Source organism: Pinus tabuliformis, chromosome 1_2 (assembly GCF_031772625.1).
Source record: "Pinus tabuliformis cultivar Carrire ecotype Pingquan chromosome 1_2, CPIR1, whole genome shotgun sequence".
In the NCBI taxonomy this organism is placed as follows: Eukaryota; Viridiplantae; Streptophyta; class Pinopsida; order Pinales; family Pinaceae; genus Pinus; species Pinus tabuliformis.
The window spans coordinates 82,751,830-82,818,687 of NC_142298.1; the positions used below are offsets into that span (position 1 = coordinate 82,751,830).

Sequence of the window (66,858 nt, forward strand, 5' to 3'; positions counted from 1 at the left end):
CTTGCTGATGGTAACCTGTGAGAAATGAGAGATCAATGCAAAGTCCTCACTCTCCAATCTTCTAGAGAGATCACCTATCTCAGTAGAAGAGACAACACTTGCAACCTACTTCCCCTTCTTCTTCTCGTCATCTCCTTGCTTCTTCCTCGGACACTTCATCAAATAATGACCAAACTCTCCGTAGATGAAACACTTGATCTTACTCAAGTCCTTCTTTTGCTTTCCCTTCATTCTTGTTTGCAAGTGCCACGTTATCATCTGAAGCCTTCTTGCACAGATGAAGATCTTGGTCTTGAAACTCTTTATGAATGAATTCATCCCACAACCTGTTCTTGTTTGGCAACTTGTCCCTGGCAACGATCCCCTTGATGAACGGGTTTCACTCTGGGGTAAACCCCTTCAAGGCAATCCTCACCATCTCAGAATCTGAAACAGTCTCACCAATGGCAGCAAGCTCATCTTGAACATGAGACAACCTTGTCATACATGAAGTCACCCCTTCACCCTACATCATCTTGGTGGCCTTCAACTTATCCTACAATACCAATACCAAATTCTCGTTCTTATTCTGGAATATATTTTGAAGACCCTCCCACATCTCATGGGCAGTGTTCTTCTCAAACAGATGAGGTATTAAGGAATCCTTGGCACCATCTAGAATGATTAACTTTGCCTTCATATCCAAATCTTTGTACACTTCCATCTCCCTAGGGTCTATTGGCTTATTGATTGCTTTCTCGGCAAAGTCCTAGATCTTGTTCACCATTAGAACCAACTTGATTCATTCCTTCCATGGACTATAGTTGGACAAGCCTTCCAACCTGCTCTCGTACTAGAGACCAACCTACAACTTCGACATTGTTGCGAGCCCTTCACCAACAATGTGACCAACTCCCTCTTAAGTTGTACTTAGTTGTGCACACTCTGATTCATTAGCCCTTCAAAGTAGCTTTAATACCATGTTGTTTTTCCACGATACAAGAGTCTACGTTAAAGTCTTACAATCATTGATGTTGCCAATCCAAGTATCACAACAAACTACTATGCACAGCGGAACTATATACAACAGTAAAGCTACTAGTGCTCAAATATAGGCAACTTTTTACAATTTTTACAACAACCCAACTTCATTATATTAATCAAATTGTTAATACAACTATCTAAGGCTCTCATACCAAGGATAATGGCCCTCATACATCCACTAGTACAAGAATACAAGAACAAGATACATTGACAGTCTAGATAATGTAGTGCACAATAACAACTGCGTTGTCTTATCCTGCGTTGTCTTATCCTGAACACACTGCAGGTCCTTCACTTCCTTTCTGCAGCACTACCTATATCAATGGTCTTGGTCCTTTAGGTCACTAAACTCAACTGTCCAATCTACCCTCTAGTTGATCATAAGTCCATCTACAACGAACACATAGTGTCTTCACATTCACTAGCTACTCCTTAGTCCTTCAAGGACACAACACTTTGAGACTTCTTGCCCACTGTTTCTCCTTAGCTACTTAGGGACTTCTTCCCACTATTGTCTTATTGCGTTGCTCCAATGAAGACAAACTTAGGGTAGGAAGGTTGCCACCTATCACTATCAAATGTTCTTCTGGAAAGAACAAAACATTCATTGGATACAATGAGATATCAAAGGCTTATAGGATTTATGTTCTAGGGTAGCGGCAAGTTGAAATTAGCCAAGACGTTACTTTTGATAAGGATGCTACCTTTTGGAAGTCTAAAGGATCTCATTTAGATACTGATGATGAGGAGAAAGGGTCTCTTGCTCAAGACCTGTATAACATCCCCTAGATCATTAAGAAGAGACAGAAGGGCCAAATGAACTTGTGAACCCAAATAGTGTCATTGTTCCTGAATATAAGAAGAGGTCGGCATGGCTTCGAAGTACTTTGCAGGATTCAGAGGGACATGAAACTCGCCGTGGCACTTTTATGGAAAGCAAATGTCCTAAGAATTACTCATGATATGCAGCACTTATGAGTTGTGTCATTTGATTATGAGCCATGATGGAGGAATTTCAGTCCATCATGAAGAATGATGTGTGGGATATTGTGCCGAGACCTGAGGGGAAGTTGGTGGTGCTTCCAAATGGATCTACAAGATCAAACATGCAATGGATGGCAGCATAGAGAAGCACAAAATGAGATTCATGACAAAAGGGTTCTTCCAGAAAGAGGGAGAGAACTATGAAGACACTCTAGTTGCAAAATACACTTCTATTAGAATGATTATTTCTATTTCTTCTATTGCAAGTTGGAAATGACATCAAATGGATGTGAAAACCACTTTCCTCAATGGAGCTATTTGTTGGGTCTTGAAAATGTCATTCATTTCCATTACACTTTCACTATTATGTCCATTATATCACCTCCATTTCACTACTATGTCATCATATTCTTCCCACTTTCATTATCATTGGGCCACATTTATGTTTTTTCCAATCTTTATTAATTCTAAGTCTTTTAAGTGAATTTGTGGTTAAAAATTAGAAAATAATGTGCATATGCTTATACCTAACAAATGGTTTGAGATTGTTGACATGTGTAGGTTGAAAGGAGGCTTCTAGAAGACCCTTATGTGGCACTTTAAGGCCAAATTCGAATTTGAGTGGAAAGAATCATGGGATCATGAGGATATGTGTCACATCTCCTAATTGTATTGTAACTCTAAGAAGACATGTGTCTTATCAATTCCTATTTTGATTAGGACTCTAGAGGTATAGGGAGAGATTCATGGACTCTCATTAATGAAATGGCTCTCATCTTTTTGTATAAATAGGAGATCTCTCTCTTTCATTTGTTAGCTTAGCTTGGCTTGGCTTTTAGTCTTTAGCTTATGAATTCTTAAGTCTTAGCTTGTTAGTTCTTAAGCTTGTTAGCTTGTGAGATGGCCTTGGAAAGCTTTGGAGAGCTTTGTTGTACTTTGTAATTTTGAAGAATTTGAGTAAAGCTTTGATGTTCTCAACATGGAAGGAGATGTGAAGTAGATGTCATGGAGCATATTAGAATGTAAGGTAGAGTAGATTTCATTTTGTAATTTTGTTTTGATTTCATTATGTCATTTGATTGCTTTCAAGTTTGATAGATTAGATTTTTCATTCATGCAATTTTAATTCATGCAAGTGTGTTCAACCGGTTAATTGTAGATTAGTTTTTCTTTACATATTTTTGCATCAAATAGTGACATGAGATTTACCTATCTGCTGACTTTGTTTTTTTTTTAGTTTTTCAATTTTAGTTATGCTTTGATTTCAGTCTTATTCATTTGCTTTGTTAGTTAGTTTAGATATCAGATTGCTCAAGTTATTGATGATTACCTCCAAAATCCATAGCAAGACTAACGGGTGAGGGGTTAGACTATGAATTGATGTGATTTGATTTTAAGTTTACTTTTCTGCAATTAGATATCGGATTGCTCAAGTTGTTGATGATTACCTCCGAAAGCCATAGTGAGACTAACTAGCGAGGGGTCAGACTATGAATTGATGTGATTATATTTTAAGTTTTCTTTTCTGCAATTAGATATCAGATTGCTCAAGTTGTTTATGATTACCTCCGCAAGCCATAGCGAGACTAACTGGCGAGGGGTCAGACTATGAATTGATGTGATTTGATTTTAAGTTTACTTTTCTGCAATTAGATATCAGATTGCTCAAGTTGTTGATGATTACCTCTGAAATCCATAGCGAGGCTAACTGGCGAGGGGTTAGACTATGAATTGATGTGATTTGATTTTAAGTTTACTTTTCTGCAATTAGATATCAGATTGCTCAAGTTGTTGATGATTACCCCCGAAAGCCATAGCGGGACTAACTGGCGAGGGGTCAGACTATGAATTGATGTGATTTGATTTTACTTTTTATTGGTTTGCAGTTTTTGATTTGTTTGAGTGTAATAGCTTAACTTTTATTTCCGTATTTAGACAAGCAGCAGAGACAGTAATTTCATGATCAATATTTCATCTTTTGCTTTATTAAAGTAGCTACATACTTACACTTTTGTTTAAATACTAATTCCATCAATAACATGTTTTAAGATCTTTTGAAGTGCTAAGTTTTGGAAGTTACCATTAGGGACATAGACCTTGTCTTGAAATCTACATCCATACTTGACCTTTAAAAGTATTCTTAAGACCTTAGAATAGGATTTCCATTTGCATTAGATACTTTAGGAGATCAACAAGAACAAAACCCCAAAACAAAATAAAATCTATAAAACAACGAAGTAAGAAAAAGGTTAACTAAGCACATATGGTGCACCACACTTCATCAATTTACGATACCCGGATTGATAATTTATGTAGAGCAATTTAAGACGTTAAATTGACTAGACTTTTGGCGCTGTTGCCGGGGAAGTGTAATTAGGAAACCTTATTTCTTACATCTAAAAAAAATAATAATAATTATTGAGTATGCTCTCCTCCTGCACTTTGTGTGATCTGGAGGATCAGAAAAAGGATTGTTATATAAAAAAGAAAAATTAATAATTCTTGAGTATGCTCTCCTCCTCCACTTTGTGTGATCTAGAGGATCAGAAAAAGAATTGTTATGCAAAAAAAAAAAAAGAGGAGACAAAATAAACTTCATCATTTCAATTGATTCAAAAAAAATAAAAATAAAAAATAATAATGAAACCCAACTGCTTTGGTAGGTTCAGCTGTCCAAGATTGACTGGTTATGGTTTGTAGTGGTCCTCAAAAAAATGTATCATGTTTTAATAAGGTTTTTCAACTTAACTACGGAATGTAGCCTGATTCCGCAGCTAGTTGAGAATTCCACCGTTGATTTCAAGGTTTAGCAGGTTACAGGCGTCCAATGAAGAAACCGACCACGTGGGCATCTCCAGAATTGTCCCGACATGGATCCTATCCTACTCACCTAGCTCAAATAAATAAAAAACTAGCCTAAGACCTCAGTCAAAATCCTGTTTTTAGCATGTTTTCCTTGAAGTCTTTGCTGCCTGAAATTGAAAATCATTAATCCTTCTTATAAAATCTTCAAAAAAAAAAAAAACAAAACAAAACAATTTATGGCTATCTTGAATCCTAGCTTTCACTGTGGCCTCAACAAGAAATCCGCATCCATGTTCAAGCCTTGGCCCTAAAACAAACCTGCAACATAAAAAATAAAAATAAAAATAAAAAAAGAAGAAGAAGCATTGTATATGTGAAAAAAAACCAAGGGTTCGAATATTAAATGATTAGGTAACAATAAGAAGGTGAATGCAAATTTGTAGATCCATGTTAAAGGGCCTCAGCATTGTCCCAACCTAAAAATAAATCAATGAGCTCAATACAAACATTGCTGCCACTTAGATTTCCACCACCTCCAAAACCTGCGATATAAACAATCTAAGTTGCAAGCTTCAACAAAATTATTAAATCGTTGTTTTAAAAAAAATCCAAGGTACCATTATAAACTAAAAACAACCACTATAGCAATTGTTTAGCAACCCGTGGGTTGGGCGTCATCATTTGACATTTCCTCTCTGGTTTCTTTGTTAATAAATTAGTAGAGAAAAGAGTTGTTTCCATATTAGGTAAATAACTAGCCTCAACAGCCACTACACATCAAATGAAACCCAGAAGGCCGAATGCAACAAATTCATAAAATACAGAACAGTAAAAACATTAACTAACATAAACAGAGAAAAACGTCAAATTTTGAGAGCACGATTTGGCCAAACGGAGATGAATCTGATAAAAAAAATTAAAAAAAAAAATAAAAAAAGGAGGTTTTTTCGCCAGTAGGGTCAATTAGATGACCTAAAAACGGTTTTTAGAAATTCATGGCGATTTGGGAGATATCCTCGGTTCTTTGGAACGCATTTTTACCTGCCGCGTGAAAAAAACTAGATTTAATTAATGAATAGGTTGTGGTTTAATTCGACGTGCCTGAGAAATGGGAATTATAATTTGATTATGTACTGGCACTTACTCCACCACGTCTTCTGCCCTTAATGCCACCTATTTGTAACTCATTAACACCTATTAACAAGCATTCCCAATTGAATACGGCTCTGTTTATTGAAAACTCCATTACGTGAACTAGTTCAGTACACCTCTTCCAAACTGATCTGTCAAATCAAACTTGTCCACCTGTTTTAAAGGCTCTTCCCTTGTTCTTTTTGATGGATTTTATTATTTTCATAGTCACTGTCAGGCCAGGAGTAACTCCAGTTTGGCAGAAAACTGATTCGATTTATTTCATTAGGTAGCTATTGTTATATACAAAGGATGTGACTGCTCAGTTCATCTTCTGATGACTGTTCACATTCCTAATTTAACTATTTTCACAAATTCACCCAATCGCAGAGGATTAGGTGTCAACATTCCCCCCCTTAATCTGAAGGGATGTTGGTGAGTCCAAGCATCGTTCTGAATCTTTCAAGCTTTTCTCTTCCAAGCGCTTTGGTGAAGATGTCTGCAATTTGCTCATTTGTGGAATAATGACGGAGATGGATTGTTTTGGCCTCAACATGATGTCGGATCAGATGATATTTAGTATTGATGTGCTTTGTACGATCATGGAACTTTGGGTTCTTGGCCAACTTTATTGAAGAGGTGTTGTCAATCATGAGTGGAGTTGATTGTACTTGTTTTACCTGCAAATCTTCAAGAATTTTCCTGAGCCACACAATTTCTTTCGTTGCTTCAGCTGCTGCCACGTATTCTGCTTCTGTTGTGGAATCTGCTGGAACTGATTGTTTGCATGATCTCTAGGAAACAGCTCCTGATCCAAGACTCATAGCATATCCTGAAGTAGATACCCCAGTTTCTTTGTCTCCATCGAAGTCTGAATCAGAGTATCCGATCAAGCTGAAGTCGTCCACCTGTGTATACTTGATTCCAAGGTCTTGAGTTCCTTTCAAGTACCTTAGAACTCTTTTTGCAGCAGACCAATGTCCCTCACAAGGCTTTTGCATAAACCTGGAGAGGATTCCAACAGCAAATGAAATGTCTGGTCTGGTAGTAGTGAGGTAGATGAGACTTCCTACAAGCTGTCTATACTTTGTTGCATCCTCAAATTCCTTTCCTTCCATAGATGTGAGCTTTAAGTTTTGTTCCATTGGAGTAGAAAGAGGATTGCACTCTGTCATGCCAAATCTGTTTAACAAATCTCCAATGTATTTCTTTTGAGAAAGAAATATGGATTTTGGATGTTGGGTTACTTCAATGCCAAGATATTAATGAACATAGCCCAAATCAGTCATTTCAAAACTTTTCCCCAATTCCTTCTTTATGGATGCAATGTAGCTTTCATTGTTCCCTGTCATTAAAAGATCATCTACATATACCACAAGATATACCACTGTTTTTCCAACTTTCTTGACAAATAAAGTTGCATCATCAAGATCAAAATGATTGAAATTGAGTTTCAGAAGATGCTCAGTTAGTTTTTCATACCAAGCTCGCGGTGCTTGTTTGAGGCCATACAAGGACTTCACAAGTTTGCATACTTTATGTTCATGTCCTTTCACAGCAAATCCTTCAGGTTGGGACATAAAAACATTCTCTTTTAAATCTCCATTCAAGAAGGCAGTTTTTACATCCATTTGATGGACTTTCCAACCGTTCTGAGCTGCTAGTGCAAAGAGTGTCCGGATGGTGGCCCATTTTGCTGTGGGGGCAAAAGTTTCCTCATAATCGACCCCTTCCTTCTGTGCAAAACCTTTTGCCACAAGCCTAGCTTTGTGCTTGTCAAGTGAGCCGTCAGCTTTGTACTTGTTCTTGTAGACCCACTTGCAGCCAATTGGTTTGGTCCCAAATGGAGGATCAACCAGCTTCCAAGTGTTGTTCTTTATGAGGGCATCATATTCCTTTTGCATCGCTTCTTTCCATTCATCATGAGAAGCAGCTTCTTTGAAGGAAGTTGGTTCAAAATCTGTAGACAAGTTCAATTCACAATCATGAGAAACATCCATATCAACGGGTGAATTAGAGTCATCTACATCACCTCCATTTTGTCAGTTTGAATTTCTGGTTCCTGTTTTTCCAATTTCATCAGGATGAACACTTTCAAGTGTCTTTGTCGTCCACTTTGGGGGACCTTTCTGAGATGGTCCAAGTTGCTATGTTGATTGAGTTGGGACTGAATCAAGATTGAGTCTCCCAATTCTATCAATTACATCACTTAAAGCATCATCTGTTGTTGGAGTTTCATTCGGGGGAGAGTGTTCTTCAGAAGAAGATTCCACATGTTGATCTAGAATAGGAATCCCCCCTTCAAGCTGTGGAATCTGATTATCAAATTCTTGAAATGATTTTGTTTTTGTGAATCTATCCAAGCGATCAAGTTGCCGCTCAACAACATTGTCAGATTTGGATGATTCAAGAAAAATTACATCTCTCGATACAACAAACTTTTTATTTACTTCATCATAGAGGCGGTATGCTTTGGAGGTGTTTGAATACCCCAGGAAGATACACTTACGACTTCTAGCACCAAGTTTGTTTCTATGTACTTTTGGTATTAAAGCATAACAGGTGGAATCAAAGACCCTGAGATGTTTTACCGAAGGAACATGTCCATACCACAATTCATAAGGAGTCTTGTTTCTCATAGCATTAGATGGACATCTATTCTTTATATATGCAACACATAGAACAGCATCAGCCCAAAACATTATCTTTACATTTTTGAAGAAAAGCATGGATCGTACCATATTCAAGATTGTTCTATTCATTCTTTCAGCTACACCATTCTGTTGGGGATTATAAGGCACAGTTGTTTGATGTTTGATCCCATGTTGGCGAAGATAGTTTTCAAATTCATTTGATGTATATTCTTTTCCATTATCAGTGCGAATAGACCCAATATGAGATTGTGCATCATTTTCAATCCATTTATGAAAATTCTTGAGTGTTTGAAAAGCATCAGATTTGTTCTTCAATAAATAAACCCAACACATTCTGGTGTAGTCATCAATAAATGTCATGATATATTTATTTCCATTTGCAGAAGGAACAGGCATTGGACCACATAAATCTAAATGAATGAGTCCAAGCTTCCTATGTGCTCTTGAATGTGCATCATGAAAAAACTGTTTGCTATTCTTTCCTAGAATGCAAGCATCACATTGCTTAAGTTTCCTAGGAATTGTAGGCAAACCAGCAACACCATTTTTCTTCAATAAGCGGAGACTGTCATAGTTCAAATGTCCAAATCTAGCATGCCATAATAAACTTGATGGAAGTGTACCTTCTTCATGATGAGAAATATATGAGAAATGTTGTGCACGAGCAGATGTTCCTTGCAGTTTGAGAAGCCTTTCTTCTTCTATTCCCCTCATGACAAGTGAGTGATCAGATGCTTTTCTTACCTCAATCTTTCCATCAAACATATGAATGGAGTTACCTTGCTGGCGGATGTGGACCAAGAACAGCAAGTTTCTCTTGAGCTGTGGGAGATATAGAACATGATCCAGAAGAAAGTCTGGAAGACCAGGCAGTTTAAGCCTGATTGTGCCAAGCCCTAATGGCTTGATTTTTGACTGATCTACAAAGTATACTGCTCCATCAACATTGTCAGTGAAATCTTCAAAAAAATCTTTTCTATGAGTCATGTGACAGGTTGCTCCTGAATCAAGCAACCAATCATTTTTCCAGGAAGTAAGTGAAGCATTAAACAAATCTTCATTTACTCCAATGTTACATTGTGCCTCAATATAGTGAGCGGATTCAGGTGCTTTACCTTTGTCTGTATCATCAGTTTTACCTTTCTTTTGGTTTCTTTTCTGCTCAATTTTGTCCCATGGTAGCTTGCATGTAGAAGCATCATGTGATCCATTTCTTTTGCAGCGAAGGAAATGCAGATCTGCCTTTTCTCCTTGAGAATGTCTGCCCCCCCTGCCTCTGAAATATCTTCCTCTTCCTCTTCATCCACCTCTTCCTCTTGTAGAGTCTTGAGCAGGATGCTTTTCTTTATGAGCAAGGCACACAGTCTCTTCAGAAGATTCAGGGGTTGTCTTCTTTCCGAAAGCTTTCTCTCTTTCAGCAAACTTTTTCACAAGAGAGTCAAAGGCTATATCTTTAAGATTTCCATTTGCTTGCAATGACTCAAGATAGTTGGAGTAAGTAGGATAAAGTGCCTTGAGAAAAGAAATAAGAGGAATATCCAATTCAACCTTAGTGGATTTGATATCATGCATTATAGACTTTACTTCAGATGCAAGAGCAAGAGGATCACTATTTTGCAGTTCAAGAGTGAAGAGTTTAATCATGAGTTGGACTACTTCAAGTGCAGAATATGAGTCATAGAGTTCTTTCAGCTTTTGTAGGGCTTCAAAGGCAGTTGAATATGACGAAATATGGCGATTCACCTCTTCATTTACAGATGTTGCGATTAATGCATAAGCTTTGTTGTTCTTGTTTTCCCAAATGACGAGTTCTAAATTCTCTGAGGTAGGCTGTAATTGGTCATTGTCTCCTTCTCCGACACACACTCCTTTCCACAACTCATTGAAGATGAGGGTGTGTTTTATCATCCGGGACCATTCAGGATAGTTCTCCTTGCTAGTGAGAACTATTCCTACCATGGATATGATTGAATGCATTCTGTAAAAAAAAAAATCTGATAGAAAAGAATACTTTTGTTGCAAAACTTTTATTCTCAAGGGGAAAAAAGAATACTTCTGATGTGACTAGCCAGCAAACTCAAATATTAATTCATATTCATCTGCACAGCATTAAGTCCAAAAAATATCCCCAATAGCATAAAGCACAGCATTGAACAATCATATTTGTACTCTCAATTCCATTCACAATACTGTTTTGTTTCATATAAAACCAACGATGCCAATTCGCAAAACGTCAATTATCATATATTGTGCCCAACTCAATTATTCAAAATGTATCAGTGCATTCCAACCAAACGAGCTGCAGAAATAAGAAATTGAAAACATTGTTTTCTTTCTTGGATCCCCACGCTTCAGCTGCTTAAAAAACAGAGGTTCCCTTTCTAATTGACTCCAGAGAATGCAAACTCCTACACATACTTTTCTCAGTTTCTTACAACAACACAATTTACAGCACTCTTACAAGACCAAAGCAACCCCATTTACTAAATTTCAATATGAAACAGCGGCCCATTTTCTGGAGCTACATAACAGATCAAAGAAAATGGAACATTACAAAACCACAGCTCTGAAATTAGCTGAAAATCAGAGGAAAAGTAAGATCCGTTGTGAAGACTTGTCCTTCTCTTCGTCTGACAGTGAGGCCAAGGTCGTCGATATGACTTGGCTCAAGTCAACACAACAATCAGATCAGATTTTAGAGGCTTCTGATCAAAACCCCTCGGTGTCGATAGAGAACCCTCCAATTGTAGCGGAGGTTAAAGGATCTGTGGAGGCGGGGGATTTGGGGACTTCCACCACGCGAATACGTGAAACGGAAACTTTTTTTTTGCAAATTTGATAAGCCACCCAAAATTTATTAGTGATACAAAGCTGGCAATAGCTGATGCTTACAAACAAACAGACAAGGAATTTCTCAATACAGAAAATAGTCAACACAGAGATGCGGGTCAACTGCATCAACTGCAGTTCTTGTAGGGGATCGATTGTTGGTTGCAAACGTTGGGGATTCGAGAGCTGTTATATGCAGGGCTGGAAAAGTTGTTGCTCTTTCTCGGGATCATAAACCAAATCAAACTGACGAGCGTCAACGAATTGAGGATGCTGGAGGATTTGTTATGTGGGCTGGTACAGGCTCATTTTAATTCCCCATGGCGCCGTCTGTGGGAAACACAAAATCAAAAATGCAACACAAATGGGATCGATCCGCAGACAAAAATGACTGAGCTATATCAATGTGGCTCGCTGTTGATCGATGGGGTAGGATTGAGGTGACTGAGCCTGAGGAATTCTCCGTGAAGGAGGAGAATAATCTCTATCAAACGCTCCAGAAACAGTTACCCACTACAGCGACCATTCCGCCAGCAATTTGGAATATGGACAGATACTATGTCAGATCAGCGTTATGGACAGATACTATGTCAGAGAGCGTTATGGACAGATACTATGTCAGAGAGCATTATGTAAGGACAGAGGCAGCGCTGGTGCGCCAGAGAGTGTTATGGATAGATGGGTTATGGCAGAGGCAGATGCGTGGACAGAGGAGTTACCGGAGCATAAGGGCTAAAACAAGGAGCTGGCTCTGATACCATGTCAGGCCAGTAGTAACTCCAGTTTGGCAGAAAACTGATTCGATTTATTTCATTAGGTAGCTATTGTTATATACAAAGGATGTGACTGCTCAGTTCATCTTCTGATGACTGTTCACATTCCTAATTTAACTATTTTCACAAATTCACCCAATCGCAGAGGATTAGGTGTCAACAGTCACACGCCTTGCATGATTCGATATGCAATGATAAGTCCTCGGTGTTTGAAGCTTCTGGAAAGACTCAAGTTGAAGGCAAAATGCTAGCTGATATTATCAAGAACCTGCAACAAGATGGGATTATATACGCTGTTTTGTACACATCAGAGCCATATGAAATGGTTCCACTTAGTGGATTTCATAAATTGGAAAGGTTTCTTATTTCAAATGATTCTGGGAATGGTTCTGCGAATTTGACTTACTGTGATGCTGTTTGTAAATCAAAAGCATCGATATTAGAAGGCTTTCTTGTTGCATCTTTTACAGATTCTAGCTTTTCAATGGCATTTCCATATGTGACTTTGTCTGGGGACAGTGAGCCTCTCGCAGATTCATTGCTCTCAGGATTTATAGAAAATTGTGACCATGGCTTTAGAAATAATGAAATTGCTTTTGTGGAGCCATGCTTTGTGGAGGGTGCCAACATTACGAAGGTAGGAAAACCTCGAGGCTATCAGTGATTATGTAAATGCAAGGAAAGAAATAAGAATGAGAGGAACAACAGATTTGATCTTTTAAAGATTTGAATTGCAGCAACATTCTCGTGAATGGAAATATTGGATTCTTGTGAATCATAAGCTGGTTGCATACGACTCTTAAACCCTTATTAGTTGTTCATTACACCGAGTTTTTTTTTCCTTTTCATATCTTTGCAGCCTCTTTGCATACTCAGTCACCTTGTTTTCACACAGCCTACGCATATATTCACTCTGTCTTCACATACTCTGTACATACAATTGCTTTAGTCACAGTCATCTGCTTCCATATACATTTTCATTCCATTTCCATATCCATAAATGTCTGATTTCTATCCCTGCAGTCACTCCATTTCTCAGACAATAAAGGGAATTCTGAAGAGTAGCCGAAAAAAATAATAATAATAATAATAATAAAATTAAAAAAAAATTAAAATTTAAAATAAAATAAAAAAAAAAAAATTAAAAAAAAAAATTGATGGGGCTCATTGGGAGAGCTAAATCAGTTGAACACACTTAGACTTGGACTTTCTTTAGCTAGATAAAAGGGGCAGTCAGGGATATGCGTCTGATGGTTGACTGTTTCAGCCACTTTCCGCAGCTGATTCAACTTTCCGCAGTTGTTTTTGTTAAACTCTAGGTTGCAGGTGTCATCAAGCAAAACAAGCCACATGGGTAGCTGGGAAAATGTCAGTATATGGATGGTGTCCTATTCATTTGATCCAATTCGATGAAAAAGACCCCGGTCAAAGGGAAGTCAAGTTATGTGTTATCACTAAGTCACCACACTGAGTCGCCACACTAAGTCGCTGCATGTCAAGAAAAAAATAATAATTTTGAATCAATGAAATGAATAAGTTATTTGCTCACTTTTCTGAAGGTATTGATTAATTTTGGACTGATGATGAAAGATGAATGGTAAACTTTTTATTCAAGATTTTTAGCTACAGAAACCGTCAACATTTTGCAGCTAAAGTCCAAAGCAGGTATAAATTCTTTTGATTTTTCCTTTGAGAACTTGTTTCATTAATACAAATTCTTAGTTTTGTATGTAAATATCATAACTAGAGAGATTGATCACCTCTCTCCTTTGATAACTTTACATTCCATTGTAAAAGAAGTATTAGTTTTTTTTGCAGGTTTCAGGAGGAAGGACAAATGACTGCAAGAGAATGGTGTCTCTCTAAGAGACCAATTTGTTTCATAAGAAGATGATCAGCAACAAAGAGAAAATATGTTGGTGCAAAATCATATCCAAACACTTGAAAAACTTTCAGATACTATTGTCTCCATCACATCCATACTTCATAATAAACCTTTCACTTCATTTCACTCCATATTTTCCATTTACATTCACATACTTTCCATCTCTTTTTGTCCATTCATAACCCACAAATAAAAGCAAGAGGCTCATTCACATGCTTATTGCTCATTACCATTTCTACTCTCCATTGCGATCTTCCATTTTCATATTTATTTCCTGTCATTTTCATTTCGCAAATAAGTCTTGCTTCAATGCAAATTATTGAGTCCATAGTCCTTTGAGTCTAAGTTCTTTGTAAAGACACCTTGAGGCTTGCATGCCTTAATGGCAAGTTCTTATGCTGACAAACAATGGGAATACATTAATGTCCCTTGTTTGTTAGATCTTCTAGGTGACTCGACATTGGCAAATTCATTCGTACCTAGCAAGATGTGTTTGGGCATCTTGACTCTCATTGTCATCAATGGTGAGAGTTCTCGTGTTGACTAGTGGCATCCATTAATGGTCACTAAGTCAACAATTTCCTACTATGTTCGACATCAGGACATCTTTTCACATAGTAGGAATTGTGCCAATGAGTTTTGAAGACATGAAGACTATTATTTTCAACATTTTGGAGCAGATTCAACAAGTTTTAGTAGAAGCAATAAAAAGTCATCTTATCTCTCTATCCATGGCTCCTCTTGTTCAGCCACTTGAAGAAGAATATGATCAAAATTTTTCAGCCACCACACATACAACTCATCCATTCCAAAGGGTAAGTGAAGGTACATCATTTTCTAACTTTTGACCATAGAATTCCATAAAAAGCTAGAATGATAATTGTTGGAAAAACATTTATCTTCCTCATTTCATAAAATTGTCAATACCATCAGTTGGGGGGCCGGGGGGCCGGGGGGGGGGGAATACATTCATCTTCATATTTTTCCATATCCATATAATATTTAGGAGCCCACATACTTCCAACATATATTAATTATTACATTGCTATTATGCGTAAACAATGGCTTTTGAAAAAGTGCTTAAAGGATAAATTGGATACAAACAAAATCATGGTTGTCACACAAAAACCAACCATCATGCAATCCAATAAAGATATGCTTTGCAACAATAATCAAAATATCATTATACAAAGTTCAAATATCAAAATAGAATGCAACAACAACAACAACAAAAAATTGGTTGTAACACAAGAACCAACCATGTTGCTATTCAAGTAAAACACGTTGCAAAAATATGAAGTTATCAAATGATATCATGCAAAGTTAAGCCAAAGCTCAAGGATCAAAAGAGTTATGTAATATATATTGCATGAGGACATGCAATAACTTCAGTTGAGGGGTATGTTGGGTCTTGAAAATGTCATTCATTTCCATTACACTTTCACTATTATGTCCATTATATCACCTCCATTTCACTACTATGTCACCACATTCATCCCACTTTTATTATCATTGGGCCACATTTATGTTTTTTTCAATCTTTATTAATTATAAATCTTTTAAGTGAATTTGTGGTTAAAAATTAGAAAATAATGTGCATATGCTTATACCTAACAAATGGGTTGAGATTGTTGGCATGTGTAGGTTGAAAGGAGGCTTCTAGAAGACCCTTATGTGGCACTCTAAGGCCAAATTCGAATTTGAGTGGAAAGAATCATGGGATCATGAGGATATGTGTCACATCTCCTAATTGTATTGTAACTCTAAGAAGACATGTGTCTTATCAATTCTTATTTTGATTAGGACTCTAGAAGTAGAGGGAGAGATTCATGGACTCTCATTAATGAGATGGCTCTCATCTTTTTGTATAAATAGGAGATCTCTCTCCTTCATTTGTTAACTTAGCTTGGCTTGGCTTTTAGTCTTTAGCTTGTGAGTTCTTAAGTCTTAGCTTGTTAGTTCTTAAGCTTGTTAGCTTGTGAGATGGCCTTGGAAAGCTTTGGAGAGCTTTGTTGTACTTTGTAATTTTGAAGAATTTGAATAAAGCTTTGATGTTCTCAACATGGAAGGAGATTTGAAGTAGATGTCATGGAGCATATTAGAATGTAAGGTAGAGTAGATTTCATTTTGTAATTTTGCTTTGATTTCATTATGTCATTTGATTGCTTTCAAGTTTGATAGATTAGATTTTTCATTCATGCAATTTTAATTCATGCAAGTGTGTTCAACCGGTTGATTGTACATTAGTTTTTATTTACATGTTTTTGCATCAAATAGTGACATGAAATTTACCTCTCTGTTGACTGTTTTTTTTTTAGTTTTTCAATTTCAGTTATGCTTTGATTTCAGTCTTATTCATTTGCTTTGTTAGTTAGTTTAGATATCAGATTGCTCAAGTTATTGATGATTACCTCCGAAATTCATAGCGAGACTAACTGGCGAGGGGTCAGACTATGAATTGATGTGATTTGATTTTAAGTTTACTTTTCTACAATTAGATATCAGATTGCTGAAGTTGTTGATGATTACCTCCGAAAGCCATAGCGAGACTAACTAGCGAGGGGTCAGACTATGAATTGATGTGATTTGATTTTAAGTTTACTTTTCTGCAATTAGATATCGGATTGCTCAAGTTGTTGATGATTACCTCCGAAAGCCATAGCGAGACTAACTGGCGAGGGTTCAGACTATGAATTGATGTGATTTGATTTTAAGTTTACTTTTGTACAATTAGATATCGGATTGCTCAATTTGTTGATGATTACCTCTGAAATCCATAGCGAGACTAACTGGAGAGGGGTCAGACTATGAGTTGATGTGATTTGATTTTAAGTTTACTTTTCTGCAATTAGATATTAGATTGCTCAAGTTGTTGATGATTACCTCCGAAAGCCATAGCAAGACTAGCTGGCGAGGGGTCAGACTATAAATTGATGTGATTTGATTTTACTTTTTATTGGTTTGCAGTTTTTGATTTGTTTGAATGTAATAGCTTAACTTTTATTTCTGTATTTAGACAAACAGCAGAGACAGTGATTTCATGATCAGTGTTTCATATTTTGCTTAATTAAAGTAGCTGCATACTTACACTTTTGTTTAAGTACTAATTCCATCAATAACATGTTTTGAGATCTTTTGAAGTGCTAAGTTTTGGAAGTTACCATTAGGGACATAGACCTTGTCTTGAAATCTACATCCATACTTGACCTTTAAAAGTATTCTTAAGACCTTAGAATAGGATTTCCATTTGCATTAAATACTTTAGGAGATCAACAAGAACAAAACCGCAAAACAAAATAAAATCTATAAAACAACGAAGTAAGAAAAAGGTTAACTAAGCACATATGGTGCACCACACTTCATCAATTTATGATAGCCGGATTGATAATTTATGTAGAACAATTTAAGACATTAAATTGACTAGACACTATTAAAGAAGAAGTGTACATAGAACAACCTCAAGGTTTTGAGGTACATGAGAAGGAGACTCATGTTTGCGGACTGAAGAAAGATTTGTATGGACTCAAGCAGGGACCTTGAGCTTAGTATTTTCAAATTGATGGATACCTCATGAGTCTTGGTTTATCCAAGAATGATGATGATTTGAATTGTTACTTCAAAGTTGTGAAAGGTGATCCTATGATCCTATTGCTATATGTTGATTACTTGCTTCTGACAGGAGTAGAGTCTCATTGATTAGTGTAAGAGGGAGTTGACCATTGAGTTCAAGATGAAGGATTTAGGCCTGACGCACAGCTTCTTGGGATTAGAAGTATGGCAAAAGCCAAGTGAGATCTTCCTTGGTTAAGGGAAGTATGTTATTATGATCCTTCAGAGATTTGGGATATTGGACTATAAGTCCATGGCCACTCCCATGGTGAAGAACCTAAAGAAGTTGAGAAACTCTGAGCCAGAGTTGGTGGATCCCACTATATATTGACGATTGATTAGATCCTTGATGTATCTGGTTAATACCAAGTCAAATATTTGCTTTGCAGTAAACACTCTGAATCAGTTTCAAGTGGAACCAAGGCATGAACATTAGATTGCTACAAAGAAAATATTAAAATATTTGTGGTACAATTAGTGATCGATTGAGATATGTCTCAAATGGTGAAGTTCAACTATAGGTATTGATAGATCTTGATTATGCGGGAAGTAATCATGAGAGGAAAATCACATCGGGATGTTGTTTCAGCCTGGGTTCTACTATGTTCTCTTGGATGAGCCAGAAGCAAACATTTGTCGTGCTCAACATTGCTGAAGCTAAATATATTGCAACTAGCTTGACAAGTTGTGAATCAATGTGGCTTCGAAAGCTACTTGAAAGATTGTTTGATCAGGGGTTGGAACCAACTGTGATATATTGTGATAATCAAAGTTGTGTGAAGCTTTCAGAGAATCTAGTTTTTATGACAAGTCGAAGTACATTGAGATCAAGCACCACTACATCCGTGACATGGTATCAAAGGGAGCAGTGAAGCTCCAATATTGTCTACAAATGAGTAGGTCACTAACATTCTCACAAAGCCTCTGCCAAGGCTAAAGTTTGTATACTTAAGGGACAGGCTTCAAGTGGTTGAGAATTCCTCCCTTGGTGAGAGGAAGTGTTGATGTTGTAGCATCAAGGGGCGAAGATTCTCCCTAGGTCAATGGTATTGACCAGGTCATGGGTAATGACTGGGAGTTGTGTAATGTGACTAGAGAGATTGGTCCAATGAGCATCAAGGTTCGAAGTGCTCCCCTAGTCAAGGGTTACCTGACAATATTTCCAAAGGTTACTTGGTTAGTGGGTTGAGTGAGTTCCTCATAACATCAAGCAAGTATTTTTACCATTCAGTAGCATGTGACAACACGTGGGAATGGTAAATTGTTAATTTTAGGTATGTTCTATGCTTGAAGCAATTTATTTCAATTTTCACAGTTAGCTCAATATCTTTTCCAAGTTAGCAATCACATCAACATTAAAGTAAACAGCAGATAGAATATAAACATAAATCGCAGAAGACAAGCCAAGACAAGAGGACACAAGATGTGGTGCTAGCTAAGGACAAACCCCAATGTGGGGAAACCCTTGATCAATTCTTCTTATATGTTCTTCAGCAAAGAGAGAGAGAGAGATAGTACATTTACAACAGAAGTCAACACTTCGACTTGACAAGATAAGAACATAGATCTTCTCTAAGAAGATGTCTCATGAGGTAACTAATATGGACTCATGTGATTCCATCACCCTATCATAGTGCTGCACCATGTTGCACCATCATACCATGTCCATCGTCACAAATTTGCACCATGGTGCATTACTGTGGAGTTGTACTTCATCATGTTGTACCCATCTTGCTGCTCTTCATCATCATGCTGCACACATCATGTTGCTACACCATATCATCATGTTGCACCTCCTTGTGCTACATCTTCAAACTGTACCTTACTATGCCCATCATGTTGCATCCCCTTGTGTTGCATCTTGATACACTTATGTTGCACCTTGGTACACTTATGTTGTACCTTGATACACTTGTGTTGCACACCCTGATACACTACCCATAACAACTCTTGCTATGGTGCTATGGCCTGCAGCCTAGCGCATAGCAACAAACGTATCCCAAATAGTGTCCAATCATTATTAACGCAACAACATTTAGTCTATAGAAATGTCAACTCTTGAACATGTAGTAATGCTACAATTTAAGGACTGGTTAGGGTACTGACCAAAGTCCCTAACAGGGCATCTAAGCTGGCCCATAATTGCTCTTAATGACTGTGGTTTGATGGTAATTCTACTTGGGCGAAGCCCAAGAGACCGAAGTTCAAATCTCATTGAGTACACTGACCTGCTGTGGTGGTAGCTAAAGGGGCAGATTCCCCAATCCCGTCTTGGCGGCACGTGAGTCTAGCTCTTGCTAAAATCATAGGATCTTAGTATATCGACTTGCAGGTAGTTGGATGTACTCCTGGTGTTATAGAGGCAGCTACAAGGATTGATCCTGGATCTCCCATAGATTAGGACTGGCAGTTACCGATTCGCCATGTGGTTAAAAAAAATGACTGCGGTTTTCCTCCAATGAGATGTTGCCCTCCACGCTTCATCATTACAGTCCTCCTTGATATAGTAGACCTACCAAATAGTCCCACTAATGAACTGTTGTAACCTTCTCTTTTCCTATGGCTAGGGAAGTCATGAGACTGCATGTAAGGAACCATTCAGATCCCTTCTCACAGCAGTCTACGGGCACATGAAACCCTCCACAAATGCGGCCTAGAATAGTGTTAAGGTGACTGTGTTTAGGCCTACGTTCAGCCATGTATAGACTGCGTCTAGGGCACGTTTAACCCTTCCTTAGATATGTAGCTAAGGATCCTTTAAGGCTTCCTCATGTCTGCGGATTAGGGTTGCCTTGCTGCGTGTAGAAGTTCTCCTAAACAATGGGTAGACCTCCCTTCTTTGTTGTGGCTAAGAAGCCTCTTTTGACTGCGGTTTAGGGCATCCTTTAGCTACGGATTAGGGCTCTCTTTAGTTGCAGATTGATCTGAAAATAACCCTTGAGTGATCTCAGTTAAAGATTTATTGAATGAAGGTATTACAGACTCATGTGTTGGTGTGTGTCTATATTATTTTCGGCAACAGATCGATCAGATTGTGAAATACACAGACATTGGAAAATGGAAAACAATAAGAGAAATACAGTAAGCAAATGCAAGAACACAACAATTAATAAGGAGTTCACCCTATCCTCTAAGGCTACATCTCTGGTCCAGCTTTCATTGGTGGCCTTATTTTATTGTTTTTTTTTTTTTAAAGCAGAGATTTACAATGAGGAGCTCAATCTGAGTCTCCTGAAACAGAATTGCTTGGCAGGGTGGTCCTTGGATTCTCCAAGCCACTAGAGTGGACAGACTCTTTCCCTTACCAGCTCTTGACTTCTCTGGTCTTCAATGGGAGGAGCCCAATATGGTGCTCAATTCCTGACAGAACCTCTCAGGGATTACTCGATGTTGCCTTGTGTTGCAGGTAAGCTCGGCTCTCTGTCTTTCTGCTTCTTGCTTCACTGTCTTTTCTTCTCTTTTTCTCTCTCTGTCTTTGTTCTCTTCTTTTTTTTCTCTCTGTGTTCTCTGTCTGTTTATGGCTTTAAAGCCACTCGGTCTCATGACTGCTCACTTCCTCTTCCGCCCCCGTCGGATCGCCTGTTGTTGCTCACTTGGAGTTCCCTGTCTCTACGTCTTCATCAACAGTTCACAGGGAGTGGCCACTTGTCCTCTCACGAACTACGCCAACTCTTCCTCAACGGTTCGGTTTTTCGGTTACACTGTGGAACGAGTCATCCGCCACCTCAGCCGTCAAATAGGACGTCAAACTTCTCTCTGTCACAGCTTAATCCCCTGTCAAATCCAGTTTCTCCATCAGGAAAGATCTCAGCCGTTAGATCTGGAGCCCCCAGATCCTACGACATTTTCTCATTTCGCACAGTTGACTTGCTCGACCATTAGTGCGCGATGAGCGACGGTTTTCTCACTTATCCGCTTGCCACGCGTCGGGCGTTGAATGGAATCACTCACTTTTGGCCGAATCCGCTTACCGCCCGAGGGTGCCTCCGATATATCGCCGGTTTTGGAGTGCGGGTCCCGCCTTTAGCCTTCAGCGCTTTCCCCACAGTTTTCAGGGCTTCCATGCGACCGAGCGCTCGGGGCCTTTCCTTCTCGAGGGGTAATCGCTCATTAGAAATGCCCTTTGTTTCCCGATCCAGGCTTCCCAATGGCCAGTTTTGCCTCCTGCGTGGTCTCCATGGGCCTCAATCAGTGCGCTTTGACTGAGGTCCTCGTCGTTCCTTGCTGGCTACAAACTGCCACTGTCAGAGGTCTTCCTGATCGCTCTGTGTTCATAAATTTTGAAGTCTGTCCTATTTTGATACAGTCATGGCTCTCTGATTATTTTCATGGATCCAATTCGGATCACGGCCTTCCCACTGAAAAAACTTTTGGACCACCAAAAGTTGGTTTTCAAGCATCGACTAAGTGAGGATACAACTGTCTCACTTGTCCAATCTCTATCCACTTTGCACTGCTCGGCTTTGAACCTTTGAGCTCAATTTTGAGGTACTCAACATCTCCCCTTCGCGTCATCCTCACCTTCCTGTCCAGAACTGTGTCTTCCTGCAATTCATTAAGATATTCAAGTAGCAGGTCATCAATAGAAAGCAATTGACTCTTCTATTTGGGATCCTCAATCAGTGAAGGTTCAAACAATCTCAAGCAATCTACATTTACGACTGAGTAGATGTGCATGTAAGCTGGCAAATCAAGGCGAAAAGCATTCTCACCAATCTTCTTAAGTATCCTGAAAGGTCCATACCTGATGGGCTTTAGCTTTTTACCTTCACCTTGCATCCTATCCTTGCCGATGTATAGCAAGACTTGGTCACCAACTTGGAAACTATGCTCCATCCGATGCTTGTCATTCCTTGCATTGTATTTGGCTTGGCTCTTTTCCAGTTGTTCCTGTACTTCCTGGTGGATCTCTTTGATTTGTTCAATGAACCTAGTTGCCCTATCCACATCACTATGTCCCTCAACTGTGTTGTCTTTACCAGAGACAAAATCCAAAGGAGACCTTGGTGTGTAACCAAAACAGGTCTCAAAAGGAGATCTCTGTGTAGAAGAATTTTTTTCTCTATTGTAAGCATGCTGCACATAACACAAGTGTTCATCCCAAAGCTTAGGATGTTTGCGGCAATATCCTTTGAGTAACTAGATCACTGTCATGTTAACTACTTCTGTCTGGCCATCAGTTTGTGGATGAAAAGTTGTGCTTTTCTTCAGTTTGGTGTCCATCGGTTCCAACAGGCTTGACCAAAACTTTCCCACAAATTGGGTGTCTCGATCAGATACAATAGAAGTGGGTAATCCAAAATGAACCCATACATTTTCAAAGAACAGTTTTGCAGTTTGTTTAGCTGTAATCTGTTTATTACAAGGTATCAAAATACACATTTTGTTGAACCTATCCACAACAACATATAGATAATCATGACCTTTCCTAGTTTTAGGCAGTCCTCCAACAAAATCCATGGAAACACTTTCCCAAGGGTGAGAAGGAACTGGTAATGGAGTGCACAAGCCTAGTTTTCTATTGTTGGGCTTGCTTTTAGCACACATAGTACACCCTCTTACATATCTAGAAACTATCTCATTCATTTTTTGCCAATAACAAAATCTTTGCAGCTGTGCAACTGTTTTACTTACCCCAAAGTGACCTGATATTAGAGAAGTGTGTGCTTCTTGAATGATCTTTACTCTTTCAGTTTGTGGAATGCATAACTTCCCACAATGGTATAAGAGTTGGTCCTTTACATGATAGTCCAATTATTCTATTCTTCTGCCTTGACTTAAAGTTGCATATACATCTTTAAAGTCTATGTCTTGAGCATATTATTCAATGTAACCTTCATGTAACACAGAATTATGTGTAAGTATAGTAGATGCACTTATAATGGGTCAAGATAACATGTTTGCAACTTTATTATGTATGCCCTTTTTATATATGATGACTAAATGAAATTGTTGTAGAAAACCCATCCATCTGTAGTGTCTTGATTGCTGCAACTTAGTTTGGGAGTGTAGATATTGAAGTGGTTGATGATCAGTGTGTATTACTGTCTCTTTGCCCATTAAGTAATGTTTCCACTTTTTCACACTTTGAACTAATGCATACAATTCTTTATCATATGTAGGATAGTTAAGCACTGTAGGATTAAAAGTCTCAGAATGATAACATATGGGTTTATCGTGTTGTGTCAACACTGCTCCCATGGCATAGTCACTGGCATCTGTTTGGATCTCAAATGGTCTCTGAAGATCAAGCAGTGCTAGTACAGGTGTTGTACTAATCTTTTCTTTGCCTCCCCACTGAAACACCTTGTTCAATCTTTTTAAAGCATGTAAGGGAGTTTCAATTGAGGAAAAGTTAGAAATACACTTCCTCCAATATTGTGTTGCTCCTAAGAAGCTTCTAACTTCTGTAGCAGATTTGGGTCTAGGCTAGTTCACAATGACTGCCACTTTAGAGGGATCTATCTTCAATTCACCACCCCCTACTATATGACCCAAATAATCCAGAGATGTTTTGCCAAATTCACATTTTGAGAGTTTAACATGAAGTTTTTATCTTTTCAAAACTTCTAGTGTCTGCTTAACATGCTTTAAGTGTTCTTTCCATGTTTTGCCAAAAATCAGAGTGTCATCCAGATACACAATAACAAAATCATCAAGAAAAGGTCTGAGTACATCATTCATTAATCTCATGAAAGTAGCAGGAGAATTAGTTAAGCCAAAAGGCATAACCAGCGATTCATACTATCCCTGCTTTGTTTTGAAAGCAGTCTTCCATACATCTTGTTCAGCAACTTTGACCTGATGGTATCCACTGTGCAAATCTAACTTGGAAAAATAAACAGCTTCCTTCAATTGATCCAAAAGATCATCTATGTGAAGAAGGGGATAATGACTTTTGATTGTTATCTTATTCAGTGCTCGATATTCAATGCACATTCTCCATGAGTCATCTTTCTTTCTCACCAAAACGATTGGTGACCGACATGGTGATGTGCTAGGTCTGATGAACCCTTTCTCGAGCAACCCCTGCACCTACTTCTTGATTTCAACATTCTCTAAAGCAGAAAACCTATACATTCCAATGTTAGGCAATGGAGCATCTTGCTGCAAAATAATATCATGTACTATTTCCTTTTTGGGTGGAAGACCTTTAGGTTCTTGAAACAAGATATCATACTCTGAAACAACCTTTTCTAAATCAGCTTGATGTTCAGCATTACAACCCTCAAATACATTGGTTTTATCAAGTTTCTTTTCCTTTAGAACCATCAGTAAGAATTGCTTACATGAATTTATCATTCATTTCATCTGCCCTGAGTTTATAAGAGTATAATTATTCTTGAGCTTATGAGCTCTGACAAAGTATTCGATTCCATCTTTGACAAGTAGATACTTGTTCTCAACTCTATAGAAAATAGCTTTTCTGTCATACAAGTAAGGACTTCCTAAAACAATTCCACATATATCCAAAGGAATTATGTCTAACTCAACCTCATCTACAAATGTTGACCCAAAAGAAAACTTGAATTTGCACTGTCGAGTCACTTGTAGTTGTGCTTTGTCATTCAACCATCCTAATGGGTATGGTTTCTTGTAAAGTGTAGTTACTAATCCCAACTTCTTTACAATTTCTTCAGAAATTAAATTTACTTGTGAGCCACTATCAAACAAAATATCAATCTTTTGATGTTTGGAAATAACTCGAATATGGAAAAGCTCATGTCTTTTTCTCTCGTTTTCTTCATCAATAATAGATTGTGCAGAATTACTAGTAGAAGCTTCATAATTCTTACCTTTTGTACCTGTGGCTGCAATAGTTGTTTCATCTCCTGAGTCTGACCCCAAATCCTTCTGAATAGCTGCAGCATTCTTCTTCTTCTTGTCCTCGAACTTCTTAGGTCTCAGCTCTGGATGCATAATCCAACAGTGCTCATCATCATGTCCATCCTTTTTACAGTGAGTGCATGAAGCCTTGCTTTTCTGTGCAGTATTAGCCTTCCTTGCTTTCCATTTCTGCTTTCTCTTCTCCTTATTTTTGCTTGCAGTGGGTTGGGATGGTCCCCCACCTTTTGGACTTCCATTCTTTCCTCTAGCTTCTAGATGAGTAGCTTGTACAGATACCTCATCTATACTAGTGGGATTAAACATGAGGATAGTGTGACTCATGTAGCTGTATATACCACCAATGTAATTCAACAGTCTCTGGTGAGTCTAATGAGATTCCTAGAATCAATGCTCTCTTTCTAAATTCTTGAGTGTACCCTTGCACACTTTACCCTTTCAACTGTTGAAGAGTTTGCCAACTCATCATGGCTTGTTGCATGTAGGCCAATGGATAGAACTGCTTTTTGATCGCAGAAACAAATTCACTCCAAACAGAGATAGTCTTACCATGTCTTTTCATGTCGGCTTGGGTCTTGCCTTCCCACCAAACCAAGGCAATGCCTCCAAGGCATAGGCTTGCCAACTAAATCTTGCTCTTCTCTGAATCAATACTTTGCACTCTGCAATAAACATCAATTTGTCTAATCCAATTGTCCAACTTTTCTGCATTCAACTCTCCATCATATATAGGTAAATCAAATTTAACATCTAGTTTGATCAAAGATGCTTTCTTTTTATGTTCAGGGCTATTAGGAGGTGTGAGAAAGCTTTCCTCTTTCCCTTTTCCTTTTGAGTGGTCATGGAAGTGAGACTCATCTTCTCCTTTGTCTTGCTTGAAGCCTGATGAATCTTCCTCCTTATGTTTTCTAAAGTCCCTATACATTTCCTCTACCATGGACTTTATGGCTAGGAAACTGTCTATGAATTGAGGGTCTGGTCCTTTCTTCTGACATTGTCTTCTGAGGATAGACTCTCCCAATTTCAGGATTAGTTTCAACCAACTCTCCTTCTCCTAACTTGAGCTTTGATCTAGTTAGCATTCAACAGCTAAACCAACACAAGCTTGTCTAACCTTAACAGCCTAGAGCTCTGATACCACTTGATCTGAAAATCACCCTTGAGTGATCTCAGTTAAAGATTTATTGAATGAAGGTATTACAGACTCATGTGTTGGTGTGTGTCTATGTTATTTTAGGCAACGGATCGATCATATTGCAAAATATACAGACACTGGAAAATGGAAAACAGTAAGAGAAATATAGTAAGCAAATGCAAGAACACAACAATTAATAAGGAGTTCACCCTATCCTCCAGGGCTACGTCTCCGGTCCAGATTTCAGTGGTGGTCTTCTTTTATTGTGTTTTTCTTAAAGCAAAGATTTACAATGAGGAGCTCGATCTAAGTCTCCTCAAACAGAATTGCTTAGCAGGGTGGTCCTTGGATTCCCCAAGCCACTAGAGTGCACAGACTCTTTTCCTTACCAGCTCTTGACCTCTCTGGTCTTCAATGGGAGGAGCCCAATATGGTGCTCAATTCTCGACAGATCCTCTCATGGATTGCTCAATGCTACCTTGTGTTGCAGGTCAGCTCGGCTCTCTATATTTCTGCTTCTTGCTTCAATGTCTTTTCTTCTATTTTTCTCTCTCTGTCTTCGTTCTCTTATTTTTTCTCTCTTTGTGTTCTTTGTCTGTTTATGGCTTTAAAGCCACTCTGTCTCATGACTGCTCGCTTCCTCTTCCACCCCCGTCAAATCGCTTACTGCTGCTCACTTGGAGTTCCCTGTCTCTGCATCTTCATCAACGGCTCACATGGAGTGGCGACTTGTCCTCTCACGAACTGTGCCAGCTCTTCCTCAACAGTTCAGTTTTTTAGTTACAATGTGGAACGAGTCAACCGTCACCTTAGTGGTCAAATCGGATGTCAAACTTCTCTTTGTCGCGGCTTAATTCCCTGTCGAATTCGGTTTCTCCATCGGGCGCGATCTCAGCAGTTAGATCTGGAGCCCCCAAATCCTACGACATTCGCTCATTTCGCGTGGTTGACTTACTCGACCGTTAGCGCGCAATGAGCGGTGGTTTTCTCCCTCATCCACTTGCCATGCGTCAAGCGCTGAATGGAATCACTCGCTTTCGACCAAATCTGCTTACTACCCAAGGGTGCCTCCGATATACCGCCGATTTTTGGAGCGCAGGTCCTGCCTTTAGCCTTCAGTGCTTTCCCCATGGTTTTCCTAGCTTCCATGCGATCGAGCACTCGGGGCCTTTCCTTCTCGAGGGGTTTTGCCCAGCGATGCGCAATTAGCGCTAATCGCGCATCAGAAATGCCCTCTGTTTCCTGATCTGGGCTTCCCAATGGCCAATTTTACCTCCTGCATGGTCTCCATGGGCCTCGGTCAGCGTGCTTTGACCGAGGTCCTCGTCATTCCTCGCTGGCTGCAAACTGCCACTGTCAGAGGTCTTCCTGATCGCTCTATGTTCATAAATTTTGAAGTTTGTCCTATTTTGATACAGTCATGGCTCTCTGATTATTTTCATGGATCCAATTCAGATCACAGATTAGGGCTCTTCTAGCTGTGGATTAGGGCCTCTTAGATCTGTGGCCAGATCTCCTACAAGTCTGCGGCTAGGGCTCTCCTAGATGACCTTTCTTTAGGGCTGTGTAGAAAGCATCTCCTCTAGACCTCCTCTTCCACTAAAAACCCAAACAAGTGGAGAGTGAGATCACAAGAGATGATTATCAAATGACTTGAAGTCCTCCTTTATTTATACTAAAACATTGAGCAGAAGTGGGGTATATTTGGTTGCTAGCTAACCTTGATGAATTGTCCTATAACACAAATAAATTCATATCTCCATGAATACTTATCGGAATCAGATGATCTTTAGATCAATCCTACACCTCTCGATGAGAGGGATCCAAGAAAAATATCATCTACCATAAATAAGATGACTCACATAGAGTTTGGCCCTAGTTTCCAATTTTCACACTCCCTCTCAACTAGGGAGAACTCCATTCGCTGATCCATATGTTTGACTGTACTATCTCTGCCACTAGTGCTCTGCTCTACTCTGCTCTAGTGAGCTCTGCTCTGCTCTACTGAGCTCTGCTCTGCTCTGCTGAGCTCTGATCAATTCTGCTTTGCTCTGCTGAACCATGAAGAAGAAGAATTGATCGAGAATGTCTCATACCATTCTCTACTGACCCGAAGTCAATTTTATTGATCCCAGATCAATATCACAAGAGAGTGTCTCAAACCACTCATACTGATCCCAAATCAGTTTCGTTGATCCTAAATCAATGAAGGTCATCCTAGCATAGGGAGTATGGTAGGTACAACGATGCATCCATCGATAGTACTACTATGGTCCCTAACACCATTTCCCTACTCATTGATCAACTGAGAGGTACTTCCCATGAGTCCCAGACTGCATCTAGCCCCATTTCCCTGCTCATTGATCAAATGAGAGGTACTTCCCATGAGTCCCAGACTTCATGGGTAGGATGCCTCGATAGAAGAACTAATCATCCTGTCCACAAGAGAATGAATCATCCTGTCCATTGGTCACCACAAGAGAGCTAATCATCCTGGCCCACATGAGAACTAATCATCCTGGCTCACAGTCGCCACGGGATAACTAATCATCCCGGCCCACAGGAGAACTAATCATCCTGTTCCATAGTTTCCACTGGAGAACTAATCATCCCGACCCACAGGAGAACTAATCATCCTGGCTCATAGTCGCCACGAGGTATCACAGGGAAAGGTTGAACCTGTCACCCTGTACATAGCGACCACCAAGGGAGGGTGAGTTGCCCTGTGGTCGTATGTCACTCCAGTAAGTACCCCAAGCCCCTCAGACCCCCTAGACCTCAGTGCATGCAACATGTGGGACCCTTATACGAAGGTCTCTCAATGACTCCAAGTCGTTCGGGAAAATCACAGATTTGACCTTTCCCCGGGGCTTTGACAAAGTGTTTGCGGCCTGTACATCAGTCTCAATGCGATGGAGCCTCCTCGCTCATTGACTTACCATATCCCAAATAAGGTAGTATCTGATGTCTATCTGTTGGAGAAATCATCGAATACAGGATTCCTCAATAATCGAATTCCCCCATTGGTTGTTACAAAGAATCACAGTGGTATTCATCATGTGTACAAAGAGCCCACTGATGAGCTTCCACAACTAGTCAGCTTCACATGAGATCATACTCATAGCTATGTATTCGGCCTCGGTGGTGCTTATAGCAACCAACTCCTGCTTCCTACTCATACATGATATCGAAGCAAAATCCAGAGAGAACCAACACTGAGAAGTGCTCTAGCGATCCTCCACACTGCCTGCCCAGTCAGCATTCGAATAATCATGCAGCTTCATATTTCTGGCAGTGTATCTCAATCCATGAGAGATTGTGCCATGAAGATATCTCAAAAGATTCTTGGCACCAATCTAGTGAAGCTTAACCAAATATGAGCTCACCATGCTAACTACAAAGCATATATATGGACGGAAGTTCACCAAGAACATCAATGCAAATGAGTTTATGAAAGTTAGAGGCATTTCCTAAGTCTGGTCCGGCGTCACCACCATATAACTTCTGAAAGTTAAGATCCTTGAGGTAGTCATGGGCTTGCAGTTTACCATTCCATATCTGGAATCCAACTTCCTCTTACATTTTCAAGTGAGAGGGTCTGCCCCTGTCAGAAATAAGTCATTTCTCAGAAGATGCCGATATGAGAGGTCTATCATCCACAATCTTCAAACAATGGTTTGGATCAGCTTCACTTTTAGTGAATCTCAGCTTCATTAAACAACTATCAATCCTCTCATATTAGGCCCGAGGTGTTTTACTTCAAGCCATAGAGGGTTTTCTTCCACCTGTATACATGAGATTCCCAATCATGAATCTCAAACCCCTTGGGTTGTTCCAAACTTGTGGACCCACTACATGAGGGGAATGGTCCCCTTGTAAGATTTTCCTTCGGTACATCTCAAACATGTACCTTTATGCTCGTCTTGAATTCAGGTATCCGAATCACCATCTGACTCACATCAGTTAGGACCTCATAAAGTAGATTCCAGGAGTTATAGATGAGATATGTCATGATCCCCAATGGACCATCCTGCAACTTGACACAAATTGCCAACCCTGAACCCATGAGTAAAAGCATCTTTGAAAATTTCATTTTCAAACACGTACCTTTCCATCGATGAATGCCACCTTGTAACCTTTGACTTCCATTGCCGAAATGGACACCAGGTTCTTCTTGTGATCAGGTATATAAAAGAGATTTTGTAAATGAATAGAGTTACCCTCATTCAATTGAGGGGTAACATTCCCTACACCCTTTCCAAGATAGGTGGCATTGGCTCCAAGTATAATCCCACGATTGTTTCCATCTCTACTAAATTAGAGAGAGCACCCTTCTATTTGATGAAGTGCCTTGAAGCACTATAATCGATAAGCCAGATTCCCAAAGAATCTAAAGGAGAGGGCCAATACAAGATAGCGTTTCTTTATCTTATCAGAAACAACATTTGATTCTTCATACCTGGGGTTCCTTGCTTTCTCTGAAGAGTCGATCGTTTCCTTGATGACTTGCATTACCTGTCATTCCTCTAACCATTGAAGATGTCCCTGGAATGATTGTTATCATCATCAAGTGATGTGTCCCTTCCATTCAGACACTCCTTGGCATAATGGCCGAACTAGTTATATGCCTTTCCTTCCACCGTGAGATCCAGTCTTCCCAATGAAGTGATCTTTAGGTAGGCCATGTTCCGCTGCACCATTTTGATAATATTCTCTGCTTCGACTTCACCCTCGATGAATTGGAAGAGGGATGAGGAATCCACTGATCCTTTTGTTCTTTCCCAACTGTCTTCGGTGATTGCTCTTTCACTCTCGCTTGAGCTTTGTCTTCACCTCAGCTCTGATACCATGTTAATTTTAGGTATGTTCTATGCTTAGAGCAATTTATTTCAATTTTCACAGTTAACTCAATATCTTTTCCAGATTAGCAATCACATCAGCATTAAAGTAAACTGCAGATAGAACATAAACATAAATCGCAGAAGACAAGCCAAGACAAGAGGACACAAGATGTGGCGCTAGCCAGGGACAAACCCCAATGTGGCGAAACCCTTGATCAATTCTTCTTATATGTTCTTCAATAGTTCAGCAGAGAGAGAGAGATAGTACATTTACAACAGAAGTCAACACTTCGACTTGACAAGATAAGAACATAGATCTTCTCTAAGAAGATGTCTCATGAGGTAATTGATATGGACTCATGTGATTCCATCACCCTATCATGGTGTTGCACCATGCTACACCATCATACCATGTCCATCATCACAAAGTTGCACCATGCTGCATTACTGCTTAGCTATACCTCATCATGTTGTACCCATCTTGCTGCTCTTCATCATCATGTTGCACACATCATGCTGTTGCACCGTATCATCATGTTGCACCTCCTTGTGCTGCATCTTCAAATTGTACCTTATTGCGCCCATCATGCTGCTGCATCGTATCATCATGTTGCACCTCCTTATGCTGCATCTTCAAATTGTACCTTACTACGCCCATCATGCTACATCCCCTTACGCTGCATCTTGATACACTTATGCTGCACCTTGGTACACTTACATTGCACCTTGGTACACTTGTGTTGCACGCCCTGATACACTGCCCATAACAACTCTTGCTATGGTGCTATGGTCTGCGGCCTAGCACATAGCAACAAACATATCCCAGATATTGTCCAATCATTATTAACGCGACAACATTTAGTCTATAGAAATGTCAACTCTTGAACATGCTATAATGCTGCAATTTAGGGACTGGTTAGGGTACTGACCACAGTCCCTAACAGCCCATCTAAGCTGGCCCAGAATTGCTCTTAATGACTGTGGTTGTCCTCCAATGAGATGCTGCCCTCCACGCTTCATCATTACAGTCCTCCTTGATATAGTAGACCTTCCAAATAGTCCCACTAATGAACTATTGTAGCCTTCTCTTTTCCTATGGCTAGGGCAGTCATGAGACTGCATATAAGGAACCATTCAGATCCCTTCTCATAGCAGTCTAAGGGCACATGAAACCCTCCACAAATGCGGCCTAGAATAGTGTTAAGGTGACTGTGTTTAGGCCTGCGTGCAGCCATGTATAGACTGCGTCTAGAGCACATTTAACCCTTCCTTAGATATGCAGCTAAGGTTCCTTTAAGGCTTCCTCATGTCTACGGATTAGGGTTGCCTTGCTCCGTGTAGAAGTTCCCCTAAACAGTGGGTAGATCTCCCTTCTTTGTTGCGGCTAAGAAGCCTCTTTTGACTGCGGTTTAGGGCATCCTTTAGCGACGGATTAGGGCTCTCTTTAGCTACGGATTAGGGCTCTTCTAGCTGGGGGTTAGGCCCTCTTAGGTCTGCAGTCAGATCTCCTACAAGTCTGCGGCTAGGGCTCTCCTAGATGACCCTTCTTTAGGGCTGTGTAGAAAGCATCTCCTCTAGACCTCCTCTTCCACTAAAAACCCAAACAAGTGGAGAGTGAGATCACAAGAGATGATTATCAAATGACTTGAAGTCCTCCTCTATTTATACTAAAACATTGAGCACAAGTGGGGTATATTGACAAATTGTCCCATAACACAAATAAATTCATATCTCCATGAATACTTATCGGAATCGGATGATCTTTAGATCAATCCTACACCTCTCGATGAGAGGGATCCAAGAAAAATATCAGCTGCCATAAATAAGATGACCCACATCAAGTTTGGCCCTAATTGCCAATTTTAACATAAATGGGCCCAAGGTTCACCATATACCAAACATGGTTCCAAGTGATGACTTGGTGGATTGGTGTAACAAGGACTAGTCTTGTGTCAAGGGATACCTAACCAGTCAATCAGTAATTGGCTTGTGGGTGACTAGATCCTTTACAAAGGAGATGTGACTAGTGGATAATTAGATCCCTTTTCATGACGCTGATGTAGGATGTTTTCCACGTGTAGTGGATGGATACACTAACATAGCTAGCTCTTTCAATCTTTTCTTGGGATGGAGAAATTTTTCAACAAATGTAGATCTGAGGAAGTCAAATGAATATCTCCCTAGCTAAGATGGAGCGTTGAATTTTTGTAGCCAAGGTCAGTGTTCAAAAAAAAAGAAAAATATTATTTTTCTTGAGTTCATGTCAGCTCCAAGAGGATAGGTCGGCCGCCTCTTACTTTGACCACTATAAATACTCCAATCGACCTCCTCCTCTTGGCATCAATTCAAATAATCATATATTCTATTTTCGGTCCATGCAGGGAAAGGGGAGAGAGAGAGAGAAGACCAACAAAGTTGACCAAAATTTTGACTTTCTTTGACTAACGTTGAGTGAGGTTTTTCTATGTTGTTTGACCTACATTGACCAAACCTTTTGTTGCTCTATTTGACCGCAATTTGACTTAAGGCAATTGAATGAAATTCTGGGACAATTGACCAAAATTCCAGAGGTAGTGGCAAAGGCCAAAATTCAGCCTGTTTGACTAGAGTTGACCACAAGTTGTAGAGGCCAGAATTCAGATTCTTTGACCAGAGTTCAATGGTTGTTATAGATTACTAAAATTCTCTCTTTTGACCAGGTTTGATTTATACGAATTGATTACAGTTTGACTAAGTTTGACTGGGATATTCACATTTGTGCATTTGTTGAATTGGACAAATTTCTCAGGAAAAGATTTGGGTTTTTCCCGAGGTTTGGTTTTCCCGAGGTAATTTTTTTGTTTCTTATGCATGTTTATTCTACTATGATCTCTATTGTCCAACTACATTTATAGTTGAAATTTTCTGAAGTATAATTGCTTAATGATTTGGAATGTGCTAAAGTTATAACAATATCATTGAAAAGAATTATGTAGCAGAAAATTGTGCTTGTTTTTATAGCACTTGAAAAAATCAACACAATTTACATGCTATATTCATGCAAACTTGAACTTGAATATTCGATGTCTAAAAGTTTGGATGTACACTAATGTACATAAATATAGATAATGATGTTTGGATGTACACTGATGTACATAAATATAGATAATGATGATTATTAGCATCCATGGAAACCAACTTTGATCTATCAAATTTAAAAAAATAAATGGGTAAAAATTACTTATTTTGTTTGGAATTTTATTTTTATGCTCAAAAATGTTGCAGAGAAGCTTTCCCAAATCTTCATAATTAAAATTTGCATAGTGGAAGGTGCAGAGAAAGAACCCAGTTATGGAAAAGGAACCTTAGTGGTTAGAGATAAAGGGGAGGATGACCCACAATCATTAGAGGTGTAGGAGACTTACAGTGAAGATGCTGGTGTGCCAACCCAACATTCCCTTCTACACATAGTGAGAAACCCACCAATGGCCATCTGTCTCCAGCCATAGAGCTTCTTTCTCTTGAGACAATGAGACATCTTTTGCCTATAAAAGGGTATAGGGCATCAGTGGCTAGCTGCTATATTAATCATTTTTGTATTTCTTAATCTGAAACGGACAATTATCAAGGTTCATTGTCGTCAATGTTTTATTTATCATTTGGCATCCATTACATCATATAAGAATTACCAGATTCGGCCTTCCTAGCCCTATACCCGGATCCAGATCCAAATCATCAAGGAACCGGGGAATCAGTGATCCGCATCCAATTCTTCATGATTCGGTCAATTTTGTTGAGGGATCCATTTCCAGTTATAGGATCTGGATAAATGACACAATTTGTAAGTTAGGATTCATTTTGAATGTTAGGGTAATTGATTCCTTCAACTGTTCTTGCCAGTTTTATGAAGAGCGACAGCTAGAGTTTCACAATCATTTCTGAAACGTCTTTGGTTCCTCCTCTCATTGCACGTCTGTGGCTTTATAGATTCTTAAACACTCCATTTATATAATTTTCTCACCACCCTTTGTATGGCCTGTGTCCTCTGAAAATTCTTTGGCCACTGACAACCAATTAAACCGGTTCCCAAGATATGAAAGAAAAGAGGTCTAACAGTAATGTTGACAAAAGCTACTTTCCTCTAATTACTACTACGAAGCAATAGCATATCCTGAATAAGGTTCAGTTTGGTCAAAGACTGAGGAGACTGCCACTTTCTCCTTTTTGACAAAATAGGAACTATTTTAATTTAGTGATATACATGCCTTCATAAAATTCAGGGTGGAGAAGACCGCACTGGTAAATCTGATATCACCATCTAAACTCTGGTTGAAGCTTGTTGCAAACAACACTATATAAAGAGAACATCTGCTCCTGCACCAACAAATGCCCTTTTTGCAGTCTTCTCAAGTTTACCATCGGTGGCTTTATGTTCACATTCAACAACCTTACCAAGAAAAGTTTCACATTGAAAATTTTTAGGCCCGGCTTCTTCAATATTTCTACCCACCATTTCTTCGGTCATTTTAAATTTTTAATATAAAATTAAATTTTTATATATATATATATATATATATATATATATGAAAAATTTAGGGTTAGAGTTCCAAATCCCCAATTCATAATTTCAGGACAAGTGCCGCAACTGCACAGGATTTTCAGCTGACTCCAATCACACCCACGATTCAAGTAATATTGCATCATATATATATATATATATATATCGGTGTTTCTTGCATATTTATGTGCCAATGTGCTTATTTGATGTTGCCACTGGTTTATATTGAAAGGGAAAAAATGAATTCATTTTGCATCTGTTAATGTTGGGTAAAAGAGAACATTCCCTCCTGCACCAACAAATGCCCCTTTTGCAGTCCTCTCAAGTTTACCATCACTGGATTTGCGTTCACATTCACCACACTTGCCAAGAACAGTTTGACGTTGAAAATTTTTAGGCCCGGCTTCTTCAATATTTCTACCCACCAGGGCTAAAGATCCAAATCCCCAATTCCTAATATTGGGACGAGTACCGCACTTGCACAGGATTCTTCAGCTGATTCCGAACACACTCATGATTCATGTAACATTGCATCATATATATATCGGTGTTTCTTACATATTTATGTGCCAATGTGCTTATTTGATGTTGCAATATTGAAAGGGAAAAAATGAATTCATTTTGCATCTATTAATGTTGGGTAAAAGAGAACATTTGCCCCTGCACCAACAAATGCCCCTTTTGCAGTCCTCTCAAGTTTACCATCGCTAGCTTTGCGTTCACATTCAACACCTTTACCAAGAACAGTTTGACATTGAAAATTTTTAGGCCCGGCTTCTTCAGTATTTCTACCCACCAGAGTTAGAGATTCAAATCCCCAATTCCTAATATTGGGACGAGTACCGCACTTGCACAGGATTCTTCAGCTGATTCCGATCACACTCACGATTCATGTAACATTGCATCATATATATCGCTGTTTCTTCCATATTTATGTGCCGATGTTTCACACTCACGATTCATGTAACATTGCATCATATATATCGCTGTTTCTTACTTATTTGATGTTGCCACTGGTTTATATTAAAAGGGAAAAAATGAATTTATTTTGTATCTTTTGTTGTTTGTCGTCATTTGCCGACATTTACCCTATTTGCCCTTTATTGTTGATTTTCTGATGTCTGAATCCTCGGCAAATTTTTGCCGATGCCAATTTTTTCAACAATGTTCACACCCACAAACAGGAAAAATAACGGAAAACACCAAGAAAATAAAAGAATTTCCCAACTGACAGAGACCTCCAGCACATATTCAAAAAATTAAAAGAAACATGACACCTGCATCAGAGAAGTTGGCATGATATATAACAGCAAAGAATCGAATCACTGCCAAAAAGAGAAAAGATGGTTGACAATTGGAGACTAGCACCAAATAAACCTTACATGCAAACCCTAAGAACACAAGAAGAGAAACAGACACTCTAAAATCTGTTCCATGGAAATTATCCAGGCGGGGGGGTTTAGAGCAGCTCCCCAATGCGTCGCAATTCACTATTATAAACCCTATCAGCATCGCTCAAAAAATCAAACTAACCAGTCAATACTGTAGGGTGATATAAAAACATTGCCCCTCGTAAAATATTTCGCCCAGCCCATCAAATTTCGTTGCCATCTCTAATGAACTCATTCAATCAACCAAAAGGGTCAAACCCCGCTTAACGTATCTTGATATATCCAGTGAATGAACATTTAGATCGCCTGTCTCAATTTTGTCATGCTTCACAATTGTTTCTTGTCTAGATGATCATCAAGGGCATATTCTTGTTCTTCTCCTTCTTTCAAGACCGCCAGTTATCTTCGAGGCCTTATCACTATGACTTCGTATTTTAATTTACTGTTGTTAAACCATTATCAAAAAACAGTTAAGAAAGTAACAGTAGATATTCAATTGCCAACTTTGCTCAACCCTATAAAGTTGGTTAGGAATGTTTTAGGAGGATTGAAGTGAAAATCTTCAGTGATAAGTTTTTACACCGAGGGTTTGAAAACAATAGGGCACATAGCCTTAACGTATCTTGATATATTCAGTGAATGAACATTTAGATCAAGTGGCCTGCCTCAATTTTGTCATGCTTTGCAATTGTTTCTTGTCTAGGTGATCATCAAGGGCGTATTCTTGTTCTTTTCCTTCTTTCAAGACCGCCAGTTATCTTCGAGGCCTTATCACTATGACTTCGTATTTTAATTTACTGTTGCTAAACCATTGTCAAAAAACAGTTAAGAAAGGAACAGTAGATATTCAATTGCCAACTTTGCCCAACCCTATAAAGTTGGTTAGGACTGTTTTAGGAGAATTGAAGTTGAAAATCTTCAGTGATAAGTTTTTAATCCGAGGGTTTGAAAATAATAGGGCACATAGCCTTAACTCTGGCATGGCAACTTGGCTATGAAACTCGAACAACTAATGTCATCCCTACTGTAACTGTTTTGGATAAAAAGCCAGCATTTTTTGTGTCGTAGATTTCCTCCAACGTCTAAGAAGATAATGTCCTTTAAAATATAGCACTAATGGCTAATTATGGGAGTTTTAACTCCTTTATTACAAAGTCAGTTCAAATTTGCAACCATTCTACATATGAAATAGTAAGATAGTGAAAGCATTGAAGAAAATCTTGGATGAAAAGCACAGTGATGCGGTAATATATCAATAGATTAATAAAAGCCTTAACCCTTGATCTCTCCCGTAGGAGAATCTTACATTTTTCCACCAAAATTGATTTCATCCAAAGCACACATTGCCCAGCAAAATAAATGCAAATAGTAGAATAGAACTAAGAAAATCCAAAACTTCCCAAGAAAACCTCCTGAGAAATACTGATAGAACGAAAAGTTTTACATGTACAAACTGGTTGCATCCAAAAGAATGCTTTTATACCAGGAACATTTGCCATCCTTATTTTCACAACTATCTAGAGGGGGAAAGCATGTCTCCTTCATTTCATTCACTCCAGTGTATCAACAAAACAAGTATAAATGCCAAATTTATTTACTTTCGAAATGACCGCCATCAAGAGAAAAAATGAATCAGTATCCACCAAATTATCACTAGATTTAACTCTGGAAACCTGCTTTGATCCATGTGAATAACCGGAATAACCTGCTTTGATCCATTTGATCAATCAACCTGGCATCCATGAGAACTGGTTAGTAGTGGGTAGTTCTTTCTACGGTTCTCTCCACCACTTCTGAATTGACAATATAGTAGCATTACCAAAAAGTTACTCTTCTTGGTACTCAGCAACAAACCCTTGTCTACCCAGAGCAGTGTAATGAACACCGTAGATCCATTTTCACTATTTACATGAGATTGACAGTAAAAAGTAGAAATGTGGACACGACACTGAAAAAATCAGCATGCGAACAAAAGATGCCAACTAGTCAAACATTGCTCAGATCTGCAGCCAAGATAATGGAGTACTGACATCTTGATCTTCCTTTCTGCCCATGAGCTTGCTTCTAACTTCAAGGAATGCTTTAACGAAGTCAATGTTATTGTTCAATCCCCTAGTTTTCATACAATCCTTAGCTATTCTTTGAGGTCTAGCATAATACGTCACATTCCTGGCCATATAAGAATATGAAACCACTGTGGCCATGGGAAACTTATAAAGCAACCATAAACAAATGTATTGCTGGCAACAAAACTCACTTCTTTTAATCTTGAATTAAAAGCTTGATGAATTGCTACATCGGCGCAGTCCGTAATCTTCCAAAGAATTGTTTGTTGGCAAAATGCCCACACTATGATCTGTGCTACTAAGTGATACCGTATCATCATCCACCCCAAGCATGGCAAGGGTGAGATGGGTTTGTATATCATGCCCCCCCTGATTTTCTACAATGTCATCCTCATCTGAAGTATCCATATCCTTGGTCATTGTATTCTGGCACCACGCCCAGTCAGTCCTCTCATCTTCTCCTTGTAGTAGTTTTAAAATCTGCCATTAATCATATCTTGGTATTAAAGAGTAAGCAGAGATGAACAGATGTGGTTAACATAGAGTGTTTTATAGCTAAAAGAAAATGTAAGAGAAATTGCACCCTAAAGTAATTTTTGCAGGTAAAGAACACCCTCAAAAAACACACGAGGTAGTAAAAACAAGCCCCTGAAGCATATAGAAATGAATAGAGGAAGATAAATTACTCGGCTCATGCAAGGACGGTAATGAGATGTTTCCCTTAGACAAAGCGTAGCAGCAAGCATCATTCTATGCATTTCATTTGTATCATAAACATTTTGCAAACATTTGTCAGCAAGACTTTCCATATTCCCATCCTGTAAGAGTGGTCTTGCCTGGTTTCAACATTTACAGAAGGTTAAACATGAGCCCCTAATAAGGATAATCAATATAAATAAACATGAAGAAGAGAGTCAACTGTAAAAACCAGGACTTACCCACATAATCAGGCTTTCTTGACCCTTGGGACTTGCTGTATCAATTGGCTTCCTTCCAGTTATTAGCTCAAGAAGGACCACACCAAATGCATACACATCCGTCTTCTCATTAACCTTTCCATAAACAAAGTATTCTGGAGCAAGATACCTGTCAAACTACAATCACAATTAGTGAATTTACAAATTGGATAGCTTTAATCTGAAAATGGCCAATCGAAACTGGGAAGATGCTTACATACCCAAATGTTCCTAAAACATCGCTGCAAGTGATATATGAAGATGTTGGTGCCCACCTTGCTAGCCCAAAATCTGACAACTATTATAATAACACGCACATTAATTCTGTTGAAATTTTTCATTAGTGCAGAATTCCAAGTTTCAGTTTACAAGTCTAGATCACTAAGATCTCTTCAAATACTGAATTGTGCAATTTAGTCTTGATTCTTCTTGCAGTAAAAAGATTTATACCTGTGGTTCAAACTCTTCAGAAAGCAAGATATTGGAAGACTTTACATCTCCATGAATGACAGATTGAGAAAAGCCATTATGCAAGTAATTTAATGCTTCAGCAACTCCTACAGCCACTTTTAATCGCACTTTCCAAGGAAGTATTGGCTTTTCCTCTCCTCCTGAAAAATATATACATAGTCAATAGCTAGGACTATAATCAAATCTCAGAAAAGAGAAAATGAAAGACCCTGCCATACAATACATAACACTATGATGCTTAAAACGTACTACTGCTTAATATTTCTACACGATTTCATGATTCTTAAAATGCAATACTATTGAGTATATACCATGGAGATTCTCTTCAAGGTTTCCTCTGGATACAAAATTATACACCAGAAGGCGGTTAAGGCCTTCTGCACAGTAACCGATAAGTGTAATGACATGGTTGTGCTTCAATAGAGTAAGAATCTCAACTTCAGAAAGAAGCTCTTGCTCTGTTTTGGATGATGAATTCAAGATTTTCACTGCCACCGATTGTCCATCAGGAAGAAATCCTCTGTACACCTTACTGCAGCCTCCTCTTCCTATAAAATTCCCTGCAAGAATAAGGATGTTACATAATTGAATTGAGTTCACAAGGTTAATAAACATTTCAAGGGAAATTTCTCATTCAAAACAGAAGCACAGAAATGAAAAACTCCACGAGGAAAACTGCAAATGCAACCTGTTGAAAAACCAGAAGTAGCAGATTGCAACTCCTGATATGTAAAATGCCTGCAGGTTTTACTTTGACAAAGGAACTCTAATCTCCTTGCCAAACAATTTTCTTCTTGATCAGAATCATTCTGCTGACTGCAAGGAAACCCTTCTTCTTTAGAGCATGCTTCAATTGGTGCTACCTCATTTGAAGACCGAGCTTCATGTTCATAGTTGCAAACCTTCTGCATAATCTGTCCTTTCAAATGAAGCTCTCCAGTTGCCTGTGTAAGCCTATTTGGCAACTGTAGTGCCCATTTAACTACAGATGTTTGTTTTGATGTAGACTGTGGAGTAGGAAGCTTGGTCAGTGAATCGGCTCCACGTAAGAGGGGCCATCCAGGTACTGATTCTCCTTTCTCTGTAATCAGTCCCGAAGTCGCCCTTTTGGGAAACTTTTGGTTAAGTACTGCACAAGAATCACTTTTCCCCTCCCCACTGGGGATTAGGTTACAAATGCCTTGAAATGAATCACATAAGGATGCCGAATCTATAACTTCATATCCTGCATCTTTCTTCTCACTGGCAACAAGAGTCTGGGTATCCAACTGACAGAGGGAACAATTTGGTTTCAGAGGGAGACATGACCTTTTCAATTTTTCCATTTCAGACAAATTGTATTTACAAACATCAACTTTGTTCACAAGAAAGTTTTCAAGACCATTACGATCTGATACTAGACTGAGAATCTTGTCATGCTCATTGCTATCATATCTTCTAGGAGATGTTAAAACTGTCCTATCCAAAGAACATTCTACAACACTGTTTAATGCTTTGCAGTTCTTGCTTCTAATTCCCCATCGTATTCGATTCAACAATCCTAGCCGAGGAAAAACAGCTTTCTCTGCAACTGAACAGACAAGAAAGCCAAGGCAAGAAAAGCCCCAAGAACCTCAGAACATTTAGTATTAGTACATGCAAACCACCAATGAGGGTCCTTGTCTTGCACTCATGTATGCTTTGTCAGAAACATACGTACCTGATAGATGCTCGCTTCCACGCCTCTCAAAAATAACCTTTCCATTTTCAACAACTAGTACAGAAGAACTGCATGGTAATCTCTTAACACAATGTTTGGCTAAAGATAGTGAAGACCTGAAACATTGACAAAATCATGAATCAACATCTCTTATGGAATTTCAAGCCTGATCCCTTGTGGCACAAAAGAGTTAGGGAGCCTCATACCTTATGGCATTATGCTTACTAGCTCCCAGAATCACCTTTGAAGCATCATACAATTTTGCTTCTTCTACCAGCACATTTTGCACAGAGGATCCATGAGTTATCTTGAATTGCAGATCCACCTGTTAAATCAGATAAATTGTTAGTCTTGTAAATAAAGATCCACACTATATATTTAATTACAAGTACTTCCACAACTGCAATAAATTTGCCCCAAGAAATTTTCAACTCTTCTTATGTTCTGATCAAAAGAACAAAGGAAGGCACTCCATGGGTGTTCATCGATATCGGATACTACATCTAGGACTCCATATCTGTTCAGTCATACGACACTAGAAAGTTTGTTCTTTGCAAATGTTATCGGTCTACATAACATTCTTCTAATGCCAAGGGATTGCAGAAGCAGAAATTTTAATTGATACCATGATAATCTAAAATACTTTAATCTTGTGAGTTGCAAGAATGGAAAACAAACAATATAAATCACCTGTTTCAGGCTGCAAAAACCTTCATAGACTTCAACTGCTGAATTAAAGGCACTCACAAGCTGGTGGTTTGTATTGCTTTGATCCTTGGATGACAGTTCTGCAAAATAAGAAAAGGGTAAGAATCTTTAGTAAGCAGACTGATCAGACTCAACTTCTAAGAATGAGAACGAATTCACATATGTTGGCATTCAAATATTTCAATATCGTGTAATCCAGATTGCTGTCAAGATTATTCAGCCCTCTGTGACTAAAAGTAGTGCCATATCAGACTGCTAAAGTTGGAGGCTCCATTATATTATCAGACCCTCCAGCTGAGAGATTGAATAACTTAACAGAACGATGGCTGACATGTAAAAGACAGCTTCAAGGAAACTAAAATGGAAGTAATCAATCAGTAGCAAGCAGTAGAAGGCCCCTAAGCAGCTGCAAATCGAAATCAAAACTCCTGGGGAATTGATAATATTCCATTTTCTCCTCTAGCATCCATGATACAGAAGTATTAAATTGCCTGCTCCATGATTTTGGAAGTTTAGTCAATGAGCTGAAGCCCATATGGGTTGGGCCTGCCCCCTCTTCAGGACAGACGGAGGGAGACTAACAAGCTTTTAGCATCCCACACCACCACCCTCAAACAGGGTTTTGGGGGATACTTTGAATGATTTAGGCATTTTACCTGGGTTTCCCGGGTTGCTATGAGTGAATTAGTAAATGCCAAATGGTTAGAAACTTAGACCATGATGATTGAAGATTTGTAAATGGCCTGGACCTTGCAAGCGACAGAGAACATCAGTGCATAATAAGCATGGAGTTCTATTTTAACCCTGGGCTTTGCCAGTACAAAATCAAAATCTTGGAACCCTTATAAGCAGCATAATGTAACCCCAGTGTAATCACAAATTATTCACAACTTGGCACCTCTTGGCACAGTGTGGTAAGTAGATAGCCTGGTTTGGACTGCCCCTCCTAGACAAACTTGGGATTAGCAAGGGTAGAAATTGGACATAATGTCAAAGAATATTCCCTTACAAAAAATATACATTTTTAAGTCGCTAACAAACTAATTCATGTTCAAAAGTCATGTGGGTTGTGCTCAAGAATAAATCAGCTTTCAAATTAATATTTTTCATAGACTCCAGTTCAATTCCCATATGAGAATGTTGCTGTGTTAATATCACCAACTATGTGATATATTGTGATATTTCATTGTTAATTTAGCCCCATCTGTTTGTCCTGTACCTCTGGGCAGTATATCAACAAACAAGAGCTAATTGTAAGTCTTGGGTGATTTTGATGGCAATACCCTTCAGTAATGGCATCAAAGCCCAAGGAGGAGCCCAGTCCTGCCAAAGGTCCACTTACCCAAACAAAAACAAATTAAAAGCTCCAATCCCTTTTCAATAGATCACGTCAATAATAATAATAATAAGTGACATGAAATAAAACTTATGAAATATCAATTTGCCATGAATATTTGAAGAAACTGTAAAAATTCAAGTGACTTAATGAAGGAATTCATATCCAGTCCTTTCTAAGAACTTGAGATTGCCTAAAGTACACAAATCAATTCGGAGATCTCATTTATTGTTCCAATTATGATTTCAATAATCCAAGAGGCAATATAGTATCTAAATATGGAAATATAAGACAATGACCCTCATTTGAAGCATAAGCTATGAAATCCAAGGCATCTAAAAGAGGATATCTCAATTATCCTAGCAGATTTCTATGGGCAGGCAAGGAAATGGAGAAACACCCACTGGTCCTATCATCCTGGAACTCTATAGCTATTTCAAAAGCACAAGGGGGTTGGGGGTTTCAAAATCTTTTTCTTTTCTCAAAAGCTTTGGCAGCAAAAGGAGTATGGAGGCTCATCCAGGAGGATGGCTTGTGGGCAAGGATTATGACAGCAAAATACATCAGTCCCTCATCTATCACTGAATGGATCAGATTGCCCAATAGTTCCTTGTCAAATGGTTCAAATAATTAGAAGGCTATTTTAGGGGCTTTTAATATCATTGGTCAGGATCTCTACCAAAACACAGGGAATAGATCTCAAGCTATGTTGCAGGAAACGTGGGCCCCCCTACATAGCAGCTATGTTTCTGTATCTAAACACTGAAACACATTTCACATGTGGGAGATGCATTGCATACAAACTGAAACAGGTTTCAACATATGTACAACGTGTTTTCAAATGAAATTTGTTTGATTTTGCCTTGATTTAATTGTTGGGATTCACATTTTTTGTTTTAATGCATAATTAAAGATTAATTATGAATTAATGAGACTTCTTGAAACCTCTAAGACCAAAAAAAAAATTCTTTAAAAGAAGGTTTCACTCTCAATTTGCACCAAAATGTTGGCAATTAATGATAATGTTAAATAATGAATCCATACAGGTGAGGATAGTTTTAGATAGAGGATATTCCTCCTCTATCTAAAATTAATGATAATGTTAAAAATTTAAGTAAAGGGATGAAAAGAAAAGATGAATTTACGAATTTAAGCACAATGATGAAAAGGAAAGACATATATAAGAATTTAACATTACCATTAATTGTTTCAAAATGTTTGAGAGTGGTTCCAACCTCCTTGGACTTCATATGGAGGCAAGTAAAATTTCATATCCCATTCAAAATTCAGCAAACTTAACAACAGGATTGTTAGGATTGTAGCATTTTCATTATATTCTATCATGTATATGGGTATGAAGTTGATAGTTGTTAAATTATGGTATGTTCTATGCTTAGAGCAGTGTACTTATTTTTCTTCTTATTAGCCACAGATTAGCAATCACATATACATTAAGTAAAGTGCAGATAGAACATCAAATGATCAACAGAAAACAAGCCAAGACAAGAGACACAAGATGTGGCAGCTAGCCAGGGACAAACCCCCATGTGGGGAAACCCTTTGATCAAATCTTCTTTTATCTTCAATCATTCAACAGAGAGAAATAGTACAAAATCTGAATTCTGTAATTTTATATCAGCAGCAGCAAACCCTAAATCAGCAAAGTCAAACTTGATCAAACTAGCTGAAATTGACCTGTAAAATACTTGGTCAATTTCCGGTCAACTTGTCCTCGAACAGCCTGAAGAAACAGCCCTTGAACAGCCCCAAAAGTTCAGTCAATTTGCAGATTTCTGAAGTCAGCTGCAGCCCTAAATTAGGGCAGGCAATACCGGTCAAACCAGAGGTCAGATCACCTCGATTTTCGTGCCAAAAATTGCGGCCTGCCTAGGAGAGGCAACCACACCCAATCCGCACTTCTGGAAGGTCAACACTGGTCAAAGAGATGACCTGCTGCCCTAGCGTCCTTCTTTCTGCGTCTTCTTTGCCCTAGGACGTCTTCCTTTTCATCCACACGTGTGAGAGAGAGAGAGAGAGGCTCCTTTTATGCGTAGGAGAGAGAAAGAGAGAAGATGAGTGAATTGAATTTTTAAAATGAGTAGAATGCTCCTTGTATTTATATGCAAACGTTGAGGTTGAATAGACATGACTGTTGGGCTTCTTGGACCTACATAAGTTTGTTGGCCGACCTTGACAATTTCTCCATAATCAAAATAAATTCATATCTCCATAAATACTTATCGAAATCGGATGATCTTTAGATCAATCCTACACCTCTCGATGAGAGGAATCTAGGAAAAATATCAGAAGCCATAAATAAGGTGATCCACATGGAGTTTGGCCCTAGTTGCCAATTTTAACACTCCCTCTCAACTAGGGAGAACTTCATCTGCAATCCATCAGACCGTCACTACAATCCATCCATCAAATGCACTGTCCTGTACAGCTTGACCCCACTCTGCCCTGCTCTGCTCGAACTATGAAGAAGAAATGATCAAGGATGTATCATACCATCCTCCACTGACCCGAAGTTGGTCTCAGAGTGTGAACCACTCTCACTGATCCCAAATCAGTATCATTGATCCCAGATCAATGGAGGTCATCCTAGCATAGGGAGTACGGTAGATACAGCGATGCGTCCATCGATAGTACTACTATGGTCCCTATCCTCATTTCCCTGCTCATTGATCAAATGAGAGGTACTTCCCATGAGTCCCAGACTGCATGGGTAGGATGCCTCGACAAGAGAACTAATCATCCTGTCCACAGGAGAACGAATCATCCTGTCCAGTGGATGCCACGGAGAACTAATCATCCTGGCCTACAAGAGAACTAATCATCCTACTCCACAGTCACCACGGAGAATGAATCATCCTGGCCCACTGGAGAACTAATCATCCTATTCCACAATCGCCACGGGGTGTCACAAGGGAAGGTTGAACCTTTACCCTGTACATAGTACACCACCAGGGGATGGTGAGTCGCCCTGTGGTCACATGTCGCTCCAAGAAGTACCCCATGCCCCCGTGGAGCTCCCAGAGCTCAATACATCATACTCAACCCTCATAAGAGGTCTCTGAACGACACCAAGTCGTTCTCTGAATTTGACCTTTCCTAGGGGCTTTGTCAAAATGTCGACAACCTGTTCATCCGTACCGATATGTTGGAGCCTGATTGCTCCTCGTTGCACCATATCTTGAATATAGTGGTACCTGATATCGATATGCTTGGAGCGATCACGAAATACGGGATTCTCTGATAAACGGATCTCGCTCTAGTTGTCACACAGAATCACGGTGGTATCCAATGTAAATCCAAATAGCTCACTAAAGAGCTTTCGCAACCGGACTGCCTCACAGGAGGCCATGCTAGCAACAATGTACTCTGCCTCGGCGGTGCTCAAAGCCATCGACTTCTGCTCCCTACTCATCTAGGATATCGAGGCAGATCCCAAAGAGAAACAGCACCCAGAAGTGCTCTTTTGGTCCACCACACTGCCTGCCCAATCAGCATCAGTATACCCAAGTAGTCTCACATCTCCGACAATGTATCTCAATCCATGAGTGATTGTGCCACGAAGATATCTCAACAGATTCTTGGCACCAATCCAATGTGAGTGGTGAGGCTCAACCATATGTTGACTCAATGTGTTGACTGTAAAGCATATATCCGGACAGGAGTTCACCAAGAACATTAATGCTCTGACGAGTTGACGATACTCGATAGCATTTCGTAAAACAGGTCCGGTAGCACTACCGCTTAACTTCTTGAAGTCAAGCTCCATCGGGGTAGTTACAGGCTTGCAGTCCACCATGCCGAATCTTTCCAATATCTTCACCACATATTTTCCTTGAGATAGGAAAATCTCCCCTGGTTTCTGCCAAACTTCCAGTCCTAGGAAATAGTGCATAAGTCCTAGGTCTTTCATCTCGAACTCAGAAGCCAGCGCCCTCTTACATTCGTGAATGAGAGAGTCTGCACCTGTTATAAAGAGGTCGTCAACATATAGCACCATTATGAGAGGCTTGTCATCTATAACCTTAAAGTAAAGGTTAGGGTCGGCTTCACTCCTAGTGAATCCCAGCTTCATCAAGTAGCTATTGATCCTCTCATACCATGCTCGGGGTGCTTGCTTTAGCCCATAGAGGGCCTTCTTCAACTTGCACACATGAGATTCTCGATCATAAATCTCAAATCCTTCGGGTTGCTCCACATAGACCTCCTCTTTGATCGAACCATGTAAGAACGCGGTCTTGACATCCATCTGATGTAGGTTCCATCCTTGCGAAGCAGCAAGGGCTATGATCGAGCAGATGGTGGTATATCGGGCAACAGGTGCAAATATCTCGTCATAGTCTATACCTTCCTTCTGGGAGAAGCCACAAGCGACAAAATGAGCCTTATAATTTTCCGCACTTCCATCAACTGCATGCTTTATCTTGTAAAGCCATTTTGAAGTGACAACTGCTTTGTCTTGGGGTCTGGGGACCACATCCCAAACATCGTTTTTCATAATGGACTCATATTCCTCAGTCATAGCATCCTTCCATACTTGATGCTTGACAGCATCTGTGAATGATGAAGGCTCATTTTGGATGATCGTGCTCATGATAGTCAGCTATCCCTGATACTTGTTCAGCTTCTTACTTTCACGGAAGGTTCCTCTGGGTGTAATGTGTCCTTCAGCATCATCAAGTGTCCCCCTAAGCCATGAAGGCCTCTTCCTAGAAGAGGAAGGCTCTTGCGGAGGAGGATCAATAGGATCCATAGGTTCTTCCACATCGGGCATCGTCTCATCTTCCTTTTCCTTTAGTTCCCCGGTGTCAGCTTCTTTAGATCCCCTTAATGTAGGAAGATTGTCTACTTTGCTAAGATCCATCTCTTCGTCAAAGGTGACATCATGACTAATCTCGACTTCCCTTTGACCAGCTACATAGATTCTATAGCCCTTAGTATTTTCGGTATAGCCCACGAAGACTCCTCTCTTTCCAGATGCACCCAATTTATTCCTTTTCTCTCGCGGCACATGAAAATATACAAGGCTTCCAAAAATTCTAAAATGAGATATGTCAAGTTTCTTACCGGTGAACATTTCTTCAGGAGTTTTGGAACCCAATGCTTGATGAGGGCATCAGTTTTGTACATATACGGCGGTATTTGCAGCTTCAGCCCATAGAAACTTCGGAAGTCTTTGATCATGGAGCATAGCACGGACAGCTTCCACAATTGTACAATTCTTCCTTTCCGCCACACCATTCTACTCAGGAGTATATGGTGTAGTAGTCTCCCTCTTAATGCCAGCCTCTTTACAAAAGTCATGAAACTCATTGGATTCATATTCAGTCCCATTATCAGTCCTTAAGGTCTTGATCTTCTTTTCGATTTGATTCTCGATCAAGGCTTTGAAGTGTCGAAACCAGGAGAACACTTCATCCTTCTTTTTCAAGAAGTATATCCAAGTCTTGTGAGAATAATCATCTGTAAAAGTGAGGTAATATAAATATCCTCCCAAGGAGTTCACAGGCATCATACTAGATATGTCTAAGTGAACCAACTGCAATATACCGGAGGTCTTGCTTTGGCTTGAGAGGAATGGTCCCCTTTTTAGCTTTCCTTCAGCACATCCTGGGCATACACCTTCTTGCTCTACTCTGAACTCGGACATCCCCGTGACCATTTTTCTTACATTGGGTAGAGCTTTATAATGAAGGTGAGCAACCCTCTAATGCCATAGTTCGAACTGAAGAGACGTGTCACAAGACATGATGATACCCAGTGGACTTCCTTTGACCTGATATAATGAATCAACTCGAAATCCAAGAGTAGAAGCATCTTTAAAGTTCTTTTTCCATACACATACCTTACCATCGCCGAAGGCCACCTTGTAGCCTTTGTCTTCCATTGCCAAAATGGACACTAGGTTCTTTTTTAGATCAGGTACATATAATACATCTTGTAAGTGGATGGTATTACTTTGATTCAATTGAAGAGTGACATTTCCTACGCCTTTCACAGGATATTTTGAATTATCTCCAAGAACAACTTCCAGGTTGGTTTCCTTCTCTATCAGATTATAGAGAGCTTCTTTGTAACTAGTGAAGTGCCTTGAAGCAACACTATCAATTAGCCAATTTCCCAGCGAGTTCGAGGGAGCAGTAGTAGATAGAGCAACTGGTAGATAATATTCATCTTGCTTATTGTTAACAGTGTTAGATTCATACCTAGAATTTCTTGCCTTCTTGAATGGTTGTCCTCTTCCTGATTTACGACACCTCTTTTACCTATTCCATTTGACCTGCCATTCCTTTGATTGCCTTGAGAGGGATTTTGATCATCATCCTGGTGTGAGTCCCTTTTATCAGGGCACTCCCTTACATAGTGACCTGTTTTATTGCAATTGTAACATCGTCCCTTTCTTCCACCCTTAGGTCCAGCCTTTTCTTTGAATTTAGCCCCGAAATTGTTTCTTCTTTTAGTATGAGAAGAAAAGGCAGAGGGATGACCTTTGAGTATGGGCATTTCTTGCTCTTCCATCCTCGTTTCTTCTTGAATGCATCTAGCCATTAATTCCTCAAATCCAGGAATTACGTGATTGTTGAGAAGAGTAGCCTTGAATATATACCATTCAAATGGTAGTCTTCCAAGAGTTGTGAGTGTCATTTCCCTGTCAGGAATTATTTCCCCAATAGATAGGAGATCATTCTTGATCTCGGTGATCCTTAAGAAATATGCTTGCATACTCTCATCTTTGCCCTTCTTAATTTCCTTCAGCGTATTTCTAAGAAACGAGACTTGATTTGCATCATTAACTTTAAATAAACTCACCAATCTATCATAGATTTCCTTGGAGGTGTTTAGCTCAGAAACATAGGCCACCAAGCGCTTGTTAATAGAGTCCCCAATGATCTTCCTTGCTTTGACTTCTCCCTTGGTCCATTTGTTCCTAGCAACAGCGGATGCATTTGATGGAAGCTCAACAATCCCGCCTCTCACATGGTCCAACACCTCCTGCTCTTCTAATGTTAGATCAAGAGACATCTTCCATCCGTGATAGTCAGACTTCTCACAGAGTTTGTCTTCAGCAGGGAAGTGTGTTGAGGACCCCATGATTCCTTTTTAAGATAGCCTTGCTAACCTTCTCTTCGGTGATTGCTCTTGCTCTTGCTCTTGCTTGGGCTTTGTCTTCACCTCAGCGCTGATACCATGTTAAATTATGGTATGTTCAGCTCGGAAACATAGGCCACCAAGCGCTTGTTAATAGAGTCCCAAATGATCTTCCTTGCTTTGACTTCTCCCTTGGTCCATTTGTTCCTAGCAGCAGCAGATGCATTTGATGGAAGCTCAACAATCCCGCCTCTCACATGGTCCAACACTTCCTGCTCTTCTAATGTTAAATCAAGAGACATCTTCCATCCGTGATAGTCAGACTTCTCACAGAGTTTGTCTTCAGCAAGGAAGTGTGATGAGGACCCCATGATTTCTTTTTAAGATAGCCTTGCTAACCTTCTCTTCGGTGATTGCTCTTGCTTTTGCTTGGGCTTTGTCTTCACCTCAGCTCTGATACCATGTTAAATTATGGTATGTTCTATGCTTAGAGCAGTTTATTTATTTTTCTTCTTATTAGCCACAGATTAGCAATCACATATACATTAAGTAAAGTGCAGATAGAACATTGAATGATCAACAAAAAACAAGCCAAAACAAGAGACACAAGATGTGGCGACTAGCTAGGGACAAACCCCAATGCGGGGAAACCCTTTGATCAAATCTTCTTTTATCTTCCATAGTTCAACAGAGAGAAATAGTACAAAATCTGAATTCTGTAATTTTATATCAGCAGCAGCAAACCCTAGATAAGCAAAGTCAAACTTGGTCAAACTAGCTGAAATTGACCTCTGAAATACTTGGTCAATTTTCGGTCAACTTGTCCTCGAACAGCCTGAAGAAACAGCCCTTGAACAGCCCCAAAAGTCAGTCAATTTGCAGATTTCTGAAGTCAACTGCAGCCCTAAACTAGGGCAGTCAATACCGGTCAAACCAAAGGTCAAATCACCTCGATTTTCGTGCCAAAAATTGCAGCCTGCCTAGAAGAGGCAACCACACCCAATCCGCACTTCTGGAAGGTCAACGCTTGGTCAACACTGGTCAAAGAGATGGCCTGCTGCCCTAGCGTCCTTCTTTCTGCATCTTCTTTGCCCTAGGACGTCTTCCTTTTCATCCACACGTGTGAGAGAGAGAGAGGCTCCTTTTATGCGTAGGAGAGAGAGAGAAAAGATGAGTGAATTGAATTTTTCAAATGAGGAGATTGCTCCTTGTATTTATATGCAAACGTTGAGGTTGAATAGACATGACTGTTGGGCTTCTTGAGCCTACATAAGTTTGCTGGCCGACCTTGACAATTTGTCCATAATCAAAATAAATTCATATATCCATAAATACTTATCGGAATCGGATGATCTTAAGATCAATCCTACACCTCTCGATGAGAGAAATCTAGGAAAAATATCAGAAGCCATAAATAAGGTGATCCTCATGGAGTTTGGTCCTAGTTGCCAATTTTAACAGTTGTTAATCAAGAGCACCAAGCCCTTTATGTACCTTGATGTTAGTGATATTGCTTGTCGGACTCCTCCGTCATGGCCTTAGCAAATTTGTACCCTTCACTCAAACCAAAATCGTTGATTAGGCATGCTAAGATTTTCATACCATATTTTAAAGCTTGGATTAGGTAGTTTCATCAAAATTGGGTGGTGTTGACCAATTTCCAGAAAATTGATGTAGAGGCAAATGGTAATACTAATGATGAGGATCCCAATATAAGCGACGGTGGAACACTGCTTATCATTTATGATTTCTGTTTAAATATTCTTGCTCATTTATTCATAATGATTTCTTTCAAAGTTCCAAAATATATATATAATGTTTCCCATTTCCATTTTTTGTGGTGTAACATTTCCAGTGCATTTCCGTTTTGGAAACACACACCAATTTCCTGGTATCATGCAACTATGATCTCAAGTCCTAACTGGAAAAGATGCTTGGATAGTCCGCCAAGGACATCACCTCCTGCCTTCCCCTCTCATTCACGAATCACAACTTAACCAAGGCTGGTATCTGTACATGAAACCAAGTAGCTACACTAAATCCCGCTACAGGCTCGCAGTCCTGGGCTACAAATAAGGATTTACATTTGGAACGTGAAAAGGCAGAAGCATGGACCAACTACACCAGGGCTCTGCGAATATCATCGGTTTCTCTTTCTGAATTGCCAGATACTCCCAGTCCCATATGGGCTATAAGGAAAACAGGAGATTATTCCCCCAAGCTAGGCTATCTTTTCACTGCTCAAGGGAATGTCCCTGGACAACCTCCATGATGGGAGGAAAAGATACGGAAAGAAAAGTGCCCAGCAAAAACAAAACTGTTTATGTGGGTCACTCTTCAGAACAAAACACCTACTTGGGACAACCTGCCAAAAATATCTCTCTGCAGGCTAGGAAGATGTGCCTTGTGTAACCAGGAAACGGAAAGAATCCCTCGGCTCTTTTTAAACTGCCTCTTCTCCAAACAGGTCCGGGAGAAGGGAAACAGGACCACAGGTCAAGTCTCAAAAGTTAAAACTATTGCTGGCAAGGGAATTCAGTGGAGGAGGCTCTAAAAAATTGGTTTGCTGCAAATCCCTGCAAAAAGTATAAACCTCCTTTCTGCATAATCTAGGGCATCTGGCTAGAACAAAATTCTATCATCTTCAAGAACAAAGAAGATTCCTCCTTAAAGGTAGCTATAATTGACCTTCCCATCATGGACCAATTCAGCTCCTTCAGCAAATCAGAAGCGACTGCAAGGATTAGCCCGACTCAGATCAACACATGCCACCCATGGGGATTCTTTGACAGGGCAGTGCAAGGAGACCCTTCCAAAGGAGGGGCTGGTGGTACGTACCATTATCCTCTCATCCTCTCATAAAATCTCCTTTATGGCCTGTTTGGGTGACTCAACAAATAACTCAGCGGAACTTAAAGCATTACTGCTTCTCCTCAAACTTGCGTTGGAAGAAGGAATATCACATATCAACATTTATGGGGATTCTCTGCTTGTCATAAACTGGTTGAAAGGGAAAGAACGCCTCATAAACTTCAATCTGCAGCCACTGTATCAATTCATTTTGCAAATGCTTCCAAATTTCATTCACATCTCCTTCAATCATGCGTACAGGAACAGGAATGAAGACACAGACCGCCTCTCCAAAAGTAGCTTGGACTTGGACAAAGGCACATGGAAAGTTACAACAGATCAAGGAGGTGTCCAGTTGGAATATTTTCATGTTCCATAGTTCTAGCTAGTCTAGCTTATAGCAGGTTTGTTTTCTTGTCCATTTTGCAGGATTTTGTCATATATACCTATATGCTGCTATTAGAGGTGATTTACATGCGTTTTTTTTGCTGATGTGTATATATATATATATATGAGAAGATACTTGCTGAACTGTTGGTAGTCTTTCGTTTCGATATTTTTGGGCTGCTAAGAGCAGATCAGAATGCCAGAGGCATCTACATATGTAATTTTATTTCTTTAATAAAATTACAGATTTTTTTCTTTGGAAAAAAATTAAAATGCTGTGAAATTTAAAAGTCATACTCCATTCAAGAGATTCAGAATCACTGCATGTTACAGTTTTTTTTTATGATTACAAATGTCTTAGAAGTGAACAAAGCACACAAAATCAAGTCTCTGGTTTTAATACAAGGGATTAAAACTAGTTTAAGGCACCATGTAAACCCCAAAATATTATGATTCTTATGGCCAATATATCATATCATAAATTGTCAATTGGGGTTATCCGGGGTGGTTGGGAGGAAGAAATGGAGGTGGGTGGGAGGAAGAAATGGAATCCTTCCCACCAGGTTCAATTCCCGCAAGTGATATGATAGATGTTGACAGTATTAACAGTATACATATATTCCTCATATGGAATATACAATGTTGTACCTGTGAAAACAAAATGTAATGTGAAATCAAACTTACAAAAAATTAACAAAAATATATTGAATAAACTGTAAAATTTCAAAGTGAGATAACAAAGGACTTCATATCCAGTCCTTTCTAAGAACTTGAGATTACCTAAAGTACTCAAACCAATTCGCAGATATCTTTTATTGTTCCAACGATAATCTTAATGACCCTAGAGACAATATAGCCATAAGACAACAGCATGAGTATGAATTTACTAAAACCTTATTACATGTAAAAGTCTGAAATCTGTTCAAGAGATTCGTAATCACCAAATATGGTGAATGTCTCCAGAGTGAACGAAGTGCACAAAATAATTTCCCTAGTTTTTAAATATTTGGGAATTAACACAGGTTGGGAGCACCAAATAAGGGACAAGATACCATGATCCTTCTCACGATATATCTGTTATCATGTCATAGATGAAAAGCAATGTAAAATCAAAGTTCTAAAATATTAATTTAATATGAAAATATTGAATAAACTGTAAAAATTCAGACTGGCTTAACAAAGGACTTCAAATCCAGTCCGTTCTACGAATTTGAGATTGCCTAGAGTACTCAAATCAATTTGGAGATCTCTCTTAACGATCAGATCTAATCTCAATGATCCTAGGGGCAATATCGCAACTAACTATGGATGTATAAGACAACAATCCTCAAATGAAGCATAACTATGAAATTCACTCAAACGTAAGATATGGAGAAGTCAGAACTTTGTTCAAGAGATTCGGAAGCACCATATGTTACACTTTTTTTGTATGGTTATAAATGTCTTAAGAGTGAACGAAGTACACCAAATCATTCCCCCAGTCTTCGTCCCTTTAGTCCAAGAGACTAAGATTAATCATATGAAGCATAGCTATGGAATTCGTTAACATAAAACATGCAAAAGTTAAAACTCGTTTTAAGACATTCAGATTACCGAGTTTTTCGTATAGCTATGAATGTCTAAAGAGTGAACAAAATGCGCAAAATCATTCCCCTGATCTTAGTTCAAGAGATTAAGACTAATTGGGGGCACTATATAAGTACCATGATACCATGATCCTAAAATTAATATACCATTAAATACAGATAAAATGTGATGTGAAAGCAAAATTTTTAAATGCCAATTTAGCATGAATATATGGGATAAATTGTAACCCAATGGGTTAGTTTGAGTGGTTGAGTGCTTCAAGCTTTATACAGGTGGTCTTAGTGTCAATTCCTTGAGCTGGCTGCTTCTGTTGCATGTCTCGCTTGATGTCCCTGTCAGGTCACTGATGGGTATACATTGGAAACCAACCATGAATGTGGGGAGTACCAATTCTTATTCAAATTCTAATCTCAATGATCCTAGAGGCAACATAGTGCCTAAATATGGATGTATGAGAAAACGATCCTCATGTGAAGCATAACTATGAAATTCACTGAAACCCAAAATAAGCAGAAATCAGAACTTTGTTCAAGAGACTAGAAATCACCATATCAGTTTTTTGGTATGTTTGAGAATGTCTTAAGAATGAATAAAGTGCACAAAGTCATTCTTCTTATGAATTAAGACTAATTAGAAGCAGCATATGAGTCCTAAGATACCATGATCTTTGTGCCAATATATCATATCATACATTAAATGTGATATCAAATTTCTGAAACATCAACGTAACATGAAAATATTTAAAAAACTGTAAAGATTCAAAGTGGCTTAACAAAAGACCTAAAATCAAATCTTTTCTACGAATGTTGAGATTGCCTAATGTACTCAAATCAATTCAGAAATCTCTTTTATCGATCAAAATCTATTCTCCATGATCCCAGGGGCAACATGGCAAATAAACATTCTAGTATAAAACAACGATCTTATATTAAGCATAACCATTCATAAAAACTGAAAACATGCAAAAGCTAAAAACTTTGTTCAAGAGATTCAGATCACCATAAGTTTCAGTTTTCGGTATAGTTATGAATGTCTTAAAAGTGGACAAAAGTACACGAAATCATTCCTCTAGTCTTAGTCTCCAAAATAACTTCCATGTAAAACTAAGACTAATCAAAGGAAGCACATAACGCCCAAAATGCTGTGATCCTTAATGTCAATGTATCACATCATAGATAAAATGTGATGTAAATCAAACCTCTGAAATATCTAACTTAACATGAATATATTGAATAAACTGTGAAAATTCAATGTGATTTAACAAAGGACTTCATATCCAATTCTTTCTCAGAACTTGAGATGGCTTTAAGTACTCCAAATCAATTCCAAGATCTCTTTTGTCACTTGAATCTAATCTCAATGATCCTAGGGGCAATATCTAACTCAACATGAATATATTGAATAAGCCGTAAAAAATCAATGTGGTTTAACAAAGGACTTCTTCATATCCAATCCTTTCTCAGAACTTGAGATGGCTTTAAGTACTCCAAATCAATTCCAAGATCTCTTTTGTCACTTGAATTCTACTCTCAATTATCTTAGGGACAATATCTAACTCAACATGAATATATTGAATAAACTGTAAAAATTCAATGTGGTTTAACAAAGGACTTCATATCCAATCCTTTCTGAGAACTTGAGATGGCTTTAAGTACTCCAAGTCAATCCTGAGATCTCATTTGTCACTAGAATTCTAATCTCAATGATCTTAGGGGCCAATGCAATGATCCTAGGGGCAATATCTAACTCAACATGAATATATTGAATAAACTGTAAAAATTCAATGTGGTTTAACAAAGGACTTCAGATCCAATCCTTTATGAGAACTTGAGATGGCTTTAAGTACTCCAAGTAAATTCTGAGATCTCATTTGTCACTAGAATTCTATTCTCAATGATCCTAGGGCCAATGCAATGATCCTAGGGGCAATATCTAACTCAACATGAATATATTGAATAAACTGTAAAAATTCAATGTGGTTTAGCAAAGGACTTCATAATCCAATCCTTTCTGAAAACTTGAGATAACTTTAAATACTCCAAGTCAATTCCGACATGTCTTTTGTCACTCGAATTCTAATCTCAATGATCCTAGGGGCAATATAGTGATAGCAAACGTTATCCACCACTCAGAAATGCCATGGCTGATGGAGTCGTATAAAGTGACGGAATCATGATGGGCAGCGATGGAACCATGAAACGGACTGTATGATCTGCTTGCAGATGATAGTCTGTAACAAACATATGACAGTTCCACAGGTTCCAGGCAGTCCATATAACCCAATTATGCCAGGGGTTGTAGGGGGAAGGTTCTGCGGAGTGGAGAATGCTGATCATATAATGTCTAATTGTCGAAGTATAAGACAACAATTTTCACATAACGCATAACTATGAAATTCATCAAAACCTAAAACATGCAGAAGTCAGAACGTTGTTCAAAAGATTCAATATCATATGTAACAGTTTGTATCAATCATATATTCATAATGGTTGGTTGTGGGATGAATTTGTCTGTCTACTTGACCTCCCTCTTCTTCGTGGATAGATGTTTGTGAATACTAAACAAGATGTGTTGTGTGGATAGATGTTTGTGAATAGTAAACAGTCAAACAGTCAGATGCACTGTGTTTGTCGCTTGAATAAGGTTCTACTACATCAAAATATCCTCGCCTCTTCCTCTCTCAATGTTGACATGGAAATTGCAAATACTATTTGGCAGGTGGTGAGAATTTTGTCTGATGTAATTAAGGTACCTGATTTAGCAGTGACTACATGAAGAGCAATGACTTGATCTGCTGGTTGTGCAACCTTAACGAGTGCCCATGTCAACAATTCATAGCTTCCTTTGCCCACTTTCATTCCCACCAGTACACTGTTACCCTTCATCCTTCCCCCCTCTTCCTCCTCCTCCTCCTCCAAGACTGTTGTAGTCATTTCACCACCACTGCTGCCTCTGAAATACACCCGCCACCAATTACCCTTATAACACAATGAACCAGATTAGCCCTCAGCCACCGCTGTACCAACCTGCAAGAAATTTGGGTTTGCCCCCACTGAATGATGAAGGATGAGTTACTTACCTGCCTCTAACAGAGAAAACCTACCAACCTGCCCCATTCCATGGCTCCCCCTCCAAAACCAAATCGTTTAGGCCGTTGAGTAGAGTCAACTACCTAGCCCCATAAATGCAGACTGCAAATTCCCCATGATTAACTTCTAGTCTGCTCTGCTCTTGACTGATCAGCACCGTTTGCAATGATTGATCAGTTGAGAAGTCATTTGGGTTCCCTGAATTGATGCTTTTACCTAAACCACACTCCCACTTTGCCCCCAAATTCCAGCAGGGACACTGTTTAATGGCACCCCATGCCGCTCTCCATTCCAGAAACTCCAATGCCCCTGCGACACGCAAATGTTACATCAAGATCTGGCAGAAGGTGGGGATTAGATACGATCCGATCACCACCCGTCGTTGTCAACGGGAACGTTTGGGGGTGGGGTGACTTGTGGGAGGGTGACCGTTGCTCATGACTCACATGATGATGGTGCCGTTTAAGCTTGTACGAAATCCCTCCGTTCATCCTCGGAAACCCGTGAATTCAGAAGTGATTTTTCTGTTCCATTTATGCTTTTTCTGGAAACCTGAACTAAGAAGTCACAGTTACGACTCATTTGTTCATAAATCCGTGAAATCAGAAGTTGCAGTTTTTCATGGATTTGTTCTTTTCTGGAGACCGTTAACCGGAAGTCAGGGTTTCGATTCATTTATTCATTTTCAAAAATGCGCCAAACAAGAATTTCTATGCATATTTGAAAAAAAAAAAATAGAGTAATACAAATATCAAAAATTATTTTAATTAATTAATTTGAGTAAATAAATATTTTAAATTATAAATTAAAAAAATAATAATAATAATGAAACACGCCCTTGAATAATTATCTTTTTAAATATTATTAAACCTTACTCAATACTCCTACTAAATTAGATCATCAAATTTCTTAAGAACCATTTTTATCTTCTTTTTCCTTTAAAATTGAAGTTATAAGATTGAGTTTTAATTTTATATAATTTTATATGGAGTTGTTTTTAGTGTTATTTTTTTGGAGTTTTTCAGGGGGTTTTCGATCTAAATTTTCTAAAATCGGGCATGAATTTATTGAAATCACAAGTTTGATGGGTAACCCCTGCACTATTTAAGTGCCCTAGGGATTTTTGAGGATGTTGAATCCATATATACTGTCAAAAAACCAATTTACATAACACAAATCAAGATTTCACCTCAAATTTTTACGCACCAGAAAGTTCAAAAAATCGCACTAAAGACAACTCCATTTCATATAGGGTTTAATTTTTATGGATAATTTAATTGGCAATAGTATGATAATAAAATCTTATGTATTAAAAGATTTCAGTTCAAATTCCTCCCTTAAACACCTAAAAACTATAATGGTAGCCGTGGATACCTGTGAATATAAAAAACAAACAAAACAAAAACAAAAAACAAAATTATAAAAGTGAGTTTAAGACAAAAAACATATAATTTTTCTGTAATATTATAATTCTTTATTATTTAAATTGTATTTTAAAGTATATGAAAAAAAATATTATTTTGAAAAATTATTTAATTATTTAAATTATATAAATTACACAATTTGTATTTACAATTAAAATAACTTTAAAATTGTGTTTAAGACAAGATAATTCTTTATAATTTAAATTGTATTTTAAAATATATGAAGAAATTTATTACTTTGAAAAATTATTCAATTATTTAAATTATATAAATTACACAATTTGTATTTATAATTAAAATAACTCTAAAATTGCGTTAAAATGACCATAAATATAATTTTTTTTATAATATTATAACTTTTTATTATTCAAATTTTTCTATAATATTATAATTCTTTATTATTTCAATTATATTTTAAAATATATAAGAGAAATTTATTAATTTGAAAAATTATTCAATTATTTAAATTATATAAATTACACAATTTTTTAGAATGAAAAAAGTTGAATTATATTATATAAGATATATAATGGGCAAAAAGTACATCATGTGTGCTTGAGATCGCTAGACCATTCTGTACAGAATTACATATAAATTACACAATTTGCATTTACAATTAAGATAACTCTCTTCCGTATAAAATAAAATTAATTATAAATAAAAATATAACAATTAAATTACATTATGCCCACGGGGCTTTGGATTGACAGTGAATGGGTGCACTGTTAAGGCGATTGATAATAAAAAAAAATATTATTATAAAAAAATTCATTTCATTTCATTTTTTTTCAAAATATTAATAAATAAATAAAATATCTATTTTATTGAAATTATTTAAAATTTCTATTTATTTTTAATAATTAAGCATTAATATGAAATTAATAAATTTAAATTTAATTAAATTGTATTAATTTTTATCTTTATTAATTAATAGAATCATACTTAATTTTATTTCATTTTTTTATTAATTTCTTTTCTATAATATTCTAATTCTTATTTCTTATTAGAGTTAGCTCAATTGTTCAAGGTTCCATTATTAAAACACTTTGCTATTTGAAAATCACTGGTTCAATTCTCCTCAATGCCCTGGAAATTAAACTTAAATTAATTTGGTCTAAAAGTAAGGTCACCTACCCTAATTTTCGGTATAAAAAATAAATAAATAAAAATATATATGCTTCACTCCCTACAAAAGTTCTTAATTATTATATAAACTTTTTTCACTATCACCAACAAATAAACCCGTAATTAACTTGATTAACCAATAAACTAATAATTTACTTAATTAGACTTTATTTTTTATTAAATAAACATCCTATATTCTTTGTCCATATAAAACAACACCTCACCTTGAAGTCAGGTGATCCAACAAAAGATAAGCATGTTATTAATTTAAATTAATTTTAAAGGAATATTACTATTTTATATAATTATTCAAATTAAATTTTATTAATTAATTATAAATTTTATATAATTTTATTTTATTTTTTTAATGATAAAATTTATCATAATTTAGTTGTTAATGGGAGTGAGCAAAATCATCACTTTTAACTTATTTAAGAACAATACTAATTAAAATGATCAATTAATTATTTATATAAAGGTAAATTTTAAGTTGACTTATCATTATTATTTAAGAAAAATCACACCATTTAAAATAATTAATTGATAATTTATAAAGAAGCAAAATTTCAATCACACTATATGTATTTAGGTTTTATGTCATTAACTTGTGTCTTTACTTAAAGAAAATCACACCACCTAAAATAATTAATTAATAATTTATAAAAAAACAAATTTTCAAATTTTGTCTCATTAACTTATATCCTTACTTCGGAAAAAACAAACCCTAATAATATCAATCTTAAATTTTACCCCTACCAAAAAAATTAAATATTTTCAATTTACATAATACTAGATAATACTCATCATTACCAATTCACTTCTTACCCAACTAATATAATTACTTTAAAAATATATATTTTTCATTATACTATTATATTTATAAAAAAACATATTTTTCATTATACTATTATATTTATAAAAAAACATAAACATGCACATTGACCAACTATTATTAAACATGCACATTGTTTTATATATATATTATAGCTATGGGTTGGCAAGGTGTATTGCTTTATATATATATATAGCTATGGGTTGGCAAGGTGTATTGCTTTAATTATAAAGTAAGGCGCATATCGCTTATCATACGCAAAGGTTTCTCCAACGATTCTATTAGAAAGTGGAGGTTAAACAGGACTAAGAAACATACTGCTTATATTCAAAGGTAAAATAATAAATAATTCGAAATTTGAATTATATAATATTAAAAAAATTATATTCAGAGCTTTTTATTGCGAGTTGTTTTTTTAATTAATTGTGTTATTTTTATTCCTAGATTAGATTATTTAGATAGAATTTAAAATGGTTTTTAATTTTTTTTTATGTGGGGTTATATTAAAATAAGGGGAATAGTTGTAATGTAATATAGTTCTTGTTTTATTATTAAATAAATGAAATTTGTGTTTTGTTTGTATTTTTGTCTTTGTATATGTTTGCTTCGCACAACTATCTCTTTATATTTTTTCTCCATCGTTATCTCCATACACATTCTAGGTTGAACTCCACCAACACTTTCATGGTTATCAAGGTGTTGCAGTACATTGCCTAGATGGAGAGCATTAAGCTACCACATTCTCGGGCTGCTGGACTGACTCATTTTGCTAGCACATGGGGAGGTCATTTTCAGTGGCTCGCCATGTTGATTGAGGCCTTTTTTCACATAATTCTAGCACCCGATACCAGAGGATGAGAATAACACAGAATACATCGATGTTCTTTAATTGCAAGGAGATCGAATTTGACTAAGTGAGATGGTTGTAACTTGTAAGTGGTGTTTCCATTTGGCATGATAGTTTATCGCTATGACAGTTTTATGGGTATATAAATAAAGACAAAGCAAAGCCTGTCTCTTGTGCAGAGAAATTGTATTGGTTCGTTGTACTGTAAAGAGAAATTTTATTGGTTAGTTGTGTTATTAATTAAAAATGCAACTCAAAATGCATCCTTATAATATATGAATATTTATAAAATTGTGGCATCAATTTTATTGAGCATTGATAATAATCTCAATCATGTGTCATCTGTTGACATTGCTATCGCACGACTCAAGTTGAGATAGTTGAAATGGACATGAATGTGAGTGCAGAGCTTCGCACTTCGCACAATGAAAATCTCATTGTGCGAGGTGCGGAGCTCTGCACTCGCATTCAACTTGAGTTGTTAAACCATAAATGCGGCCTCAGACTCAAAATGACCATTAAAGCCATTATTTTTAATGCAACAAATTAGTATTTGTTTTAGTTGATGAGCATCAAACATATTCCATGGTGGAAATTTTGGAAATGGCCTCCGAAAGTCAGCTTATGTCAAGCTTTACTCTCAATATGAGTTGCCCTGACAATTATTTTTTTTCAAAACAAGCTTTCTTCGAAGGATTGTGTGCATTAAAAAAATATTGAACAGTCCAAAACCAGTGAATGGCGACAATGGCATGCACAATATGTTGAGTTGTGTATGTTAAGCTCCATTAAGTTCTTTACCAACTGCTGCCTACAATTGTGGAAGCCAACTGCAATCTTTCCTTAATTTCTGGAAACCAACTGCAGTAATTTCCTTAAATTAAGGAAATCAACTGCAGTTAATTAATTTTCTTGTTGGGAGCTTCTAAAGTGGTCCATTACTCCATTTGGAGTTCTCTACCTTGATCTGTGGAACACCTGACACATAGCCATCAGAAGCTTGATGGAAGCTTGGCTATAAATTTATCTGTTTGGTCCCCAAGCTTGTATCTCAATCCCCTTCAGTTTTTTTTACACCATCTAGCTGAGAGAGCAGAGCTTGGAAGTGCCTTCAGACTTTCTGTATTCTTTTGTTTTTCCTGGATAGAAGCTGGAGCGTTGTTTTCAGTAAAGAAGCAAGTGGACTGTGGTTTGCATCAAGAACGTCACCAATGGCTGGAGGTAATTTATATTTCTGGGCATTAAGTTTTACGATTCTTTGAGTTTTTCCGCATACAAAATCGTTGTTGAAATTTTAATTTGTCATTTGGTATCAGAGCTTATGTTTATTTATCTCTGCCTTGGTTGGATTCGAATACTTTGAAGTGATTTGATTTGAACCGTATACAGAAAATTATTTTCATTTATTCGACTGAATGTCTGAGCACAGAATCGAACTGGGTACCTTTCATTTATATCTGTTGTAATGAAATATTAACATAGTCATTTCTGGTTAGGTCCGAATACAAATATATAAAAACTAAAGCGCACACCATGGCTCATGCACTAACCGCACAAGGAACGAAACTTGTCTTAAAGTGATTAGCCTTCATGATTTTGAACTTTAATTGTAAGTGAATTCTAATATAGAAATTTAACAATGGCTGAAGTCAAGTTCCGAACTACGGCTGTCACTTGCTGCGGCTTTAACTTTATGTACCCCAAAACTCTCCAACGGTGGTTATGTAACCCATGGCATATGTGTTGATTTGTTTTAACATTAACCTTTCCACGCGAATGTTGGTTATGGAGTTTTAATATAACCACATGATTTTGTTTCATATGTATTAACCCCAACGTCATGTCGAGAACATGCCGAGAACATGTGAGCTTTTAATTTCCCGCTGCTTGTGGTTTTACTCATAGAAAATCAACCTCCTCAAAAGGCTCGGAGCTTAACATATGTTTCATATGTTCTCACTTTTGAGGGACGATACATTTAATTTTGGAAAGCATGCTTATCGAACAATATGTAAACATGACTTTCAGTAATGAATACATGTACAATTTTTCTTTCCTGCTCATTGAAACAATTATTTTCAATACATGTATGATTTTTCTTTCTTGAAAAATAACTGTTCATTGAAACAATTATTTTCAGAGACATTAGTTGATATTTATCCTCAAAATTTCATTCCTTGCGTTAAATATTAACTCTTACAAACTTCACATTCCGCCGCTTATGAATATTTTACCCTGCGAAACAGTTTCTTTAATCTCCCTAATAACATTCCCTGACATCCCGTGACGGAGTTTTATTCAAAAATTTTACTGCGATTGACTGAATAATGAGCGTGAAACAACCTTGCTTGCAATTCAAGATTTTGAAAGCTAGTTACCTTTCTTTAATCGAACGCGTACTGAATAATGTTCTCAGCGCTGCATTCGCTTCATTGAAATTTAATTTAAATTTAATTTTAATTTTATTTATCTTGTGAGCAAAATAGCTTGTTTGCTGGTCTATTTTTTTGTTTTGTTTATAAATTGAACAATCAATTTGCAGTCATTTACGGTAATGCTGACTGCTTTAACCTTAATTTTGATTTTGTGAAGAATTATTACAGTTATATGGAGTTTATTTAAAATGTCATTTTGACTTACTCCTTTCAGTAAACATTATTTTTCTCTCTGGTTAAGTTTTGTTTATGCAACAAAAATAATGTCTAGTGATCCATATAATTTTAATTAATTAGAGAATAGCCACAACATCTTTAATTAAATAAAATTATATATTTTGATTGGTTAGATCACATAAAGATTATTTAGACATTAAATTGTAATTAATTAGACTAAATATAATAAATTTTATCCCACAGGAATTTTTATTATATTTATGTAAATAATTAGGATAAAATTTCATAACCTACCCACGGGAGTTATGAATTAATAAGTTTTA

General features: G+C 37.9%; 1 protein-coding gene across 3 annotated transcripts; it reads right to left on the reverse strand.

Moving 5' to 3' along the window:
• Positions 1 to 38,816: 38,816 nt before the first annotated feature.
• Positions 38,817 to 60,321, reverse strand: LOC149204538 (protein kinase STUNTED-like). Of its 3 annotated transcripts, none has more exons than XM_089394746.1 (12): positions 59,686 to 60,320; positions 59,359 to 59,558; positions 43,325 to 43,422; positions 42,841 to 42,959; positions 42,635 to 42,750; positions 41,624 to 42,505; positions 41,247 to 41,495; positions 40,915 to 41,075; positions 40,686 to 40,762; positions 40,447 to 40,594; positions 40,195 to 40,344; positions 38,817 to 39,988 (listed from the first exon to the last, which is right to left on the reverse strand). In XM_089394746.1, exons 2-12 carry the CDS (start codon positions 59,537 to 59,539, stop codon positions 39,716 to 39,718), a joined length of 2,454 nt encoding a protein of 817 aa, XP_089250872.1. In that variant the 5' UTR covers positions 59,540 to 59,558; positions 59,686 to 60,320; the 3' UTR covers positions 38,817 to 39,715. The 3 variants fall into 3 exon arrangements, 2 of the variants coding, with proteins under 2 accessions (XP_089250872.1, XP_089250870.1); XM_089394744.1 differs by having other exon boundaries at positions 59,359 to 59,584; XR_016252380.1 differs by lacking the exon at positions 38,817 to 39,988 and having other exon boundaries at positions 40,254 to 40,344; positions 40,447 to 40,602; positions 59,359 to 60,321.
• Positions 60,322 to 66,858: the final 6,537 nt, after the last annotated feature.

Coding starts and splice junctions, on each gene's coding strand:
- LOC149204538 (XM_089394746.1), bottom strand. CDS start 59,539: ATGACTACAACAGTCTTGGAGGAGGAGGAGGAGGAAGAGGGGGGAAGG. Junction 42,960..43,324: donor GTTTTTGCAGCCTGAAACAG/GTGATTTATATT, acceptor CTGATTTAACAG/GTGGATCTGCAATTCAAGAT. Junction 39,989..40,194: donor ACCGTCCTTGCATGAGCCGA/GTAATTTATCTT, acceptor GATTAATGGCAG/ATTTTAAAACTACTACAAGG.